The 71,429-nt window shown below is 33.1% G+C and overlaps 1 protein-coding gene across 1 annotated transcript; it reads left to right on the forward strand.

Annotated features, from left to right (window-relative positions):
- Positions 1-32,214: 32,214 nt before the first annotated feature.
- LOC120086914 (hyoscyamine 6-beta-hydroxylase-like) lies at positions 32,215-37,511 on the forward strand. Its single transcript, XM_039043722.2, has 4 exons — positions 32,215-32,451; positions 34,574-34,821; positions 36,519-36,834; positions 37,134-37,511. The coding sequence occupies exons 1-4, from the start codon at positions 32,269-32,271 to the stop codon at positions 37,383-37,385; spliced, it is 999 nt and encodes a 332-aa protein (XP_038899650.1). The 5' UTR covers positions 32,215-32,268; the 3' UTR covers positions 37,386-37,511.
- The last annotated feature ends 33,918 nt before the right edge of the window (positions 37,512-71,429 follow it).

A 71,429-nucleotide genomic window follows, 5' to 3' on the forward strand; every position in this document is an offset into this window, starting at 1 on the left:
TGAGTTCCATCACCCAAATCCAAGACTAAGAATAGTAGAGAACACACTCTTGGTGGTCTACTGCTGATTCAATGCTCAATTTCGTGGAATTCTCAAAGGTATAAGTTATGAAACCTGTTGGGTTGTATGTCCTAAAATTCACAGTTTGTAAAGTTAAACATTTTCTATTATTAATAAAGATGTTATTGATAGAGTATATTAACATGCAGCGGAAAAAATCCGAATCAATAAGCACTTTAATTATACTTAATTTGAGTTTAAAACATGCTTCAAAATAACTATTAGAGAAGAGGGTTTGCTGAACATAATACCTTTGATGAAACCTCTTCAACAACTGCTGAGTTCCACGTAAAAATGCTTCAATCTACAAGTAGACCACCACGAAGATCTTCTTTACTATTCTCTTGCAAGGATTGTGTGGTGAAAACACTAAAATGAGCTGAATTTGATGGAGATATGAAGAAGGTTTGGAGGGTTTCGAAATCTGCAGGGTTCTTGTAAAAGTTCTTGAAAGCTTAAGCTCATCATTCAGCCCAACACTTTAATTTATATAGCTTTCATCATGCAAATTCAAAGTTTGCATGAAAGCCAGCCCCTTCTTCATGGAGAAAGTGGAATTGGATGAATAAAATGCTTTGCATCATAGTGGAGATTTTCAACTCTTGGAAATCTCCACTTCGAGTTTTCAAAAATTTGTTTTAAAAAGTGATTTCTAAAACAAATTTATTTGTTTTATAAAAAAATAATTCAATTAATTAATTTTAAATAAAACTAATTAATTAAATCTTTTAATTAATTTTGTTAATTTATTATCTAATATTAAATTAAAAATACCAATTTCACTATAATAAATTTAATTTCATATAATTAATATTTAAATTATAATTTAAACATTAATTGATTCTCTAATTTCGTTAAATTTTGATAAAATTTAAAAATCAATTGTATTGAATACAATTAGTAGAGACCCTAATTGAATTTGAATATTTCAAATTCTAAACCCTAATTTCACTCCTGAAGCTTTGTAGCTCACGTTTTTCATGTTTTATTTCTTTTCCCCCCAGGTAGCAGAGGTTGAGGAGTTCTAGGGTGTTGCTAAGGTCAAGGTCTGCCACACCACAGTCACACTTCCAGTTTTAGAGTTGTTGTTGTAAAATTTGTAGTTAAGCCTAAGAGTTGTATAAACGTTGTACTGTTGGGAATAAAATGAGTTAGTCAAACAATTCTTGATTACATCTTGAGCTTAAAGTTTATTGAGTGTAGTAAGGTAGAGATGGGTAGTAGGTATCACAAAAAGGTGATATCTGCCGTCCTCACGCCTCCCCTCGGGCTCAGAAGGCTGGCTTGGGGTGCTTATCAAGTACTTAATTTACTAATCCAAAATATGAGCTAGTAGAGGGACCTTATGAACTTATAGATCATGAGCTCCAACCATTTGTAATTAATTGGTTAAACTCTTTAAACCGAATTAATCACTATTCATTAACTACCAAGACATTCCACTATAGATCGATAGTTGCACCCTTTTCACTGTAGATATATTTTTGTCCATTTTAACCATAATCGGTAAGTCAATCCTTCACAGGTCATTAGTATTTTCAGCTGGGTCAAAGATTACCGTTTTACCCTTATAAATACATCTTGCTCCTTAAGCTCCCACTGACCCTTTGATAACGGGGAGAAATTCACGTTATCATAGTGCTAAGTTCTTAAATAATGCTGGCTTACGTTGATAAAATGTGTTAGAAGCGTCCAAAAAGCATTAAGTTTATTACATTTTGGTCACATGCGTTCATTGCATAGGAAAAATTGATTTTTGTATTTTTATGTAGAATATGCGTTGACGCAAGGCGGAAATTGCAATCACAGGAAATCATTGGACAAGCGTAGCATTACTGCAAGGCTTTGCGGTGATTGTGTTCACAAACATGTGCTCAAGAAGGATTGTCGCAACTTGGTGGGCTCATCTGGGTGAAAGACATAATTAATCGTGATGGGACAGAAAGCTGATGATGGTCGAATCCGAATTAAGCTGACAGCTGCTAACGATAACAAGTACATTCAGCTTTTCGGTGACAAATATTCGGTGCATCAGTCAGGAATTAAAGCCATCCCATTTGAGCAATCATAAGAGAGAAGCCACCTTCACCCTGTAGCTCTATAAATACCAGAGGCATCCTTCAGAAAGGGGGTTCAAAAATTCATAAGTTCGGATCAGTTAACTCAACATGTCTTTGTCCATAGTTTCCTTTTTATTTTAAGGCGGAGCAAGAGAAGATTAAAGACGCCACAAATCTCTCAGGGAAACTCGAGAGAGAAACTTGAGGCGAAGCAGAGAGCGGGCCGAATCTCATGAGAACGAGATTATCTTTTGAACACGAGTAGAAAAACAGTATAAAAGCCTGGGCAGCAAGAGATTGCTACCAAGCTCTTTATTCTATTCTTGCATTGTTATTTTGTACTTCATATTTATATTTATACAATGGAAGTTCTTATTCTACATCTATTCACTCTCTTAGCACGCACGAGTAGCTAAACTTGTCGAATGGGTTGAGAAGAAGTAAGCTAACATGACCTAGGATGTTCATTACTTGCGATTATCTTGTGTTATGCTGTGCCCAACACCCCTTTAGAGCTACTCGAGAGTGAGTCTAAAGAAAGAACCTAAGACTCGAGAGAGCTAGGTTAGAATCTAGACTCGAGAAAGCAAGATTAGAACTGCATAAAAAAGAGATAGGGACTTAGAGATAAGCTCTGTTTGTCAACCTGCATCGCATGCACCCTAGAGATAGGAATGATATTATGTGGTCGCCTTATTTGTGTGTGTGTCATTTTGTCATCGCATAAATAAGAATAGAGGCTTATGTGTAGGTCCTATAGACTTGTCGCCTATATCGCATGCGTTCTAGCCTTAGAAGCCGTGGCATTCGCACCAAGAGGTGGTTTACTGTTGTATGCATGTTACATGATCGCATAACATGAACGCATCCTAGGAAGTGTTAGCCGGAACTTTTCTCAACCCGTTCACCGCATACTCATCACATCTTAAGTTTATTCAGCTCTTTTCAAACTCCGCCGCATTTGTTTATTTTTCATTACCGCAAACAACAACTTCAACAACTATTGATTTATTTGGTTACTGCAAAGTTTTCCTAAAAATTACCACCGCAACCTATTTTCCCAAGTCCTTGAGTTTGATCCTGGACTTACTAGGAAATTCAGTGGGGTTTACACTTGAATTTCACTGAGAAAATTTGAGTGCTCAACGCATTTTCATCATTGCATTTCATCCACAATTCCACATCATAAAATAACGCATCAGGTTTTTGGCGCCGTTGCTGGGGACTTTGGTAAAATAGTGTGCTAATGGTGATTTTTCTGATTTCTTTGCAAACTCTCAATCTCTGATAAATTATGACCTGGAGATTGAGAGAACATTTCGATGCAGACTAAGAGACAACCGCCAACAACAAGAGAGAACACCAAGAATGGCAGAGCAACCGGAAGCAAGGGCGGCTAACGCGAACAATATTATGGCCAACCCCATCCTTCTGGCGAATGACTGCAATAGACCCATTTGGGACTATGCTTCGCCTAACCTTTATGATTTCTCTCCAGGAATCATGGGGCCATTACATCCTTGCAAAATTAAATGACTGCGATGATGAGTTTGATACAAGGCATCATAATTAATAATACGGGAGTGAAGAAAGGGCAGGTCAGTGCAATTGTTCAAACAACCGCAAGTTGTGTCATTTATGAAGATGCTCACTTGATGGAAGAATGCCCAACAAACCCGCAGTCGGTATGCTTCATGAGAAATAATCCCTATTCCGATACATATAACCCCGGGTGGCTAAACCATCCAAATTTTGCATGGAAAAATCAACAACAAAGCTTTCAACCTGTGGCACAAAAAGGAGGGCCACCCGAATTTTTCCTGCAAAACGACGCTCTAACGCATAGTCAAGCCAGTAGTTCGCAACCACAACAATCCTCTTCCTTAGAGAGCTTGTTGAAGCAGTACATTGAGAAAAATGAATCAGTGCTTTAGAATCAAGCAACATCCATTCGGAATCTAGAGATTCAACTAGAACAAATTGCGGGAGAGCTAAAAAATAGATCGCAAAGAGCCTTGCTGAGCTCAACTGAGCTCCCTCGTAATGCTGGGGATATCGAAAAGGAACAATGCTTAGCAGTCTTCTTGCTAAGCGACAACATGACTACGGAAGTAGGGGAGGAGCTCATTGCAACCAACTTCAATGCGGTGAGAACCGAAGACCCATTGACTTATAGTTCAAAAAAGCCCGAGAAAATTGACCCTGAAGTTGCGTCCACCCTTAAGCCTCTAAATCTTGAGACAGAAGAAGTCCAACCACTTGCAACTCCGCAAATATTGAAAAAAAACAAAATGATGAAGACAAGATCGCAATAGTGGCTGCAGCGCAAGATGTTATGATCGCACAAAAAATGTGCGACCCAGGAATCTCCACGATACCATGCTCCATTGGAGGGGTCTATAGTGGCCAAACACTATGTGATTTTGGGGCAAGTATAAACATAATTCCGCTATCAATCTTCAAACAATTGAATGCTGACACACTTACGCCCACAAAGGAAAATCTCTGCTCGTGAACAGATCTCGGATACACCCTGAAGAAGAGTAGAAAAATTCCAAAATCTCAATCAATAAATTCATCCTGCTAGCAGACTTCCTCATTTTGGATTATAAAGCGGACGAAGATGTGCCCATCATATTAGGACGACCATTCCTTTCGACTGGTCACGCTCAAATTGATGTTTGCAAGAGGGAGATTGTAATGAACATTCATCGAAAAAAACTCTGGATTAAGGCAGTAAAGATCCTAGAGGACAAAGAAAAGAAGGAAAAGCCACCGTGGACGTGAACAACCCAGCTTGGAATAAGCGGTCCCTAAGTTATTATATGACTCAACCTCATCAGGGACGTAACTCTTTTGAATATCCTTTTTCCTTCATCAATACTTCATGAACTTTCATCATACTCGTTATTAACTATTATCGCAATTACTTTTTTGTTATCTGCATTTTCTTATTCTAAAAAAAAAAAAAAAAAAGAAAGCGATCGTGCTGAACGATTGCGGTAAAAGAATTTTGTTTTGTTTAAAATCATTTGACCCTCTCTCTGTTTTTCTTGCAACAATTGAGGCGCTAGATTGCGGATGTGTTACACGAAGAAGCAACTTATCTTATTCCATCACCACAATCCAAAGAAGATAGATCGTCGAAAAGAAGGATGCATCAATACACAATGCGGGTGACAGCGCAAATTTGGGGGTTGTATTCTTCCTTCAAATATTTTTCAAATTTCGCACTATCGCATCGCATTTTAGTTTTAAAAGTTTTATCACCACATCCTCTTTGATTACTGCAATCATTTGACATTGATAAATTTATTAAGTTACCGCATACTGTCTCTTTGCCAATTATGATTTCAATGATGAAAAACATGCTTCTATTTTTTTTTGTATATACTAGAGTCAACTGAATCTTAAGATAGTCACCTCATGAAATATTTCTAGAAGTTAGGGGTCCGCTAGCTTTCTTTCAAACTCTCTTTACAAAGCTTTCTAAGAACATTGCATGACTTCTTTCAATCTTTTGGCAATGAAGACATTGCCGAATTTTAATTTTGGGGGTGAGGTATTTATTTTCGACCTTGCTATTTTGAATTTTTTTTTTTTTTTTTTGAGAATAACAACTCCACTGTCAACGCAATGGGGAAACCCATGTTGATAAGAGTTAAGTTGAGAAGGGCACTTACCCGTAGTTGGATGTCCGCATGACACACGTGGGGGCAAGCCAAAACGAAAGTAAGTCACCAGGATCAACGCATAAATAAATGACCGCAACTCTGCTACCAAGAAGGTATGAGTTTAGTCTGAGGAAGAGCACATTGCTCGTAGTTGGATATCCGCATGACACATGTGGGGGCAGGCCAAAACGAAGGTAAGGCACTTGGATCAGCGCAAGGTCAAAAAAAATAATAATGTCAAGAAATATGCAAGGATAAAATCATTTGAAACTCCGGTGGAAAAGTTTTCTTTTTGAAATAAATCATGCGATGTTTCGGAATTTAGTAAAGTCCTTTTGAAGGTTAAGCTTGCGATCCCTAGGTTTTAGAAATATTTTAAGAGGAGACTTGAATAGGACTTAAAGAAACTTTGGTATATAGGATTTGAACGAAGTATCCTTGAGAAATCTAGGAAAAGAACATTACGGTCGACTTGCTAAAGGAAGTCTTTAGCTTATGCTTGAGGACAAGCATTGTTTAAATTTGGGGGTGTGATAACAGGCAGAAATGCACATTATCATAATGCTAAGTTCTTAAACAATGCTGGCTTGCGTTGATAAAATGTGTTAGATTGCATCCAAAAAGCATTAAGTTTATTACATTCCGGTCGCATGCGTTCATCACATAGGAACAATTGATTTTTGTATTTTTATGCAGAATATGCGTTGACGCAAGGTGGAAATTGCGATCACAGGAAATCATTGGTCGACCGCAGCATTATCGCAAGGCTTTGCGAGGATTGTGTTTGCAAACATTTGCTCAAGAAGGATTGCCGCAACTTGGTGGGCTTATCTGGGTGAAAGGCATAATTAATCGCGATGGGACAGAAAGCTGATGAAGTTCGAATCCGAATTAAGCTGACAGCCGCTAACGAAAACAAGTACATTCAGCTTTTCGGTGACAAATATTCGAGGCATCAGTCTGGAATTAAAGCCATCCCATCTGAGCAATCATAAGAGAGAAGCCGCCTTCACCCCGAAACTCTATAAATACCAGAGGCATCCTTCAGAAAGGGGGTTAAAAAATTCATAAGTTCGGATCAGTTAGCTCAGCACGTCTTTGTCCATAGTTTCCTTTTTATTTTAAGGCGAAGCAAGAGAAGAGTAAACACGCTGGAGATCGCTCAGGGCAACTCGAGAGAGAACCTTGAGGCGTAGAAGCAGACTCATTGCACAAAATGCCCCCACTCATATGTCTCTACATGAATGATTTTTAACTACATACTAAAACTTGATCATAGGCATAGAACCTAGGTCATTGAGTTTGAGATAGTCAGTTTTAATAGTAAACGGTTGAGAAAAGTGCCTATTTCGAGGTTCGGTCTTATGCAAACTCATGGCACAGAATGCCCCCACTCACATGTCTCTACATGAATGATTTTTGGATCACATCATTTGTATCAATATATAAAATGAGCTGCATCCAATAGTGTCACTAGGATGAGATATCCAATCTCATCCGTATACTTATAGACCATTTTGGCTACATACTAAAACTTGATCCATTTTTATGTCGCCACATAAAGTTAAAGTATTCATGTTATAGCCATGGATTATTTAATTGGATTTCCATAAAAGGATGCAATATCAATAGTAATTTATTGAATAAAAAACTCAACAACATTTTTATTGATAAATAGAATATATTAATAACATTTACGAACTGCAAGTTTAGGACATTCCCAACAGTTATTGAACATTTCTTCAATAAAGTTGTTATTGAATTTGTAAATTGCACTTGTAAAGACTAATCAATGAAACTAAGATCCATGGCTATTATATGAATATTCGAACTCTAGGTGGAGACATAAAAGTAGATCAGGTTCAAGTAAATAGTCAAAATGATTGATGGTATACAAATAAGGTTGGATGTCTTATTCTAGTAACACTATTGGATGCGGCCCACTCTGTAGTTGTTATAATTTGTTGTAAGATGCTACGAACGAAGTGATCCTGATTCATTCATGTATTGACATGAGGAGTGGAGGCATCCTATGCACTGAGTTTGCCTAACATCAAACTAAGAAATAAGTCACTTTTACTTTATAATGCTGTTTACTATTTAAGACTGATTATTTTGCTTAAATGACCTAAATAACTCGATCTTAATCATGAGCTAACTATGAACTTCTGTTTATTCGGGATTATCCTTTGATTTGCATAGGTAAGAGTAGTCTAACATCACTGCTCAATAAGCCTCCCATTTTGGGGATAAGATCAGATAGATAGCTGGGGACATAGTTCTGCAAAATGGAATTCATGCCTACTCGATTTAAGAGATAGAAGGATGGTTGTTCTTTAAAGTGCTAAATCCAGGTCTTGAATAAGGGCGCCAACCTCTCAATGGCCAGAGAGGGATCTGGTTTAGTGATTGGATCACAAACCAATTGTTTATTAGAGAATCAATGAAACTTAAGGAGCAAGAAGTAATTTCAGGGATAAAACAACATTTGACCCAGCCGTTATTACGAACAACCTGTGAAGGGTTGACTTACTGATTATGGTTAAATCAAATGGACACAAATATATCTACAGTGAGAAGAGTGCAACTATCGAGCTATAGTGGTGTGACTCGATAGTTAACAAATACTGATTAATTCGGTCTAAAGAGTTATAGCCAATTAATCTCAAATCATTGGAGCTCATGATCTGTAGGTCCATAAGGTCCCTCTACTAGCTTGTAAAACATGAACACCTTGAATTAATAAATTTAATGAATTTGGAAAGATGTCAGTTTGAAGTGTTCAAATTGAATTCAAATTTGAAGTTTTCAAATTGAATTTAGGGTTTGAATTTGAATAGTTCAAATTCAAATTAGGGTTTATATAATTATATTTGATATAATTAATTAACGTTTAATTTATCGAACTTAAACAAAATTGTAGAATTTATAATATTTAAATATTGATTTAAATATTAATTACATGAATAGGATTCATGTTTAAATTAGGTGTATTATTAATTTAAAATTTGATATTAAATTATTATTTAATTTATTTAATTTGTTTAATTAATTAATATTAAATTATTTTTCAAATTTAATTCAATTTAAGAAATTGAATTTTGAAATTTTTAGTTAAAGTAATTTTGAATTAATTGAAATTAAAATTATATTTGAAATTTGGATTTTTCCACTTAATGGAAAAATCCAATGTTCTACTAACTAGTAGGTGGAACTCTATAATTCACACATCTATCCCAATTTAATCTTCAAGCTTGAGGTGTCTTTGACTGAATTCATTGATGCCTGCATGTAGTTGAAGAATAAAACCACTCCAATTTGTGTGATGTCGGGAGAACGAAAGTTGGAAGAACTAGAGGAAAAGTTATAGCTGAGTTCTTCTCCTTCACCTAAAAACTCATCCCTTTCCCTTCACAAATTCAACTCAATTGTGAGTTCCACCACTCAAATTCAAGGCTGAGAATGTAAAGAATATCTCTTGGTGATTCACTAAAGACTTAGAGCCGAGAATTTGTGAGGAGCAGCTTGCATGGGAGGATCTTCAAAGGTATGTGTTGAAACTTTCTTAATTACTTATGAACATGTTTATTTCGATGTCAAGATTAAGGAATTAGAATGCTTAATGATCCTGTTTTCTTCCGCTGTTTGTTTCTGTATTCCGACAATTGGTATCAGAGCATCATTTAAGCATTCAATTCGGTTTAATTTTGGCTTTGTGGGTGTTTTGTTGGGAATGTCCTAAAACTTGCAATTTGTAAATTTTGTGTTAAACATTCTATTTATCAATAAAATATTATTGAATATCTTATTCGATAAAGTTGTTGATAGTGCATCCTATTATAAAAATCCAATAAACAGATCCATGGCTATAGTATGAATACCTTAACTTTATGTGGCGACATAAACAAGATCAAGTTAATAGTATATAACCTAAATGGTCTATAAGTATATGGATGAAATTGGGTATCTCATCCTGGTAACACTATTGGATGCAACCTTTTTTGTATGGTAATACAAATGATTTGATCCACAGATCATTCATGTAGAGACACGTGAGTGGGGGCATCCTATTCAATGAGTTTGCATAAAGACTAGACCTCGAAATAGTCATGTTTCTTTTTGACGACCATTTACTGTTAAAATTGACTATTTCATACTAAAGTAACCTAGGATAACTTGATCTTAATCCTGAGCTAGCTTTGAACTCCTGCTTATTTGGGATTGTCCTTTGATCTACATGGGTGAGAGTAGTCCAATAACACTGCTCAATAAGCCTTCCATTTTGGGGATAAGACAGGATAGATAGCTGGGGACATAACTTTGCGAGATGGAATTCGCTCCTATCCGTCTTAGGGTTAGTAGATAGTTTATTCTCTTAAGTGCTAATTCCTGGTCTTGAACAACTGGAGCCTCGCCCTCTCATGATAGAGAGGGACATGATTCATAAGTGGTATTATGAATCATTTGTTCATTAGAGGGTCAGTGGGAGCTTAAGGAACAAGATGCATTTGAAGGGGTAAAACGATAATTTTGACCAAGTTTTAAATATGAAGGACTTGTGAATGATCGACTTACTGATTATGGTTAATATGGACAAAAATATTTCTATAGTGAGGAGAGTGCAACTAACGAGCTATAGTGGTGTGCCTTGATAGTTAACGAATAATAACTAATTCACTTTAAAGAGTTTAACCAATTAATTATAAATCGTTGGAGTTCATGATTTGTAGGTTCATTCAGTCCCTCTATTAGCTCATAAATTAGAATAATAAATTGAGTTTTGACTGGATGAAATTTGAATTTAGGGTTATGAATTTGAAATATTCCAATTCGGTTTTAGAGTTTTCAGTTGATTGTATACGATACAATTAAAACGTTTAATTTAATCGAAATTAAAATGAAATCGGAAAATCAATTTATATTAAGATATTAAATTAATAATTTTTTAATTAAAAGGTTTAATTAAAATTGGAATTAGTTTTATTTAAATTAATTATATTGAATTGATTTTATAAAACTAATTTTTTTAAAGAAAATAGTTTTGTTAAATTAAAAATCAATTTAAAAAGAAATTGATTTGAGTTAGTGGATTTTTCCTAAAAATTGGAAAAATCGACTAACCACATTTTGGTGATTTATCACCAAACTCCCCTTATGAACTTCAATCATTTTCAAGTAGGAGCTGCCCTACATGCAGCCATGTTCTAATGCATGAATTGATTCTATAAAATGAAGTTTCATATATGGAATTGAGAGAGAATGCTGAGAATTCTACTTGAACTGTTGCAAAACTGAAAACCCTACTTAACTCACCTAACTTCATCCTTAATTAAGCTTAATTTCCACCATACATTCCTTCTTGAGCATAGTGGAGAATATCTTGTTGATGGTCTATCTGAAGAATCAAGCTCAAACTTGTGGAAGTTATGTTGAATTCGTAGAAGAGATCTTCAAAGGTAATGTTTGGTTCAAACCCCCTTATGAAAACCTCATGAGTAGCATGTTTAAAAATCAAATTAAGTGTAGTTTAAATACTTATTGATTTTGAACTCTTTTGTTGAATGTTATATTACTCCTCTAATTGATATCAGAGCATGATTTAAATGCTTAACTATTGTTAATTTGAGTTTGGTGGGTGAATTTCTAAGCATGTTTAAGTTTGTGACTAATATGGTTTAAATTCAACTTTGACATTAGATTACTCTTTGATTTGCAAGTTAAATTTATAATTGGATCTTGATTGATGAACTTATATGTGTGCTCTAGAGTCTGTAATTTATTTGGAGTCATTAGAGTCCAAATAAAGCTATAATTTGAAGTTTGAATCAAGCAAGGTCAAGCAACAAAAACAAAGCTGAGGTTTCTACCTAGGAACATCGCGACCCTGTTCATCGAGCGTTGCAACGCCACGAGCTCGTTGATGAACAGGGTTGCAATGCTGGGATGCAGCGTCACAATGTTGTTCATCCCAGTGCAGATTTGTTTGCATGCCTCTAGGGCAGTTCGTAGGTTGAAGAGTCCGGTTCGACCGATTCTTCTTTAAACTGGTCTGATTCAACTTGATAGAGAACCTTGGTGGTCCGATTCAGGCTGTTCGGGTCGGTTCAAGCGGTTGTTCCCAATTTGAAGCTCTTTTATTATACAATTTTGTAATATTTAGCATTTTGTTTGTTTAGAATGCCAAAGTTGAACCATATTAGTAATATTTAATTATTTTATGCATGGGATGTATATTATTTTGAATTAAAACATGTTTATGCATATTGTATGCCATTTAAATTTAAAATCCTACCATAGGTAAATATGTTACATGCATTATTGTATGTTATAATTAGTTATAATATATAATATACATGTTTTAGGGTTTGTTAAAAATTGATGTAATTGTTATATTGATTTTGAATGCCTTTGAAGCATATTATGGTTTGGTAAAGTATGCTTATTTTACAAGTTTGTTATAAAATCAAATTAGACTTTAAGAACCATAACAAAGATAAACAACATGCTCACTTAGGTTAACAACTAGTTTTAACAATTAAAATAGATTGTTACCTTCTAAAATTTAGTTACAAACTTACATCGGTACATAAACCTGTCTAAGGCTGGGGGTACTTAAGTTGACGGTTTACGTAACACCTCCTACCTGGGGATTATGACCAAAATGTTGAGCATTGTTAACTAATTTTATGAGCTTGCGTGAGCGGTGTGAGGTTTAAAACTGGTTTAAACACTTAGACATCATAGGTTAGTATCCAAATATAAATGTTATACTTGAATAAAAATCACATAGACTTAGGTTGTTTAAAGTTAGCCATTTTAAACCTAAGTAAATAAACACTTAAATATTTACAACACTTTAGTGGGAGATAACAATATATTCGATATATAGTTATTAGCTCTCACGTCCCCAAGAGTTTACATCGTGAGATTCATGCTCGGCTTCGTGTCTCTTTTACCGCGACTACTCCATTCGGAAGGTGTTTGCATGGATCAATAAGTAGGTGAATAGGGAAAGTAGTTCATAGTAAGTGGGTGAAGGAAATGTGTCAATATTATCCTACGGTCTCCTTCATTAGTTTGAACCGTAAGATTTCTATGTTGTGCCTGCTATCATTTTTAGGCGGCACTAGCTAAGTCGTTAACCACGACAATCCTTATAGAGGGTTATAACATAGGATTCGGAACAACCCAAACTTCAGAAATGAATAGGGTCTTATAGTTTCGTTTTGGATATTGTCTTCCACCTCGGGGCATATTCATATCGTTCTATGAGATCTGAAAATGGCAGGTCACACTTACAAGAATTACTAATTGTTAGAAAAGATCTTGACTGAAAACGATAACTAAATGAACTATAGGAATAAAGAGTTTTTATGATATAGTATTTGGTTCGGACTGTCTTGCTTCAGTGAAAATATTTTTTATTGCTCCATAGCAACTATTCTGAATCACTGAAGTATTGTTGCAAAATAAATAAAGAAAAATGGGTACTTTATTTCTTTGCTAAAATTTGGATATAGATGCATAAGTTTAATATAATTTGTTTAATTTTTTCAGCAATGTCAAATTCAATTATATAACTGCTCGCTTCTAATTAGTTTAATGGAGAATGATATTCAAACTAGAAATCCAACATAAATACGATATTAGTTGTGAATGATCTGAGGTTTATCTTATAGAGGAATGTCCTCCGATTTCCAGTACAACAGTGAACCGAAATGTTCGAGACATCTATGATCGGTGGGTTAGAGCTAACGAAAAAGCCAGGGTATATATCTTAGCAAGTATATTTGATGTACTTAATAAGAAACATGAAGTACACTCACTGCCCACAAGATAATGGCGTCGCTCTAAGAGATGTTCGGGCAACCGTCATTCTCTGTTAGACATGAAGCCATTAAGTATGTTCATAGTACTCACATTAAAGATGGTACCAATGTCAGAGTACATGTTCTCGATATGATGGTCCATTTTAATATGGCTGAGGCTCATGGGGCGACAATAGATGAAACCAATCAAGTAAGTATGATATTAGAATCTATTCCGAAGAGTTATTTACCTTTCCGAACCAATGCTGTTATGAACAAAATTACTTATAATTTGACTACATCGTTGAACGAACTATAGACTTATCAGTCTATGATGAAACTTAAAGAAAGTGAAGTATATGTTATTTCACAACCTAAAAAGTTCCTCAAGGGTTGTTCATATTGAACAAAACCCACTGATAAAAAGAAGTCATTAGAGTCCGAATTAGGCAGTAGTTTGAAGTTTGAAGCAAGCAAGGTGGAGCAGCAAAAATAGAGCTAAGGTTTCTGCTCAGAAGCGTCGTGACCCTGATCATTGAGCGTTGCAATGCTACGGGCTCGTTAATGAACAACGTTGCAACGGTGGGATGCAGTGTCACAATGCTGTTCATACCAGTGCAGATTTGTTCGCGCACCTCCAGGCCAATTCGCAGGTTGAAGAGTTTGGTTCGACCGATTCTTCTTCAAACCGATCCGATTCAACTTGATATGGAGCCTTAGTGGTCTGGTTCAAGTCGTCCGGGTTCGGTTTAGGCGGTTCGAGTCCGGTTCGAGTTGATTTAAGCGGTTCTTCCAATTTGGAGTTGTTTTATTATACAATTTTTTAATAATTTAGTATTTTGTTTGTTTAGGATGCCAAAGTTGAACGATAATAGTAATATTTAATTATTTTATGCATGTGATGTATATTATTTTGAATCAAAACATGTTTGTGCATATTGTATGCCATTTAGATTTTAAATCCCACCATTGGTAAACATGTTACATGCATTATTGTATGTTATAATTAGTTATAATATATAGTATGCATGTTTTAGGGTTTGTTGAAAATTGATGTAATTGTTATATTGATTTTGAATGCATTGGAAGCATGTTATGGTTTGGTAAAGCATGTTTATTTTATAAGTTTGTGATAAAATGAAATTAGACTTTAAAATGTTAGCGTTATTAACTTATTTTATGAGCTTGCATGAGTGGTGTGAGGTTTAAAACAGGTTTAAACACTTAGACATTGTAGGTTAATATCCAAATATAAATGTTATACTTGGATAAAACCCACATTGACTTAGGTCGCTTAAAGTTAGCAATTTTAAACCTAAGTAAATAAACACCCAAACATTTTGAAAGCTTTAGTGGGAGATTAAAAATATATTCGATATATAGTTATTAGCTCTCACGTCCCCAAGAGTTCACACCATGAGATCCATGCTCAGCTTCGTGTCACTTTTACCGCGACTATTCCATTCGAAAAGTGTTTGCATGAGTCAATAACTGGGTGAATAGGGGAAGTAGTTCATAGTAAGTGGGTGAAGAAAATGTGTCAACATTATCCTATGGTCTCCTCCATTAGTTTGAACCATGAGATTTATATGTTGTGCCTACTGTCGTTTTTAGGTGGCACTAACTAAGTCGTTAACCACGAAAATCCCTACGGAGGGTTGTAATATAGTATTAAGAACAACCCAAGCTTCAGAAATGAATAAGGTCTTATAGTTCCGTCTTGGATATTGTCTTCCACCTCGGGGGCATATTCATACCGTTCTATAAGATCTGAAAATGGCAGGTCACACTTACAAGAATTACTAATTGTTAGTAAAGATTTTGACAGAAAACGATAACCAAATAAACTATAGGAATAAAGAGTTATTTTGATATAATATTTGGTTAGGATTGTCATACTTCAGTGAAAGTCTTTTTTTTACTACCACATGGTAGCAACTATTCTGAATCACTGAAGTATCGTTGCAAAATAAATAAAGAAAAATGAATACTTTATTTCTTTGCTAAAATTTGGATATAGATGCATAAGTTTAATAGAATTTGTTTAATTTTTTCAGCAATGTCAAATTCAATTATACTACTGCTCGCTTATGATAAGTTTAATGGAAAAGGATATTCAAACTGGAAATCCAAAATAAATACGATATTAGTATGGATGATCTGAGGTTTGTCTTAACGGAGGAATGTCTTCCGATTCCCAGTACAACAGTGAACTGAAACGTTCGAGACATCTATTATCGGTGGATTAGAGCTAACAAAAAAGCCAAGGCTTATATCTTAGCAAGTATATCTGATGTACTTAATAAGAAACTTGAAGTAATACCCACTGCCCGTGAGATAATGACATCACTCCAGGAGATGTTTGGGCAACCGTCATCCTTTGTTCAACATGAAGCCATTAAGTATGTTTATAGTGCTCGTATGAAAGATGGTACCAATGCCAGAGAACATGTTCTTGATATGATGGTCCATTTTAATATGGCTGAGGCTCATGGGGCAACAATAGATGAAACAAGTCAAGTTAGTATGATATTAGAATCTCTTCCAAAGAGTTATCTACCTTTCTGAACCAATGCTGTTATGAACAAAATTACTTACAATTTGACTACACCATTTAACAAACTACAAACTTATCAGTCTATGATGAAACTTAAAGAAAGTGAAATAAATGTTATTTCATGATCCAAAAAGTTTCTCAAGGGTTCTTTGTCTGGAACAAAACCTGATGATAATTAGAAGTGTGTTCCCTCATCTTCAAAAGATAAAAGTGTACAAATGAAAAAGAAGGGTAAAGGGAATAAGAATATCACTGCAAAGAAAAATAAAAATAAAGCTTCCAAAGGGAAATGTTTCCATTGCTGAGAGGATGGGCATTGGAAACGTAATTGCCCAAAGTATTTAGCAGAAAAGAAAGCGGAAAAGGTGAACCAAGATAAATTAGATTTACTAGTAGTTGAAATATGTCTAGTGGAGAATAGTCACTTAACATGGATAATAGATTCAGGCGCTGCTAATCATGTTTGCACTTTTCTACAGGAAACTAGTTCTTGGAAACAACTTTCTAAACAAGAAATGACTTTTAAGTTGGGAACGGGAGAAGTCATTTCGGCTCAAGTAGTGAGAGATGTCAAGCTATTTTTTGGAGAATCTTTTATCTTACTTAGAAATGTATATTATGTACCTAAGATGAAAAGAAAGTTAATCTTCATTTCCTGCCTCCTAGAAAATCTGTATATAATATCTTTTGAATTTAATGAAGTGTTTGTTTTTTCAAGAGGTTTTCATATTTGTCTTGTAGGACTCGAAAATAACTTGTACATATTAAAACCAACTGAAGCGAAGACCATTCTAAATATAGAGATGTTTAAAATGACTGAGACTCAAAATAAAAGACGAAAAATTTCTCCTAACGCCTATCTTTGGCACCTTAAACTTGATCACATTAATCTCAACGGGATTGAGAGATTGGTTAAAAATGGTCATCTAAGTCAGTTAGAAGTTAGTTTTTTACCTCAATGTGAATCATGTCTTGAGGGAAAAATGACGAAAAGATCTTTTTCTGAAAAAGGTCTTCATGCCAAAGAACCTCTCAAACTTTTACATTCAGACCTATGTGGTCCGATGAATGTAAAAGCATGAGGATGATATCAGTATTTTGTCAGTTTTATTGATAATTACTCTAGATATGGCTACATTTACTTAATAAGTCACAAGTCTGAAACTCTTGAAAAGTTCAAAGAATTTAAGACCGAGACAGAAAACCTTTTAAGTAAAAGAATTAAAACACTTCGATCTGATCGAGGTGGTGAGTATATGGATTTACAATTCCAAAACTATCTAGTAGATCATGGAATTCAATCCTAGCTCACAGCACCTGAAACACCACAACAAAATGGAGTTGCAGAAAGGAGAAATTGAACCTTGTTGGACATGGTCCGATCAATGATGAGTTACGCTTAGTTACCTCAATCCTTTTGGGGGTATGCAGCGCAGATTGTGGTATATATTCTTAACGTCGTTCATTTAAAAAGTGTTTCAGAAATGCCGCATGAGTTATGGAAGGGACGCAAAAGTAGTTTACGTCATTTAAGTTTCTGGGGTTATTGAAGGATCTCATATCTAAGAGTTTCATGAGCGCATTCGGATCGCTCCGATCTCACTGTGACCAAAATACATATTATACATTCAATACAAACAATTATGCAAACAAATACTAATTATCGGCATGCTACGAATAATAAATTAACAAAGGGACAGAGTTCCATGTCAGTTGAAGACAATCTTCAATCTTCGGAACTCCAACAAACGGAACCCTCCAAGTGATCTACCAACACCCGGCGGAAGCATCGACTACAGCAGCACGAACAACTGCGATCTCACAACTGCAACATGGACGACACCACCACTAAAGAGCCCCAAGTATTCTCGGAGTGAAAACCCAAAGGGTGGGCTTTGGTGAATTTGGTAGAGGAAGGAGGAAACACAAATCGTGTAGGCGATAAGCAAGTGGGGGGGAAAATGACGCTATCGCATAGCAGAAGTGCTTATCGTTTAGGAGAAGCTACACGATCTTGTAGGATTTGCTGAACGATCGTTTAGGAAAAGGTATACGATCTTTTAGCTAAATCGACACACTATAAGATCGTTTAGAGAAGATATGCAATTGTGTAGGCGACAGTGTGCGATCGTTTAGGCGCGTGAAGGACAATCGTTTAGGCGGAGAGTGCTATTGTATAGGCTCTCAATTTTCTTAAGCGATTGTTTACAATTCTCCAACGCGTGCTCTCTCTTTTTCTTTGGGTGATTGAACAACGATTCAAAAATGAAAATATTTTTCATTTTAACTCATCGGTTACAATAATCGAGGTTTCCCACTAACCCACATCCGAACGTGAAATTTGGATTAATTATCATATAATTAACCAACTAATTAATTAATAAATATAATCATATTATATTTTTATCCTATAGTTTGATATCACATATCTACTATGATATTTTCTCCTCTACTTGATATAAATCATATTTATATCTAATTTCCTCTAAAATAATGTATCTCATACGTTTAGCCAATTATATCATATATAATTAACCAGTCCAATTATATTATATATAATTGAACTTCCTCTTGTCAATTTGAACATTTCAAATTAACCCAAATATTGGTTATCGACTTTATCCAAGCTACCCAGAGGATCTAATGGACCTGTGGCTTGAAGCTCCAACGGTCTGTGAATAGCTGACTAAACTCTTTAGCCATGAGATCCACCATCCGTTAACTGTCAGGCGTTCCACTGAAGACCAATAACTGAACTCTTCTTACCTCAGATATATTTCTGTGTCCATCGGATATAACCAATCATGAGTATAATGACCCTTCATAGATGCTCGTAAGTACAGTTGAACCAAATTACCGTTATGCTCCTGTAGTTACATCTAACTCCTTAAGTATCACTGATTCCTCTAATGAACAATACAACATAGTCCAACTATGTGTGAGCACCTCTTGGGCCAAGAGAAGGTGTGTGGCACCACATAGTTCAAGCCCCGAAATCAGACCTGAAGGGAGCTATCTATCTACTTACCCCTGCCTCAGGGAAGAAGTGAATTCCATCTTGTGTAGCTGAGTTCCCAGCTCCTAAATCAGACGAATACTCAAAATGGTAGGTTTGAATCGGTGAATTGGCCACTCGCACCTATATAAATCAAAGGACCGCCCTCAATGGCAAGAGTTCCTAACTCATTCAGGATTGAGGTCATGTTACCTATGGTCATCCTAGTGAACTGAAGTCTCTGTCATGAACAGTGTTATATAACGAGACGTTAACACTTCGTGGTCAGGTCTTATACAAACTCTTTGTATAGGACGCCCCCGCTCGTATGACCCCAACACGAATGATCAGGATCAGACCATGTGTGATAAGTCATAACACTTGTGACCATTCCACAAAGCGGGCCGCGTCCGTAGCATTACCAGGATAAGGTTTCCTTCCTATATCCATATACTACAGACCATTTTGGTTATCACTCAAGACATGATCCACTTGTATGTCACCACATACATGCTCGAGTCACATATTGATAACTAGGGATTTTATGTTTATTGGTTTGTGGTAAAGCAAATAAAACAAGTAACCGAGCAAAAATATAAGATGTGAAGTAAATATCATATATTAACAACACAAGCGTTCGTACAAACTATTTACAAACTATAGGACACGAGACTTTAAGCATCAACCCCAACAATCCAGCACACGTATTGGTACAAAATCCTAAAAAATTGGAAACAGATTCGAAGTTATGTCTCTTTGTGGGATACTCAAAAGAAAAAAAAAGAGGATTATTCTATGATCTCGAAGAAGATAAAGTGTTTGTATTGAAAATCGTGACATTCTTGGAAGAAGATCATGTTAAAAACCATTAACCTCACAGTAAACTAATATTACAAGAAATGACAAAAGATATTATAGAAAAATCAACAAGAGTTGTTGATCTAGTTTGTCCATCAACAACTATCGTTGTCCCGTCACGTCCTTTTCAAGAGTTGAGTATGCCTCGACGTAGTGATAGAGTTATTCATCAACCTGAATGCTATATAGGTTTAATAGAAACTCAAAACATCATACATGATGATGATTTAAAGGATCCATTAACCTTTAAAATGGCAATGGAAGATGTTGATATGGAATAGTGGATAAAAACCATGGACGTTGAAATGGAGTCAATGTGCTTCAATTCTGTCTAGGAACTTGTATATCAATCACATAAGGTTAAAGCTATAGGTTCCAAATGGATCTACAAAAGAAAATGAGACCAAACTAGCAAGGTGCAAACCTACAAAGCCAGACTCGTGGAAAAAGGTTTTACCCAAAGAGAAGGGGTTGATTATGAAGAAACTTTTTCTCCTATTGCCATGATAAAATCTATAAGAATACTTCTATCCATTACCACATATTATGACTATGAAATATGGCAAATGGATGTCAAGACAACTTCTTTGAATGGCCATCTTGATGAAAGTAGTTTTATATCTGAACCAGAAGGATTCATTGAACAAGGACAGGAACAGAAAGTCTGTAAGCTTAAGCGATCCATTTATGGGTTGAAGCAAGCTTCAAGATCCTGGAATATAAGATTTGATACTATGATAAAATCTTATGGCTTTGGACAGAATATTGACGAACCTTGTGTATACAAGAAAATAGTCAACAAAACTGTCGCATTCTTGGTGCTTTATGTTGATGATATCTTGCTCACTGGGAATGAGACAAGCTTCATTACTGACGTAAAGAGATGGTTAGCAACATAGTTTCAAATGAAAGATTTGGGTGATGCTCAATATGTTCTAGGGATACAAATTTTTTGAAATTGAAAAAATAGAACCCTACCACTATCTCAAACATCTTATATTGACAAGATGTTGTCAAGATATAATATGCAAAATTCCAAAAAAGGTGTGTTGCCTTTTAGACATGGAATTCATTTATCAAAGGAACAGTGTCCTAAGACACCTTAAGATGTTGAGGAAATGAAAAGAATTCCATATGCATCCGCAGTTGGGAGTTTGATGTACGCAATGTTATGTACACATCCTGACATATGCTTTGTAGTTGGAATCGTCAGCAAATTCTAATCCAATCCAGGACACAGTCATTGGACTATTGAAAAAAACATCCTCAAGTATCTAAGAAGAACGAGGGACTAAGGATTTAATCCTTACTGGATACACTGATTCTGATTTCCAGATTGACATCGATTCGAGGAAATCTACTTCAGGATCAGTTTTCAATCTCAATGGAGGAGCTATAGTTTGGAGAAGCATTAAATAGAGTTGTATTGCTGACTCCACGATGGAAGCAGAATACGTAGCTGTATGTGAAGCCGCTAAAGAAGCAATATGGCTACACAAATTCTTAGCTGACTTAGAAGTAGTTCTGGATATGCACTTACCATCACATTATATTGTGACAATAGTGGTGTCGTTGCCAACTCCAAAGAACCAAGGAGTCACAAATGTGAAAAATATATTGTAAGAAAGTACCATCTCATCAGAGAGATAGTACACCGAGGAGACACGATCGTCACGAAGATAGCCTCTGAAGACAACCTTGCTGATCCATTTAAAGTCGTGGTAAAAGAACCAATACATCAACATAGCAATATGTCTGAGTTCTTGTCCTCTCCTTCCCCATCTTCTCTCTTAAAAAAAAAAAAAAAAAAAAAAAAAAACTTCTACCAAAATAGCTAGAGCCCAAAAACTTTTGAGTTTTCATCCTAGGGAATACTGAGGTAGCCATTGTGGTAGTGCATATTGTTCGAGGGAGCTCTATTGAAGATTGGTCTTCAAAGGTAAGGTTTTCAAACTCATTTATTCTTCTGTTCTTTTTATCTGAGCATGTCGTAAATTTTGTTTTAAATGCATAATTTTTGTTCTTCCACTGTAAAAATCTAAGTTCTATGAAAAATAGGAAATTTGGACGATCTGCTTCCGCTCAAGGACCTTTAATCGGGTTCCTTCAATTACATGGAAAAACCCTAAATCTATGCTTTTCTTTTTTTCATTATTCTTGACTTTTTTGGTAAAAATTACTTATTGCTTGACATTTTCATAAAATATCAAGTAATTAAAAACTGCAAAAATAAAAAAATGTGGTTTTTCTAGTAGTGGTATTTTGAACAAAACTTTGGACCTAGAGGCAGTCCATGGCAGTGGTATTAGCTAGCACTGGCAACAACATTTTGAAAGTTGGGAGGAAAGAAGTCAAACCTAAAGTTAGGATCCTCGATTAATCCTAGTCCTCCATTCTCAAATAAATTCTTCTTCTATCAAGTTTTATTGTTCTTCAAAAAGATATTAAAGAGCAAATCGACAGTACCATCTACAAGCTGGTATCATCCGACTTACATACTAGAAAAAAAATTAGTGGTTGAAAAGGCATAACAATATGAAAAAAGTTTAAATGAAATAATCACAAAAGGTTATGGATGCTTATTTGGAAATGTTTGAAAAAACAACAAATATTAGATTTGGTTCCGACAAACCCAAAACAAGAAAGTGATGGATGCTTATTTGAAATTGATCGGAAAAAACAACAAAATATTAGAATCGATTTGAAAAAATCGATATATCAATTAAAATAATTTTTAAGGAGTTCAAACTATTATAGATATAAACAAGCATAAAAATAAGACGAAATGATCATATAAAATATTAAAATAAAAAAACACAAATGCGTCATAAAAAGGAAAAACGAAAAGTAATTAGATAGATTAAGATTAATTTATATTTGAAATTCTTCTAAAATACAAAAAATATGTTGATAACACTGAACAATTAGATAAATTCATATTTGAAAATAAAGATTTGATTAAAATTCAACTCAACTAATCCCAATTTTTTTTTTGGGTAAAGTAAGGTCAATTTCATTATCAAATCTATAACCAATCACAATCAGATTTAATTGAATTGTATTAGTAAATTATGAAGGACATTTTAGAATTTCAAAAAAGTTTGATTACGTGGAAGATGGACAATTTGTCATATTTATGAAAATTTTCATATTTTGTTATATTCGAAAAGGAAAGTATAATTTGTGCTATAGATTCTCGAATTATTTTCAATTTGTGCTATAGATTCTCGAATTATTTTCAATCTCTTTGATGGATTCATAAAAACATGATGCAACAACTCTTTTTATATTTATGGAATTAGATTCATGGATGGATAAGTACTCTCTTTCCTTACACGTCGGGGAAAGAAAAAAAGCAAATAAAGAGAGAAAAAATTAGAGACATTTGAGGAACAAGGAGAAGGAAATAATTTCATTAAACATTTTTCTTTTAAAGAAATATTGTCATATAATTTGTTTAGTGTCCAAAATAATCGCTTGTGTACATTATCAAAATATCCTGTTTTATATTTTTGTTCAATGAGTTGCTTTACTTCTAAGACTAAATTCTAAAGATATTTTAATCGATTCGGAATAATATTAAAAAAAATTGTGATAAAGTAACCACAAAGAAAGATAATAATAGTAAAATTGAATTATCGTTTGCCAATTGTGGAGCATTACTAAATTTGGTATTTAAATAAGCATTAAATTCAATTCCTCCAATTTCACAAATTTGTCAAAAAAAAAAAAAAAAAAAAAAAAGGAAAAAGAAAAAAAAAAACTGAATTTGGTATTTGTTGAGTTTTCTAAACTTGAAGGCTTTATCCTTACTCCTAAAAGAAATTATTTTTAAGTTTCTTGTTAGTTTTAAAATAGTTTCGATGATATATATATCTCGATTTCCCTTTTTTGGATCCCAATATAACAATAATATATTTCTTTCGACCAGATATCAAAAACCCTTTAATATATTAAATTAAAATAAAATTTTAAATTCATTGAATTTTTGAAATTTTAGAACTATAAACAACAAATTAACTTTTTTTTCCCTCTCTTTTTAAGCATAGGGGTGGGAGATAAGCTATATGCAAATTAGAAAATTAAAAAATTCAAAACATACAAATAGAAAAATGATGATTCAATCAAACAAATATTATGTTTTTTATTTGACAATACTCTCTAACAATATTTTTGTTATGATATAACATTTACTACTTTAAACCTAAAAGCTCGCATAATTTTTATGTTGATTGAGGTCTTTTATTTATGTACGTAATGGATCTTTTCTGAAGTATGATGCATGCATAAATTATTAGAGAAGTTGCCAATATAGAGATTCTATTAATTGAAAACCTATTTGTTATAGCAAGTTTTGGTATCTATATTTAATGATGATTGATCGAGGATCTATCTTGATTAGGTGAGATCTCACAAATATTTTTATAAGATATATGAGGCACTCCTCTCATTATCAATTGATTTTCTATAATTTTCTTAATATATTATTGATGGTCCCACATTAATGCGACACCGAACTCTTTTTTTTTTCTTTTTTTTTTTATGTGTGTTTTAAAGCCATTTTGGGAAAGAAAAAGGTAGAATACAAATGCAAGAGGTCCGTCGACAAGCGTTTTACACTTTTTGAAAACCTAACTCAGTAGATTCCAATTGAAGACGAAGTATGTTGAAAGGACCCTTGTTGCTTTGTGGGAATAGTCTTTGCTCTTAGATACTCTTTAAGAGAAGCAAGAATGATGTTATCAGGTCGTAGAGAAATGTTGGGACATCAAGTGTTGGATTCGAATTTCAAATCCTAATCTAAATCTTGAACTTGAGACGCTGCACTTTTACTTTAATTCGAGCTTAATCTTACGGAAGGCATTCAACATGATGTTAAAAACTTATTACTTTAAATTTGTTAAGAATATTTTTCATCTAGGATGGTTTGAGATTGAGATGACTTCTGAAAGTAATGCTAGCTCTTAAAAGAAAGGTTGTTTATGTCTGGTGTTTTAGAAAACATTAATTATATTACTGTTCTAAAAAAATCAAAGGACTAGGGTAAAAGGGGCTTTTTTTTAGAAGTGTCTATGAAAAATTGGCACTTTTAGAGTGGTCTTGGCTTAAGAAAAAAGAAGGAACTTCACCTACGGAGGATATTAAGTATAAAGGCAGGTTGTTGCTAGAGGGTGCACACAAAAAGAAGGAATTGATTATAATGAGATCTTCTCACCTTAGTTGGACATACTTCTATTAGGGTATATTACTAGCTATGGTAGTACATCAGAATTTAGAACTTGAGCAACTAGATGTAAACACAACTTTCTTACATGGAGAGCTAGAAGAAGAGATTTATATGACCCAGTCTGATGAATTTCAGTGTCCAAGCAAAGAAGATTATGTTTTGCAAGTTAAAGAAGTCCTTGAATGGACTAAAGTATTCTCCAAAGCAGTTGTACAAGCGGTTTGACACCTATATTGTTGGGCTTAGTTATAACAGAAGTTTGTATTGCTCTTATGTATAACACAACAAAGCTAATGATGGTTCATTGATTTATCTTTTTCTATATGTAGATTATATGCTCATAGTTGCTAACTCCAAATCCGATATTCAGAAGTTAAAGAATATTCTCAATGATGAGTTTGACATTTAGAATTTGTGTGATGCTAATTTTTTTGGATATAGAGATCTATAGAAACAAAGATCAAAATAAGCTTTCCTATCATAGAAAGGCTATATTAAGAAGATATTGTCCATGTTTAGTATGTCATCAGCTAAGCCTATAGATACTCTTAGTACTGCAAATGCTTGTTTGTCATCTGAACTTTTACCATAGTTTGAAGCTGAGAAGGAGTATATGTCTTTAATTGCGTACGTTTGTGCAGTGGGAATTTTGATATATGATACGGTCTGTACTAGGCTTGATCTCGCCCATGTTGCTAGTGTTATTAGCAAGTTCATGTATCAACCTGAAAAAGAACATTGGTAAGCTATTAAGAGGATTTTTCATAACCTTAGAGGTGCGTCTAATGTTGGTCTTATTTATGGGAATGATATAAAGTGTTTGGTTACCGATTATTCTGATTCTAATTATGCTGGAGATGTTAATAGTAAAAGATCTATGACTGGTAATGTGTTCACTCTAGGTGGTTTTGTTGTTAGTTGGAAGACAACTTTACAACCTACAGCTACTTTGTCTATTATTGAAGCAAAGTACATGGCCTTGACAGAAGCTACTAAAGAAGGAATCTGGTTAAGAAGGCTTGTTTGTGATCTTAGTTTATATCGGCTATTGTGTATTATGATAGTTTGAATGAAATATGTCTAGCTAAGAATCAAGTTCATCATGAAAGGATAAGCTCATAGACGTAAGACATCATTTCCTGAGAAGTGAGTAGAGGGTCCAGATGATAAAAATTGGGACAATTGATAGTCTTGCAGATATGTTCACCAAGCTAATGCCACATGGAAAGTTCCAACATTACTTGGACTTATTGAATGTTCTAAATTGTTAATGGTCTCTTCTGGGACACTCTGAGACTTGAGGGAGAAGTCTAGGTACGTCTAGCAATGAATTTCATGTTGCAGTACATCTATTATTTGTGAGAGAACTCAATTAAGGCTGGAGATTTGTTGGAATGCTTTGATTATGTTGTCTGGCACTTTGAACGATCAAGTACGGGGTCTTGCTGCATAGTTAGTGAGCTGGGGTCTAGGGGCGGCCCGCCTTGGTGGATGTTCTAGAGCAATAGTCCCAAAATCTAAGTGGAATTCATATTTGATATATTTAATTACTTATCTTTTATTTATGATACTGAACATAGGGTTTAGTGAAGTGTACTATATAAAATCTTTAACCCTAAAGGCACCACCATTATGTATTTTATAACATTCTCTCTAATAAAATTGTTCTCCCTCTACCCCATAGATGTAGCTAATGTATTGTTAGTGAACCACATAAATTTTCGTACCGATTCTCTATATTTTACGTTTTTTGTATTATTTATTTGTTGATTTTGTAAAAAAGGTATTTTAACCCAAATTACTTGTTTGAGAAACATCCCATATTTGGTTGGGTTCAATGTTTTGAAGGTTGAAAGTTGGATTAGCACAACAAATATGTGTTTTGGCATACAACCCAAACTCGATTTCTGAAAACTATTTCTTAGATTTTGTGAGGCAAATAGTACAAATTCTGAAAACATTTTTTTTTATTGTATTTAGATTTTGAATTTTAAATTTTAAAATACCGAATTATATTAAATAAAAATAAAAACATAAACATAGTATATCATGTTTTAAACTCAAGTCATTGTTTTTTTTTTAAAAAAAAAGAAGTTATGCATTATGTAATGTATTATAAATTATCTAATACTACAAAATAATAATTATATAATTTTTTTTACATAAATAATATTCATAAATTAATTAATAAAAGTTTATTGTCAACTAAATATTAGTGGGCAACTACTACTAATTTTATAATTTATAAATACAGTATCAAACACATTTTGAATAATTGTTCAATTAAAATCCAATTTCTGAATTTGTTACTAAATACATTTCTAAAAACATGAAACAAACCTATGTTTTCATTAAATTTCTTGTTTTCAAATTTATGCTTTTAGATTATCTACCAAACATGCCCTAAACAACTAAGATTATGCAAATTTCTGTCACCATTTTTTATTCTACAAATAGGTTGTTATTTATGCAATAAGATTATATGCATAAAGTATCATATAACCACAATAAGAAAAATATGATCTCTAAAATCAAGGATGATTTAAGATGCATTTTTCCATATCTATATAAATATAAACTTGTTTACATCTCCATCTAAAATAAGGAGTTTCTCTCAAGTTCATCTAGCATGGAGGACATCATTTACAACTTGGTGGTTGGATTTCTTTTTAAGCATCACTCATTTCAATTTGGGTACTTACCTATAATATTTCATAAACATGAAGGTAACAAATCATATTGCTATTAGGTAGAGATATTTCAATAAGTTTTATTGTTTTGATAACCAAACTATAAATTGGAAAGACAAGTATATATAGATATACTTTCTTGACCAAGAAGTCAGAGATAGTCAGAGAGTGAATCTTCACTCTCTTATTATTGAACTAAAAAAGCCATAATGAGAAAAGGGATATTTTAGCAGCCTCTCTCACACTTGCTATTTTAATTAAAATTATCTTACATGGAGGTGAATAATAATTATTGTTATCCCATCTAATCTCTGATATTTTCAAGGAATAAGCAATCTAGGAACAACAAATTACCATCCTTAAGTAGAGCACAATTATTTTAAGATAGACACATGTCCTAGATCAAAAGATAGAGTTTCAAATTTTAGTCTCTTCACATGTACTCAAAGGATATATATATATTATATGTGATGAACAACTCTTGAATATTCTTATGCATTAGAGGTAGAAAAAAAGATGATTGAGTCTCTTCAAGGACAAAGGGACTCAACAATAAAATAATTGTCCTTTACTTAATCATATATCCAATAGATAACTCTCCATTACCCAAATATGTGACTTTATTTGTACATAAAAAAATGACTCTCTAGTCACTACACATTTGAGGAAAAGTGATAAAGATAAATCCAAATTAACTTTTTTCTTAAAAGAAAAGGAATTTTTCAAATAATTTGTTTTTATCTCCCAAATAATCACTAGTGTATATTATCAAAATTTTCTTATTTATATTTTTGTTCAATAAATAGCTTTCCTTTTAAAGATAAATTTGAAAGATGTCTCTATCATTTTTTCCAATAACAATATTGTGATAAAAACAAATAATTAATTTTGTGAAAAAGTAACTCCAAAGGGAAATAATAATAGAATGAATCAAAGATCTTATTTGCGTCGAAATGAGAAGCATTGAACTATCATGAAACTTGTACCATCGAGGTCCCATATGTTCAAAAAAAAAGGAAAAAAAAAAAAGAGATGTGGATGTCGAAGCCGAAACAAAACAACCACAAAGATAGAGAAATAAAACCCACGAGAATAGTGCGACTATAAGATAATCTACGAAAAAGTCGATCTAAAATAGAGGGAGGATTCGTTTGTAGACATGGTAGAGAAGTTTATTGCAATGGCTCAAAGAAGCTCCGTCAACCTTCGCATTTTATTCATTTTTCTTGACCTTTTTCTTAAGAATTATATGTTATTTGACTTTTTTTTTAAAAAAAAAACGTCAAGTAAATAAAAATTGCAAGCACCAATAAATATAGTATTTTTGTAGTGTTGAAAGATAATTGTCCTTCACTTAATTATATACCAATAGATAACTCTTTTCTTTAACTAAATATGTACCTAATAAATCTCTCCCTAGTCACTACATTTGAGGAAAAGGAAAGAAGAGAAATCCAAATTAACTTTATTCTTAGAAGGAAAAAGATATCAAATAATTTGTTTTATCTCCAAAATAATCACTACTGTATATTGTCAAAATTCTCTTATTTATATTTTTGTTCACTGAATAGCTTTACTTTTAAAGGTAAATTCCAAAGACGTCTCAATCCATTTTCCAATAACAATTTTGTTGTAAAGTAACCTTGAAGGGAAAATAATAATAGTATAAATCAAGATCTTACTTCTGTCAAAAGAAGAAGCATAATTCAACTGGTATAAAATTTGTAATATCGATAGGATCCAACTTAATACTACTCTTGCTTAAGCCCAGAGTTTTGATGGAATTCAGTGTATTAATGTTGAAGTTGAAAGGTTTTATTCTCTCTTCCCTAGCCAATGGGAGATATTATTTGCACTTCTTACACTCCTAAAATAAGAAGCCTCATCTATATTATCTAAAAGAGTTTGCGAAAAAACATTTGATTTCCCCTTTTACCCCTTTTAAGTTGATGGTCATTGGGATAGTCTTATGTAATTTCACATTTAAATAATTAAAAAAAATCATTTTATCTATAAGATCTACTTAACCTTTAAATAAAGGGATTAGAAATTCAAAAAATTACATTTTATTCTCTAGTCTCTAATCTTTAATTCATGAAAAATATTTTGAAAAAAATCATATTTTATCTTTAATAATCTCTACTTATCTCAAATAAAAAGATTTTTTATAAAAGAAATTATATATTTTTTTCTAATCTATTCTTCATGAAAATCCTTATTTTAAATCAATTTTATCTCTAATATCTAGATCGAGTAATATAAAAATGAAAAAAATTAAAAACAAACAACATTATATCGTTTAATCTCTTATTCACAATTCTTTTTAAGATCACATTTTATCTCTTACTTCACGTTAATAAATTTTAAAATTAAAAAAAAAAAATCAAACTATGATTTGAGATCTAAATTTTCATTATAAATCGCTAATTTCAACCTCTCTTTTTCCATCCGCTATCTCCTCTCATTTTTTTTTTTAAATTTTGTTAAGTAGCTCTCTCATTTCTTTCCTTTCCTTTTTTTTTTTTTTTTTTTTTTTAAAAAAAAATTGTTGTAGATATACATATTTTTTAATTTAGTTAATAGGAACATCTTTCCCAATGTTTCTTTTTCATCTTTAAGAAATTTAATTTCTCAGTTACAAGTATCTCTTCTATCTTCTATAGGAAGATTTCACCCCTCTCCCTCTTTTTGTTTAATATATGTCATAAGTTTTTAGGATTTTTATTTGCATATAAAAAAATTGAAACTAGGACGATAATAAAACCATCTTCTTTTCAACAAAGAAATAATCATTATGAAATATTATACAAAAATAGAAAAATAAGATTTTATTTTAGTTAAAGATTGAAATTAAAATGACAATCACATCATCCAAGTCAATTAAAAAAATAATATATATAAGATTATAGCAACAAATAATAATACTTTCATTTGAATTAAAATTTAAAATTAAGAGAATAAATAAATCATCCAATCCAAGAAAAAAAAAGAATAGATTAAGTTTTTAAGGTTTTTGTTTGCATAGAAAAAATTGAAATTAGGACGATAATCAAACCATCTTCTTTTCATCTAAGAAAGAATCATTATAAAATTTTATACAAAAATAGAAAAGATAAGATTTTATTTTAATTAAAGTTTGAAATAAAAGGAACATCACAACATCCAAATTAATTAAAAAAATTAATATAAATAAGATTATAGTTAAAAATAATAATACTTTCGTTGGAATTAAAATTTAAAATTAAGAGAATAATCAAATCATCCAATCGAAAATAAAATAAGAATAGATTAAGTTTTTATGGTTTTTGTTTACGTAAAAAAATTGAAATTAGACCATAATAAAACCATCTTCTTTGCATTTAAGAAAGAATCATTATGAAATTTTAGTTTGATTTAATTTAAAGTTTAGAATTAATAGGCTAACCAAATCATCTAATGAAATAGATTTTTTATTAAATAAGAAAAAATTATCACAATATTTAATAAAAATCTTGATTTAAATCAAAGTATGAAATTAACAAGACAATCGAATCATCAAAAAAAAAAAAAAAAAAAACTAAGAGATTATTCTCATGAAATTTTAAAAAATAAAAATAATTGTTTAGACTTAATTTAAAGTTTAAAAGTAAGAGATAAATCAAATCATCCAATAAAAAGTTAAAAAAAAAAAGTATTATCACAAAATTAAAAAAAAATCTTAATCACAAAATGAAAAAAAAAAACTTGGTTTCAATTGAAGTTTAAAATCAAGTAGATAATCAAATTATCAAAATTAAAATAAAAAATTAGCTAAGAGATTATTATCATGAAATTTTAGAAAAAAATAATATAAACTTAAGAAGATAATCAAATAATCTAAATCAAAATATCAAATACGTTTATTTTAATCAAGTGAACACGAATTTTAAAAAAATAAAATAATAATATTTTTGTTCATATTGAAGTTCAAAATTAAGAAGATAATTATATCAACCCATTAAAATAAAACAGTATTTTTTTTATCACAATTTTTTTTAAAAAAATAATACAAAATATTTGAATTTATATATTCTTTTATACATGTTTAATTTATATGTTCTTTTATAATAAAGTTTATGCTCAATTAAAATAATTATTATTTTTGTCCACCCAACTTCCAAAATTTTTATAACTTATTTAAAAATTAAAACTCTTTTATTCATAGATTAAAGTTGTATTATTAAAATTTTATAAATAAATTCTCTTTTTAAAGTTTATAGGAACGTAGTACTTCACTAGTCATAGTCATAATTAAGTATATAAAAGAGCCACTCCAATCCCATATCATTTGTCATCACTCATAAAGAAAATCATCGCTGAAATGAATTTTTTGTCCAATTGGGAGGGTGTTAAATCAGTGCCAAAAAATTATGTGTTTCCACCAGAGAAGAGGCCTTGTGTAGCAGTGAAGAAGACAATTCCAGTGATCGATTTTGCCACAAACGATCGAGCCCTTCTCTTCCAAAGAATCCTTGATGTTACTCAAGAGTTTGGATTTTTTCAGGTTAATTCATAAATCCCTTCTTCTTATTCTTTGTTAAACAACCATTCTCTTTTATGTTTCGCTTCTTAAGTTATAATTTTGAACCTACCAAAGCTTTAAGTTTCTTTGTTTAGTTAATTACAGTATTCTTAGTGTTATTTTATCTCTTATTCATAATATTCTTCTTAATTCTTTGGTTGATTTTAAACTTTGTGTATTCTATTTTTTCCGTCTTTGCTATTAGTTCCAAATCATGCCATTGTTTTCTTTTTTCCAACCACATTGAAGATGACAATTTTGAACCATTAACATTTGAGACAAATGTTAAATATATGTTTCAATATTTTTGAATAGTATACGAAGGTAAGGGATCGGTCGGTACACTCGGACATCTTAACTAGGTTAATACCCTCGAAGTACCATCATCATATCCCAACCAAAGCACTCCATAAATCATAAAAAATAGTACAAATGAGCTAGAGGAGAGCTCCAAAAGATACAAGGGGAAAAGGCTACAAGAAAGCCGTCCAATTAAGCGCGAGATTAGGAACATCATAGTTTTTAAATAAAGTACATTTGGAGCATCAGAGAGTAGCCAGGTTCAAAATATCACCCCAAAGTTGTTGTGGAGTTTTGAAATGTTTGATTGTTTCACTTCAAGCAAATGCACAAAAGTCCAGCTCCAAAAATATTAGTCGTGATAATATTAGTTTGAGAAGTAAGAGAGTTAGTAATCACCATGGATAACAATACATCAAGGGACACAGGGGCATTCAAGGGCATAGTAGCTATGATATTATTCCACATAATAGCTGAGTAAGAGCCGTTTGAAAATTAATGATTGGCGGATTCCCCATGTTTCTTACATATAATACACCAGCTAGGATTGAGGCAGTAATTCGGATGGCAAGCTTGACATTTATCATTTGTATTTATATCTTTATGCAATATAGTCCAGATAAAAAATTTACATTTTTTAGGTAATGAGGTTTTCCAAAGATAACCAATCTAGATGTGGGTAGTGATGGGCAAGCTTTTGTTTGAAAAAGTCTTCACAGATTTCATGTTAAAAAGTCTATAGGAGTTTAAATTCCATGTAGCAGTGTCATGACCAACATCACGGTTAGGAGTAACCCAATTTGAAGTAATGAGATTCTATTGGTTTTCTTCTTTATCATTCAGAGGACTTCTGAAGCCAAGATCCCACAATTTTGTATCATTAAACCATGTTCTTTAACCATGATATTGGGGTTGGAAGATAGGGCAAAGAAACGTGGATGAAGTTCTTTAAGGGGTCTATTAGTAGCCCAATGTTGTTTCCAGAAAAAAGTATTAGATCCATCTTGAATTTTTTACTGTATAAAGCCGCTCATTCTGTCATTGATCTTAGAGATATAAAACCAATGTGCCTTAGCATTGCAAGACCTACATTGAGAAGGCAATGAACCATCGTGAGGGCTAGAGTACTTGCTACCAATCAATTGCACCCACAAGCTTTGAGGTTCAGTATGGAAACGCCATATCCATTTAGATAATAGAGCTTTGTTTGTTAATTTAATTTTATCGATGTCTAAACCGCCCTTCTCTCTTTGAGCAATAATAAAATCTCATCGGACCAATTGTGAGCCTCTCCTTTTTCAGCACCCTTCCCGCAGAAAATTTTACACCTTAGATATATGTTTTAATTAACCACCTAACTGAGTTATATTGTTAAATATATGTTTTAACTAGCTAATTGAGTGATACTCGTAATTCAACAATCATGCTTACATTCTTAAATTTAATATATTATACACTTGATAGGTGTATTAACATAATTAGCTGTAAAATTCTTGTTAAATGCATTAAAAAAGATGGTTATAAGAAGTAATCCAAATATTATTTCAAGATCATCAAATACCAAAATTTTGAGGTATAATTCAAACCAACCCCATAATTATAGGTATTTTTGAGAATTTAACTGATATTTTAGTCAAATTTGCAATAAAGGGACAATATTGAAACATATGTATACGTGTACGTATATTATTTAACATGTAGTCTAATATTGCATCATATATAAAATTGCAAAACCTATCGTATATATGTTTATATCAAACAATTAACCATATCAATAAGACCCTTGATTTACTATTTGTTTTAGGTGATAAATCATGGAGTGTCGAAAAAATTAATAGAAGAGACAGTGAAGACTTTAAAGGAGTTTAATTCTATGTCGCCCGAAGATAAAAAGAGGGAATGTTCCAAGGACCCCGATTACTGCAAAGTTTACCCAGGCTCTCAAAATTCTGCAAATGAACAAACTCACTTCTGGAGAGATTCTATGAGTTTTAATTGCCATCCTCTAGAGAAATATATTCATTTTTGGCCAGACAAGCCCCCTGAATTCAGGTAAGAAAAGGCACTCAATCCACTTCAAAACGTTTCTTTCAAACCTAATTGTCTTTTCAATTACTTAACAAAGCACTTTTAACTGTACAAAATAAATAAATAACACTTTGATTATACAAAGTGTGGGTGAGAAATAGGAACTACGGATCTTGAGCTTAATCGTACATATTTTATGCTAGTTGAGATATGTTCATTTTGTCTAAAGAAAAGTCATTTCAAACATAATCAATATATATATATATATATTAAAATATCGTTTTGTTCAATATACTTAGGAGTTAATTCAATTTTAGTACTTGTACTTTCAAATGTCCAACTTTCATCATTTTTTTTAACATTTGCCAAGATGTGCCCTCCTACTTATTGAGGCCTGACTCTTGCCCTGATAGCAAGATATAGGTAGTGCACTTCAACGCCATCTACTTTATTCAATTTAAGTATATGTCTAATTTTCATCCTTATACTTTCAAAATATCTTATGTTTAGTTTCTCGAAATTATATTTCATTGAAATTGGTTAAATCATAATAATACCTATTCTAAAAAATAGAATATGGGAATATATTCCGAAAATGTATAGTAAAAGTGTTAATAAATAATTAACAATTATGAAATTAGATAAACAATAAATTAGTCATACTAGGGATTAAATATAAGATTTATGGATAATAAATGAACTGAAATCAAACATTAAAAAGTACAAAACTAAATCTGAACAAGTATAAGAACTAAAATGGTATTTTAACTCCGACCTTCCATATCCTAATCAGGTTTAAGCCTTCGTTTTAAGTACTTTTGTTGGTTTGCATTAATAACTGAATACGAGTTTTTAGCCACTTAAATTACTCTTCATGATCATTTAAAAAAATATATATATATTTTTGGTCGTTAAGTTTTAAGTATAGACTTCTATTTGGTATTTGGTTTCGAAAGGTTACACATTTAGTCATTAACTTTTTGAGTTTGGTTTCAATTTAGCACATATGTTCAAAATATTAAGTATAGGCTTCTATTCGGTCTTTAGGTTTCGAAAGGTTACACATTTAGTCATTGTCTTTTGTGTTTAGTTTTAATTTAGTCCATAGATTAAAAATACTAAGTATAGTCTTCTATTTGGTCTTTAGGTTTCGAAAGGTTACACATTTAGTCATTAACTTTTGTGTTTCGGTTCAATTTAGCACAAAGGTTCAAAATATTATCATTTTGTGATTGATATTTGAATTTTGTTTCAATTTGATCTCAAAGTTTCCATATTTCAACTTTTAACATCGATTTTATACTAAATGATAATTTTCTGTATTTAGGGTTAATATATTTTAATCAGTTTAATTTTAATAATTGTAATTAATTATTTTTTCCTATTTTTTATTGCTATTAAATTTAAATTTGAGATTTCACTTCATAATTATTTTAAATTAATTAATATACATTGACATCAATGATTGAAAGTGATAATTTAATGAAAAATCAATGTTAAAAATGTAAAATTTTGAAACTTAGAGACAAAATTGAAGCAAAACTCAAATCTCATGGGATAAAGTTGTAACATTTTGAAACTTAAGAACTATATTGAAACAAAACTCAAAACCTAAGGATTAAATGTTTAACATTTTGAAACTTAGATACCAAATGAAAACTAAATCCAAAATTGAAGGACCATTATGTAATTTTCTCCAATTATCATTATTATTATTGCAGGGAGGTGGTGGGAGAATATTGTGTTGCAATGAGAAAGTTTGTTTTGGAGTTATTGGATGTGATAAGTGAAGGGCTGAAGCTTGGAAGAGGATACTTAGGGGATGAAATGAGTTCAAATCCAACAATGCTTGTACATTATTATCCACCATGCCCAGACCCTAGCTTGACTTTGGGATTGAGGCAACATTGTGATGGAAGCCTCATCACCATCTTATTTCAAGATGTCAATGGCCTTCAAATCCTCAAGGATGGTGAATGGATTGCTGCTGATCCAATTGATGATGCCCTTTTGATTAACTTTGGTTATGTTCTTGAGGTATGAAACTAATACTAATAAATAAGAGAAAGTAGACCTATGCATGAGATCACTATATTTACACAATTAGTAAATTAGGGTGAGTTTCGTTTAGCTTTTCAAGTGTTTAATTTTGAAAAGAAATCATTTTGAAAGCAATTGAAGTATTTGACAACCACTCAAAATAGCTTTCGAAACATTTTCAAAACGCATTTTAAACAGTTTTTATAAAGACAGTTTAATTGAAAATGAATGTTTGGAATTTTTTTTTTCTCTTGTTAATCCAAATAGGCTCTTAGTCTGTGGTCTTACATTATTAGGTGATTAGCAATGGAAAGCTGAAGGCAGCAGAACATCGAGCAATGACAAATATGAACGTATCTCGACAGAGCTTAATCTACTTCGTCTGCCCTGAAAATGATGTGACTATAGAACCAGCAAAATGTCTGATAAATGAAACTAACCCTCTACGTTATCGCACCATCAAGTTTGAAGACTTCAGGGGAAAATATTATTCTGTGCTAGCTAATAAGGAGGAAATTATGAAATATATGAGCTTAAACAAAACTTAATGAGTATCCAAAATAGAACTATGATGTTGTTGGGTTGATTACTTTTATATTGTAATGTAAAAGAACTACTATGTTACTATTGAGGGTGAAATAAAGGTTATGTAATACACGATAAAACTTGTTACACACGATGTTACAACACTTCCAGAAACATCATAGATAAATGCAAAAAACTAAAACCAGGATAGAACACAGAGTTTGGTAACGCAGTTCGGTGTAATACCACCTACATCTAAAGGTAGTGTGCCCATAGAATGATATACACTAATATAAAGACAAGCTATTGTAATTACAACGATGTATTACTTATCTGTAAATAAATGGTAATTATATTGACACTTGAATTGCTGAACTTAGAGAATGGTCATTTAAATTCCCCCTAAGGATGATACTCCCTCTCAATGAAACTTAGGTTCCCCCTAAGTGTGAGATCCCCTTACCTTCAACGTACTTAGGCTCCCCTAAGTATAAGAAAGCTACAAGAATTTCGGGCTTTAATGTCGGTTGCAACCGACATTAAAAACAGTGTTATTAAAGCCCTTTAATGTCGGACTAAAACCGACATTAAAGGATTGTCAACCGACATTAAGCCTTAATGTCGGTTGTCAACAGAAGTCCAGAATCCATTGAAGCCTTTTAAACTGACATTGAAGCCCAGAATCTATGTCCGTTTTTTCAATTATTGTTCGTTTTTTTTAAATTTCGTTATCGAATCCATTTTTAATATCGGTCAAAAAGTTAAAAACGACATTATATATCTCGTGTTGGGAAATGAAATGTCCATCATTGTTTTTTATTAAAAAATTTTAAAAAATTTGCATGGCAGACCATCAATATTTGTCTTCCACCTATGAATTTATCCACAAACAAAAATTAATATTTCCAGTCCATTACATATACTCATCAAATATGTAATAAACACGCTAATCACCAATATTTGTATAACAATAACACACTTTCATAGAATACTTACACCAAGTCATCATTTCTCTCATTCACAAATATCAATTAGTACTAATTCATGAATACTTAACACCAAATACCCCATAAACACAAAAATATTATACATAAATCTTCCAATATACAGATCATGCATGGTTAGATAAATTTGCATTCATTCTAAGCTAACATTTACATTCTATTGAGACAAAAAACAAGAAGTATATCCTTACACAAATCGGCCAACAAATCTTGTCCATTGGGTTTGAATTACGTCAATCTCTCCTTGGGTATATGCTTTTTTTTTTTGTATTGAACTACAAAGAGGAAAAAAAAAAGATAAATTCAACATAAGTTTACATCCATTTATTAAATTAAAGATAGTATATAAAAAATAAATAATTTACGTACGAGACTAGTAATGGGAGTAGTAGGATTATCTACTATTTTGTGTATATACTTTTGCACATTGTATCCCCATCCTACAAAATCTAATTGATGGGGGCACTGCATATAAAGAAGTTGAAAACAATTATTCTTATATTCGAATGAAAATAAATTGTTAAAAAATGAATGCAAATTTACCTTTAAAGGTTTCCATTTTGGAGAAGACCGATGGTGTTGGAGATCGTGCTTGGCTTGTCATGTTTTCAATCCACTAAATAGTTTGCAAATATTAGTTAAACATAAATACTTCAATTAAGAGCTAGTTCAATTACACTTACATATTTATAACTCCATGAAAATCCTCTTGAACCTTACTTTGAATAGAGTCCAAAACATAAACACAATTTTCTTGTAGATTGATTGAAATCAATATCCAATGATAACTATAATAAGCAACAATTTTGAAATAGTAGTACGTGTATAATGCAAATTAAAAATAACTTAAGAACAAGTATTTACTTACCCTGTGTTATATGGAATAAGAACTAATTGGTCCAAATTAGGCAATATTAGTTGGCTAAATTTCTGGATCGAATATCTTGAGACTTCACGTATGGCGGTATTCTTGCTTGATCAATTATAAAAACTTCTTCATAATATCACGACCATATTCATCCCAAAGATACCTAAACAAAGCAAAAGTTATTATTTAAACATGAAAAAAAATATTTGTGAATGAATCTAGATGAGTAATACTTACACAATGTATGTCAAAATACACATGTAGCCTATTTCCAATCATATTGCAATATTGGATTAGATCATCGCGTCCTAAATAAATAAATTTGTCTATTCCAAATATATATTCGTCCAAATTGATACGGATCATATTTATATCGTTCATGTTATGCATGGCATGTTCGTTCAAGAGTTTGATGGTACAATTGACATCAGTATATTTGAAGGATTGACCGAATATCGTAATTGTTGAATGGTCCTACCATAACCAAAATTACAAAAATTCAAAGTAGGAAAAATAATAAATAACCAAACTTATATACTGAAAAAGAGGTATACTTTTTTTCTCGTCAACCATAACTACAAGTTCACGAGGCCATGTTACGAAGTTGCCCATTGCTTGATTTAAGGACTCTATTTTCCCCTTCACATGAATTAGTATAGGCAAACCTTTCCCATGACAATGTCAATTAGAAATTTAACAGTTAAGTATGACACATCATTATCAAATGTTGTGGCTACTGCAACAATATTATCTACAGTTCCTAGAGCCAAGTGGCATGGTGTCCCCTTAACAAATATAAAAGAATTAATGTCATGCATGGTTAAGCACAATATGATTAAAATTTAAAAGTCACAACAAATAAATTACTTCCAAATCTTCTTTAGGCATCTTCTTAGTATCTTCTTCTTTAGATGCACTTAGTGCAACACTTTCAACCGATGATTTTGATTGATGAGATTGTCTACTGTGAGTTTTTTCTCTTGGCACTTTACCATGTCGAACATTTTTTTCATTAGAGCCTCCTTCAATTTCTAGCCTCATTGAGGACTTTGGTTTTACTAATTTGAAATATTGGGAATGGGAAACAAAGTCATCCATTCATCTAACACGCCCCTAATGTTTCTCTACACCCAATGCTTTGGTCAAAACATCTTCACCTTCATAGACTTCAACCAATTTATTCTGTAAAACATATTACAATTTTCACATAATATCTATATCATCACAAGTTTCAGACATTATATTATATGTCATCTTAAACTTTGCACAATATAAACTTACAATTCGATTGACACATTCTCGAGTAGCTTCATCAAAGTATTCATTATTTTTTTCCTTTTCTTGCTTCTTTTCATAAATTTGCTCGATAAGAAGGCTCTTCGATAGGTTCTACATGAACATACATATTTAATTAGCATAAACATATTAGAATAAAAGATTTAATTTAAGTCGAAAAACTTACTAATTCTTGGGCAAGATTCGCGTAACCCTTCCTAAGAAATGTGATGATTATATACACATTTCGCACGTCTTACTAAGAAATACGATGATTATATAAAAATTTTGCACGTCTTTCTTCTTGAAGACGACTAATTTCCTGTACAACAAATCTAGTTGAAGTTACCTATCAAAACAATGATAATATTGACATTTAATTTATTTAGAATGACTTACATCCCATTCTTCATTCAATCGTTCATTAACAAACGATGTCTACTGATCTTGCTCTATATGAGAATATTGTTGGGGAGGAAATTACAAGACCGAGGGTTCATTCTTAAATGGAAGTATGAACTTTTGAGTCAATGTGGTCTTAAAAGTCTGAAACTTCCTAGATGTAGACATGAGTATACCATGTTTTGACTTAGAGTCCACATTGAACGACATCTGCACAATGAAAAAAGTAGTTAAATAATAAACTAATAAACTACTATGCACATGAATTAAAGTTTTAGAACACATATCGCTACACAATCAAAAAGTTTATCTTTTAAATGGTTTGAAACTTATTTATCAACCCATCTACCCTCACAATCATTTCTAATCTATGTGGATGTTGTACCATCAATCTCAATAGATGTATCAACATTGGGCATTCTTTGTGTACCTCCATAACCACACTCTTGTAGAATATCTCATATTTCATCTTCATAAAAATCATCTTCAATTGTTCGTTGTGGAGATGTTAAAGCAATTGACCAACCTGAATTTGCAAGGTCTTTTAAATAGAAGACTTGTTTTGCTTGAGAGGCTAAAATAAATGGGTCTGATTTATGTCCAATACGATTGAGGTCCACAATAGAAACCTAAACTCGTCTGTTTTTACTCCATTTCTATTCTCAACCCAACTATATTTGAATAAAATAAATGATAATCCATGACAGTCAAGCTCCCATATTTATTGTATTACACCATAAAAGGTCATATATGAAATGATGGGGCTTTTGTCCTTAGTACTAGAGACTTACATTGTGGTAGTCTTTATACTAGCTTCACTATTTTGAACCCTCATAACATCATCGCGATTGTTTGTGTGATAGTAGTAACCATTGACCACATAACCAGAATATTTTGCCACAGTTGGACAAAGTCCATTAACTATCCATCTTAAAGAAGGCGATATGGATTTTTTTGGAACTTTGAGAGCTAATGCAACCTACGATATATTTTATAATAGTTTAGTAGTTAACATTTAATTATACATCAAATAGTAGGTCTCTAGAGATTACCCATGTGGACGACCCCCGACTAAATGTACGATTATGCTCTTCTTGAAGCCTTTCTACTTTTATTTTTACCAGAATTGAGCTTAGAAAAAATATCCATATGTTGCCTATTATAAATGACAAAGTTAGTAGATTATTGAATAATCAAGTAACCTAAAACGAGAATAAGATGAAGATCTACATACTTGACGTAAGGAAGCACATCATTTACATTTTGAATGACATAAAGATGAGCTTGATCCAACACATTCTTACTCAGTCTGATAAAAGAAACAGTTGACAATGCTCTATCAATGTTTGAGTTCGCTTTATTTGTTGATGAGTTTAGCCCAATAAAATTAATACCAGATACAAATTCAAAACAAAACTCTATAGTCTATTCGACAATATAATTTTCTCCAACACATCCTTCTGGTCGATTTCTATTTCGTACATAAGTTTTCAACACTTTCATGTATCGTTCAAAAGGATACATCCACCTCAAATAAACAGGTCCACAAAACTCAACTTCTCTTACAAGATGCACTACAAGGTGTACCATTATTGTGAAGAATGATGGTGGGAAATACTTCTCTAAGAGGCATAGAGTGACAACTATATCCTTTTGCATACCCTTTAACTGAGATGAATCGATCACCTTGCAACATATAGCATTAAAGAAGAAGCATTGGCGAGTAATTGCAAGTCTTACATGTTTGGGTAAAATATCACGAATGGCTACAGGTAATAATTGTTGCATAAGAAGGTGATGGTCATGCAACTTAAGTCCGTAAAGTTTCAAATCTGTGAGCGACACTAAACTTTGAATGTTCGAAGAATAGCCTTTAGGTACTTTAATTTCTGATAGTAACTTACAAAAGCTCAATTTCTCAGCTCGTGTTAATCTACAACACGTGGGAGGTAAAAAGACTTTTTTCTCTCCTACTTGAGGGGCTAACTCTTATCTAATGTTCAATTCCACCAAATCTAATCGAGTTTTTATTCCATCCTTCATTTTACCAGGAATATCAAGCAATGTGCCAATAAGATTTGCACATACATTCTTTTCAATGTCCATCACGTCTAAACAATGTCGCACGTCAAGATATTTTTAGTATTCTAACTAAAAAAGAATAGATTTTTTCTTTGAATAAGTTGAAGAGCTATCTCCACTGTTTTTTTTCTTTGATAGTTTTCTTATCAAATGAATATTGATACTTACTTGTTTCTGCAAGATTTTCTTCCCCACTTAATGATTCTGGAGCAAATTCTAATTCTTGTGCACCATTAAAAGCTTTCTTTTGTTTCCTATATGGATGATGGCATGGTAGAAACTTGCGATGTCTGAGATATGCCATCTTCTTCCCTTTTGGTAAATAAGTGGATGAAGTTTTCTCTCCATAAATTGGACATGCATGATATCCTTTAACCGTACAACCACACAAGTTACCATATGTAGGAAAATCATTAATGGTTCATAATAAAATAGCTTTAAGCATGAAACGGTGTTCTTCATATGCATTGTAACATTCTACCGCATCTTTCCAAAGTTTTTCCAAATCATCCACTAACGGAGCTAAATAAACATCTATGTCATTTCCCGGTTGTTTAGAACCGGATATCAGTGCAGTCAACATAAAACTTTTTTGCTTCATGCACAACCATGGAGGTAAATTGTAAGTCACTAACATCACTGGCCAACAACTATATCTACTACTAAGATCTCTATGTGGATTTACCCCATCTGTCGAAAGAACAAGACGAAGATTTCTAGCTTTTGACCCAAACTTTGGCCACAAATTGTCTATTTTTTTCCACAGGGCATCTTTGTGATGTTTTAATAAACCATCTGTTTCTTTCTTTTTTAGCATGCCATGTCAATAAACTTGTTGTTCTTTACTTCGAAACATTCTTTCAAATCTTGGAATTGGAAAGAAATACCACATGACTTTTGCTGGAATATTTTTAGCCCTTTCCTTTAATTTTTTTTGAAGCTTCCATCTTGATGTACCACAAATGGGGCATACATTTGCATTAGAGAGTTCTTTTCTAAACAAGCAACAATCGTTCCTACTTGCATGAATCTTCTCGTACTTCATTCTAAGAGTACCCAAAATCTTTTTTCTTCATAAGTAGAAGTTGGAATTTCATTAAGACTAGGTAATATGTCATGAATTAATTCCAACAACTCAGTGCAACTTTTATTGCTCCATCTAAATTTAGCTTTCAAATTATATAACTTTACAAATGTAGATATTTTGGAAAAAGTTTTACAATTTGGGTAATGGTTTCTTTGCATCATCTATAATTCTTCAAAATTATCGGATTTTTCACTAAAATAGTTATTGTAAGCCTCAAACATTCCAATTGTGTCATCAACATCAACATCATCCTCATCAACTTTGTCTCTTTCACTAGTTGACACGTTTTCAGTGTTTCTCTTAATCGGTAATGATTCACTGTGAAAAATCCATGTCTGATAACTTTGATCTATACCATGAAAAAATAAGTGATCTCTTATGCTGTTCACATTTAGAGTTTTTGTATTCACACACTTCAAACATGGACAACTCATGAATTCGTTATATTTGAATGTTATAGACCATTTTTAATAAACATCTCGACCCCTAAACCATACTCAGTTGACATTCTATTCATTTTCATCCATGACTTATCCATGATTGTAAAATATGCAACTTAATCTACAAAAAAGAAAAATAATAAGGAAAAAGTATGTAACCGTAAGCTTGTAAATTTAACCATAATCAACAACAAAACCTAAAACATTAACAAATTGGTTCTGATATACACTTAAACCACACCATGTTGGCTTTTTTGCCCTTAATCTCAAATTAATTAATTTAATATTTTGATGATAAAAAACTCATTTTTACTGAAAATCTTAGTGTTTTAATATGTCATAGTGTAGAGCTCGGAACAACGATTCCAACACCTCTTGAATCACTTAAATTGGAGCTAAAACGAAGACGATATGACCGAAACAAGTCTATAGAGAAAATACCGTGGTGGATGATGTGGCATAACCAGACCATTTGCATGTAGACATGTAGCAGCATATAGGTTGAATGGTGGATCATTAAGAGATTAACATATGATGGACTTTTGATTTTTGGATTGATTTAAAATAAAAAAAATTGAAATTAAAAAGAAATTTAAAAGGAAAATAAATTTAATATTATTTTATGTTTGTGTCTAACGGCTAGTTTTTTACACATGGTATATTTTTTTTTATTTTTGAATTGACTTTAAAGAGAATGAATTTAAAAAGAAAATGAATTAAAATGAAAATGAATTTAATATTATATTTTGTTTGTATCTAACGACTAGTTTAGTTTTAAATCTCCACCATTGACTTTTCTTTTCCAAAATCCAATGGTCCAAATTAATTATGGTTTCTAAAAATTTTTCCATCTCATCTCTATATAAACCATCTTCCTCTCCATTTTTTTTTTTTAAAATAAATTTTACATTTCATAATCCTCCAAAACTCAAAAGTTTCATTGTAGCTCTAAGTTCCTAGTTTTTTTTTTTTTCATCTTATCCTTGAGAGAGTGTTATTGTATTGTGAGGATAAACTTGTTGAGTGCTTAAACTTGTAAATCCACTCTAGTGAGAGTTGTATTGTGTTCTTAAAAAATTCCAACATTTGTAACGGTTTGATCCTAAACCATTGAAAGGATCAGGTTTGCTCTTGAACCCGTAAAAGGAGCAGGGGTGTAACGGTTGGGTTCTAATCTGTGGAAAGAGTCGGAAAGATTTTATTCAAATTCCCAAGAGGCGCTTGGGGAGTGAAGTAGTTCGAGTTTGACCGAACCACTATAAAAATTACGGTGTCTTCTTCTCTAACTCTTTCCTTTTTTTTTTTTTAATTAATTTAAGCAATATGTTTTAGTTTGTTCTTATTTATTTGCTAAAATTTGATAGAATTAAATTATCACATTTTTGTCATCTTATTTGTTGCATAAATTGAATTTTTCTTATTATTTATAAAAAGTGTATTAATTAGTTTAATTGGGTTAATTTAGACAAAAAAAAGTTTAATTAAACCCTATTCACCTCCTCTCTAGGGTTGCCATATCGATCCAACAATTGGTATCTGAGCGGATTGCTCTTCTTGAAATATTTATTTCTTGATAAACTTAATTGTTTTTTAGCTATGGCAACTTTAGGTTTTATCCCTTTTACTGATAGTCAATCTATTACAAAGCCTCCTTTCTTTAATGGTACTAAGTATAGTTATTGGAAAAATAGAATGGGAATTTTCTTGCTTTCTATTGATTATGATTTATGGGATATTGTTGAGGAAGGTTTTAAAATTCCAACAAAAGATGTTGATGGTGTTAGCACTATAAAACCTAAGGAAGAATGGTCAGTAAATGAAAAGAAAGTATGCTCTTTAAATGCCAAAGCTATTAATTGCTTATTTTGTGCTTTGAATGAAGTTGATTATAATAGAGTGTCTATTTGCAAAACCGCTAAAGAGATATGGGATAAATTAGAAATTACTCATGAAGGAACTAGTCAAGTAAAAGAAACAAAGCTTGACATGTTAGTTCATCAATATGAAATGTTTAAAATTGATGAAAATTAAGCTATTTCCGATATGTTTATTAGATTTACTAACATTGTCAATGCTTTAGAAGGACTTGGGAAAAAGTACTCAAATGTTGAGAAGATAAAGAAGCTGTTGTGGTCTTTGCCTAAACAATAGGAGCCTAAAGTCACCGTCATTCAAGAGGCAAAGGATCTCAAATCTCTCTCCATTGATGAACTCATGGGCTCGTTGTTGATGCATGAGATAAAGATCAAGAAAAACATGAAGGATGAGAAGAAAAAGAAAGAAAAGAGTATAGCTTTAAGACTATCTCTTTAGAAGTTGACTCCCAAGATGAAGATGACCTTGATGAAGATGATGTTGCCTATCTTTCACATAAGTATAATAACTTCATCAAGAGAAAGAAGCAATTCAAGAAGCATCTTTCCAACCAAAAAGAATCAAAAGGTGAAAAGAGCAAAAATGATGAGGTAATATGCTATGAATGCAAGAAGCCGGGTCATATTAGAACCGATTGTCCTTTTCTAAAATCATCTAAGAAATCCAAGAAGAAAGCAATGAAAGCTACTTGGGATAATAGCGATGAAAGCGAAAGTGGGAGTGATAATGAAGAAGTGGCCAATTTTTGCTTCATGGCTCATAGTGATAAAGAGGATGAACAAAATGATGAGGTAACTCTGGAACCTCTTTCTTATAATGAATTGTTCAAAGCTTTTGAAAATATGCAAAATGATTTAGAAAAACTTAGTTCTAAGTATGTTGTGCTTAAAAAGAAATACAATGTTTTATCTAGTAAAAATAAGTTTTTACTTGAATAAATTGCTTGCTTAAAAGAGAATGAGCATGATGCTATGCATATTTATGAAATGAATATCTCTTGTAACAAGCATGCTTTTGATTGTGATGAGAAAAATGCCTTACTTGACAAAGTTAAATTTCTTGAGCATGATAGTTGTGAAAAAGATAATTTGATTAAATTACTCAAAGAAAAGGAATTTAGTGCTTTGTAAGAACTTGATAAGGCTAAAGAATCTATTAAAAAGTTTACAATAGGTGCTCAAAGATTAGACAAGATAATTGAAGTAGGCAAGCCTTTTGGTGATAAAAGAGGTTTAGGCTATATTGATGAATGTTCTACTTCGTCAAATTCTAAAACTATCTTTGTTAAAGCATCTCATAATATTCCTAAGCTTAATATGCCTAAGGTTGTGTCTAAGCATGTTAAATCTAACTTTGTGCCTATATGTCATTATTGTGGTGTTGAAGGCTATATTAAACCTAAGTGTTTTAAATTGAAATATGCTCATACTACTTCTCCAAGAAAAAAATTTTCTCAACAGGCAAAGTTTCACAATGCTCAAAGGAATAATTTCTCCAAGAAAAGTAGAGTGCATAAATTTGTTGTAAGAGATAAATCTTTGCATAATGTTGTTTGTTTCTCATGTGGTAAGTTTGGACATACAACTTATTCTTTTACTTGTCTAAATCCAATGCCTTAAATGTCTATGCAAAAATGAAATAGATTCCCAAGATTGTCAATGCTAACCATCTAGGACCCAAACAAGTGTGGGTACCAAATAATCAAACTTGAACATTTGTGTTTATAGGTTTGTTTGAAAGCCTCTGAGAAAAACAAGTGGTACTTGGATAGTGGTTGCTCGAGGCAAATTACGGGAGACCCATCCAAGTTTGTCTCTCTCTCCAAAAAGGATGGAGGTCTTGTAACCTTTGGTGACAATAAGAAAGGTAAAATAATTGGTAAAGGTAGTATAGGTAATGAATCTTCTATTTTAATTGAAAATGTACTTTTGGTTGATGGTTTGAAGCATGATTTACTTAGTATTACTCAATTGTGTGATAAAGGCTTTAGAGTTGTATTTGATAAAAAGAATTGCATCATTGAAAATGCTAGTGATAGAAAAGTTATATTTGTTGGAAATAGAGATGAAAATGTTTATACTATTGATTTGAATGATTGTCCTATTAATGATAAATGTTTATCGGCTTTGCATAATGATTCTTGGTTATGACATAGAAGACTAGGACATGCTAGCATGCACTTAATTTCAAATATTTCTAAGAATTCTTTAGTTAGAGGTCTTCCCAAATTTAAATTTGAAAAAGACAAAGTTTGTGATGCTTGTCAAATGGGTAAGAAAACTAAGTCCTCTTTCAAATCTAAAAATTAATCTCTACAACTACACCCTTTCAACTATTACACATGGACTTATTTGGCCCTTCTAGAATTGCTAGTTTTGGAGGGAACTATTATGCCTTTGTGATAGTTGATGATTTTTCAAGATTTACTTGGGTTTTGATGCTAAAACATAAGAACGATGCTTTGAAAAGCTTTTCTAGTTTTGCAAAAAGAGTTCAAAATGAAAAAGCTTTTTCAATTTCTAAAATTAGGAGTGATCATGGAGGAGAATTTGATAACAATGCTTTTGAAACTTTTTGTGAAGAAAATGGTTTTTCTCATAATTTCTCCGCTCCAAGAACTCCTCAAGAAAACGGTGTAGTTGAAAGAAAAAATCGTACTTTGCAAGAATTTGCTAGATCAATGTTGCATGAGTATGGTATACCTACATACTTTTGGGCGGAAGCCGTTAACACCGTTTCTTATGTTTTAAATAGAGTTTTAATTAGACCTTCTTTGGATAAAACTCCTTATGAACTTTGGCATAAAAAAATTCCAAATATAGGGTATTTCAAATTTCTTGGTTGCAAATGTTTTATTTTGAATAACAAAGAAAAACTTGGAAAATTTGATTCTAAGATGGATGTTGGTATTTTCCTTGGCTATTCCTCTACTAGTAAAGCTTATAGAGTTTTCAATAAAAGAACTTTAGTAATTGAGGAATCTATGCATGTAGTATTTGATGAATCTTGCAATGTTATTTCTAATGAGCCTATTTATAGTGATGTTTTAGAAGAAAATTTTGGAGATTTACTTGTTAGTAACAAAGGCAAGGAAATTGTTTCAAGTAAGCAAGAGGTGAGCTTAATCGAAAAGAACGAAGTTGGTTCTTCATCCATGCCTAAAGAGTGGAGGTATGCTCCTTCCCATCCCAAATAATTAATTCTTGATGATCTCGAACAAGGTGTGAAAACTCGTTCCTCTCTTAATATGTTTAATAATCTTGCTTTTGTTTCTCAAATTGAACCAAAAAGTTTTAAAGATGCCGAAAATGATGAATTTTGGATTTTAGCTATGCAAGAAGAATTAAATCAATTTGAAAGGAATAAAGTTTGGGAGCTAGTCCCTAGGCCCTCTCATGCTTCTATAATTGGAACTAAATGGGTCTTCAGAAATAAAATGGATGAAAATGGAAATATCATTAGAAATAAAGCTAGACTTATAGCTCAAGATTATTGTCAAGAGGAAGGAATAGATTATGAAGAAACTTTTGCACCTTTTGCTAGATTAGAAGCTATTAGAATGTTGCTTGCTTTTTCTTCCTATAAGAATTTCATTTTGTATCAAATGGATGTGAAAAGTGCACTTTTAAATGGTTATATCATGGAGGAAGTTTATGTAGAACAACCTCCGGGGTTTGAAAGTTTTGATTTTCCTAATCATTTCTATAAGTTGAAAAAGGCTCTTTATGGCTTAAAACAAGCTCCAAGAGCTTGGTATGATAGATTTAGTAACTTCTTGCTTGAGAATGGATTTAAAATGGGTAAAATTGATACTGCTCTTTTTATTAAGACTAAAGAAAATGATATGTTTTTAGTACAAATATATGTGGATGATATTATTTTTGGTTCTACTAATCCATCTTTGTGTGAAAAATTTTCTAACTGTATGCATAGTGAATTTGAGATGAGTATGATGGGAGAACTTAGCTCTTCCTTAGACTTCAAATCAAACAACTCAAGGATGGTATTTTCATAAGTCAAGAAAAATACACAAGGGATTTGCTCAAAAGGTTCAAATTCAATGAAGGTAAAATTGCAAAAACTCCTATGAGCATATCCACTAAGCTTGACAAGGATGAAAAAGGTAAGTGTGTGGATATAAAAACTTATAGACGTATGATTGGATCTTTACTTTATTTAACATGTGTGGATATAAAAACTTATAGAGGTATGATTGGATCTTTACTTTATTTAACCGCTAGTGGACCCGATATTATGTTTAGTATATGTCTTTGTGCTAGATTTCAATCTTGTCCTAAGGAATCACATTTACATGTCGTTAAAAGAATTTTTAAATATTTGTTTGGTACTATTGATTTAGGCTTATGGTATCTTAGAAATGTTGAATTTAATTTGGTAGGATATTTCGATACAGATTTTGTGGGTAGTTTACTTGACCGTAAGAGTGCTAATGGGACTTGTCAATTTCTTGGTAGTTCCTTAGTTTCTTGGTTTAGTAAAAAGCAAAATTCGATTGCCTTATCCACTACGGAAGCGGAATATATTGCAGTTGCTAGTTGTTGTGCTCAAATTCTTTGGATGAAACAAACTCTTTGTGATTTTGGATTAAAGTTTGATAATGTGCCTATATTTTGTGATAATACCAGTGCTATTAATTTGATTAAAAATCCTATACATCATTCTAGGACTAAGCATATTGATATTAGGCATCACTTTATTAGAGAGCATGTGCAAAATGATAATATTACTCTTGAATTTGTAGGCTCTAATAATCAATTAGCGGATATTTTTACCAAGCCTTTGAATGAAGAAAACTTTTGCAAAAATAGGCTTGAGCTCGGTATTATTCGTTGTGATGCCTCTTGATTTTATAATTTTACTTGTTAAATCTTTTAGAAGGCATTTTGATAGGGGGAGATATGGAAAGCATGTGTTAATATTCTTAGGGAAGTTGTGCTAAAATTATGTTCATGTTTTTAAGGGAAACATTTATATAGTTCTAAATTTTTCTTAATTATTCTTTTTGATGATTCCAAAGGAGGAGAAGTTTAAGAAAAATATGCTATAAATTTGTTATGATTTTGATTGTATTAATTAGGGGGAGAATTTATTTTTTTGAGTGAATTTCAAGAATGATCTTTATGGTGATATGTTGAATTTTATTATGGGCTACATATGGTTTACATGTATTTCAAGCTATTTTTCTTGAATGGTTTGTCATCATCAAAAAGGGGAGATTGTTGGCTTTTTGGCCCTTAATCTCAAATTAATTAATTTTAATTAATTAATTAATCAATGTTTTGATGATAACAAACTAATTTTTTTACTAAAAATCTTAGTATTTTAATATGTTCATAGCGTAGAGCTCGGAACAACGATTCTAACACCTTTTGAATCATTCAAATTGGAGCTAAAACGAAGACGATATGACCGAAACAAGTCTATAGAAAAAATACCGTGGTGGATGATGTAGTATAACCAGACCATTTGCATGTAAACATGTGGCAGTATATTGGTTGAATGGTGGATTATTAAGAGATTAACATATGATGGACTTTTGATTTTTGGATTGATTTTAAATATAAAAAAATTGAAATTTAAAAGAAATTTAAAAGGAAAATAAATTTAATATTATTTTATATTTGTGTCTAAACGACTAGTTTTTTACACATGGTATTTTTTTTTTTTTTTTTGGATTGACTTTAAAGAGAATGAATTTAAAATGAAAATGAATTTAATATTATATTTAGTTTATATCTAACGACTAGTTTAGTTTTAAATCTCCACCATTGACTTTTCTTTTCCAAAATCCAATGGTCCAAATTAATTATGGTTTTTAAAAATTTTTCCATCTCTATATAAACCATCTTCCTCTCCAAATTAAAAAAAAAAAAAAAAAACAAATTTTACATTTCATAATCCTCCAAAACTCAAAAGTTCCATTATTGCTCTCTCTAAGTTCCCATTTTTTTTTTCTTTTCATCTTATTCTTGAGAGAGTGTTATTGTATTGTGAGGATAAACTTGTTGAGGGCTTAAACTTGTAAATCCACCCTAGTAAGAGTTGTATTGTGTTCTTAAAAAATTCCAACATTTGTAACAATTTGATCCTAAACCGTGGAAAGGATCGGGTTTGCTCTTGAACCCGTAAAAGGAGCGGTGGTATAACGGTTAAGCTCTAATCCGTGGAAAGAGTCAGAAAGATTTTATTCAAATTCCTAAGAGGCGCTTGGAGAGTGGAGTAGGTCGAGTTTGATCGAACCATTTTAAAAATTACGGTGTCTTCTTCTCTAACTCTTTTCTTTTTATTTTTGCAATTAATTTAAGCAATTTATTGTATGTTTTAGTTTGTTTTTATTTATTTGCTAAAATTTGATAGAATTAAATTATCACATTTGTTTCATCTTATTTGTTGTATAAATTGAATTTTTCTTATTATTTATAAAAAGTGTATTAATTAGTTTAATTGAGTTAATTTAGAAAAAAAAAGTTTAATTAAACTCTATTCATCCCCTCTAGGGTTGCCATATTGATCTAACGGCAAGACTATCAATCAAGTATATGCTTTTTTAACTAATTTCATTCAAACATTAACAAATTTCAAGATGCTTAATCATTGGAACAAAACATAAAATTAATGAAATAACAGTTGAACCACACCAATCAAACTTAATCATCCAAGTAAGACCAAATTAGTTTATATAGAATTGAAAGAAAAGAATTTTGATATATACTTGAACCACACCAAGCAAGATTATCAACCAAGTATATACTTTTTAACTAATTTCATTCCAACATCAACAAATTTAAAGAAGCTTAATCATTAGAACAAAACATAAAATTAATGAAATTCCCAACTTTTTATATATGTATATATAATTTAGCCCGTTGAGTATTGTCATTTTTGTTTTTATCTTATATTTATTTATGTACCTTATGTTTCCTCATTGTCCAAATTATGTAAAAGCCAAGTGAATAAGTATTATTTATCGATTAATATTATTCTTCTTGTTTACGCCACATCGTGTACCGTTGCCATTTCTTTCTATAAACCAAATGAATCCCCTTTCAAATATTAAAAACAAAGCAAAGGGTACAATTTCATCTTCTTCTCAAATTCTTATTTTATTTACTCATCTCTTTGATGATCCTATGAATATCATTAACAAGCTCTTCACTACACAACACCATTGTATTCCATTTTCTTCACCACCTTTTCTCTCAAACATAACCAAAAACATTTCAAATAGCTCCTATATAACACTTGAACCACACCAATCAATAATAAAAAAACAAAAAAATTCAAGACTACCAACTAAGTATATATACTTCAACTAATTTAATCCCAACATTTCAAAATTTCAATAAGCTTAATTATTAAATTGAAAATTCATATGAAAATAAAATTATACCTTTCGAAACAAACAACTTAAACAACCTACAAACTTGAAGAGATCCAAACCAGAGCTCATAGATTGGAATGCCGGCGAGCACTGGACCTTTGCGAACAGAGTTGAGATGGTAGATCTGACAAACGGTGAGCTGAGCATGACGTCGTCGACCAACCTCTATGACAGGAACAAGCTGGACTGAAACCCCACTTAAAGAACACGCCACTTAAAGAACACGACACTTAAAGAATGCACCGGCGAAGAATGTGCCCCATGAAGAACCACCGGAACACGCGAACAACAACGGACAACCCATGTGCCAGCAAAAAACACTCTGAGCGCACCCACGCGTTGACAGAAACCAACCGAAAAATGACCGGAGAACACCTACGATGATGACCCACCACTGGAAGAAGCCCACGACGACAGAGATCCAAGTAAAACCAGTGACGAAAACCCACAGGAACACCTCGAGAACCCCACACACCGATGAAAACCAACCAAAAACCCACGAATACCAATGACGAAAACCCACAAACTAATGTGCACGGCTAAGCTGAGAGCACCGGTGACGACAACCCACGAACTGAAGGCAACCGACCAAGCTGAGAGAGAAGAGGGTTTGGTAAAGTGAAGTGAAAGGAGAGAGAAGGTCAACTAATTTGAAATGGATTTTTAATAAAGTTAAAAAAAATAAATGAAAGGCCTTTAATGTCGGTTTTAAACTGACATTGTAGCCCGTCTTCAAAACTGACATTAAAGATCCATTTTTTTTTAAAAAAAATCGACATTATACATCTGAGAGTATTTTTTTCAACCGACATTGAAACCCAAAATTGTTGTAGTGAAATTAGTGAGTGATCACTTAGACTCCTATGTGTGGGACTCCCTCTTACAAAGAACTTGTATCTTATCACCTTGAAATTAATATTATTTCACTTGGAAAAACTTAGGCTACCCCTAAGTTTGAAAATCCCGTTTCAAGTTGTTGATGAAGGAGTATGTGAATACCTGCAATGGAAGGATCTTACCCCAATTTTAAATTTTACTAAAAATAATAAAATATAAGAGGAAAACTAGGAATAAATAGTCCTAATTAAGCATGCCTTCCTAACAATTTAGAGAGGAAGAAAGGATTAGAGGATTCACTTGCTCTTGAAGACCAAGTTCTTCACATTTTCCCTCCAAGTCACGAACAAATCCAATTTCCCTTCAAACTGATGAACACATCAACGTAAATCCCAAATTCTTGACACTACCACGAGGAGTCCTCAATATTCTTAAGGCTGAGAATCAATTGAGAGTTGTGTGGCTTCGGTGATTAATTTTGGAAGGGAAAATTTCTTTTTGAGAGAGAGTTTTTCTCAGTGAATTTTCTCTATGAGTGAGAGAAATAACATGAGCAAAATCATATCTACCACTTTCACACACCCACATTACAATGAGAGAAAGCGAGGGTGGTTACCCAATAACTCCCCTCTAATAATTTTTTTTTAAAATTAAAATCAATTTTAATTTTGTTATATATATATATAATAAGTAATAACCATATGTTATATCTAACATAACACATAACCTATAATTTATATTATATTGCATTTTAACCTATAGTTTATTATTCTCTCATTTAACCTATACTATTTAATATGAATCATATTCATATTAATTTAACCTATAGTATTTATAGGAATTTCATTCATATAATTAATATTTGAATCATATTCAAATATTTATTTCTCTCGAATAAAACTTTATATTATAATGTATCACATACATTATATTAATTATATCTTATATAATTCATTTCCTTCAACTAGTTTGAACAAGTCAAATTAATCCAAAATTAATTCGATTCTCATTAATCCCAGTTGAGCTAACGAGAGGACCTTATGACCTATAGATTGAAGCTTTAATGGTATTTGATTAATTAATTAAACCGTTTAATTAAATTAATTAACTTCCATTAACTGCACTCTTCGTACTATAGATATATTTCTGTGTCCATTTGATATAACCAATCAACAGTCATTGACCCTTCACAAATCATCGGTTTGCCCCTGTGGTTACATGTAACTCCATAAGTACTACTGATCTCTCTAATGAACAATTAGTCATAGTCCAAATATAACCAAACACCTCTCTGGTCAGGACAGGGTGTGGCATCACATTGTTCAAACCTCGGAATCAGCCCTTAAGGGAGCAATTTCTCTACTTACCCTAACATTGGGGGTGAGTGAATTCCTTCTCGTTTAGCTACCTTCCTAGCTCCTCAATAAGATGAATCCCCAAAATGATAAGTATATTAAGTAGAGAAACTGGTCACTCTGACCCATGCATATCAAAGGATTGCCTTTATAGGAAGGAGTTCACAACTCACTCAAAGATTCAAGTCAAGTCACTTATTGTTATTCTGGTGAAATGCAAATCTCTTTTAGTAATAGTGTTATATAGAGAGACTATTCATTTCGTGGTCCGTTCTTATACAAACTCTTTCTATAGAATACCACCGCTTACATGTCTCCACATGAATGATTAGGATCATATCATTTGTAACACTTTACAACAATTATAACAACTATAAAGCAGGTCACATTCATAATGTCACTAGAATAAGGTAACTAACCTTATACATCTACTACAGACCATCAAGGTTATCACCTAAACATGATCCACCTGTATGTCTCCACATACATGTTTAAGTTACAGTAGATAACCATGGATCTTAGTTTATTAGTTTTTAGGTTAATGAGACTAAATATCGCATAAAATATCTCTTGTTTTATTAGATAAATAAAATGTTTATACAAATGCAATTACACACTACAAGACCAAGAGATTTAGGGCATCAACTTAAACAATCTCCCACTTGTGGGGTGTACATGACAAAAGTACAAACAATACAACAATACACAAAAACAAGAAACTAGGGCACACAATACGCGCCTAATAAAATCTTCCACTTGCCCTAGACTAGATGCGGCCTGACTCATAGACCAAGACTCTCAAGGTGACCCTCAAACACCTTAGCAGTAAGGGCCTTTGTAAACAGATCAATAATGTTGTACTCCAAAGCGATCTTCATGACAATCACGTCCCCTCGATGCACAATCTCCCGAATTAGGTGTTACTTGTGCTCAATATGTTTTCCATGCTTGTGGCTTCTAGGCTCTCTATAATTAACCACAACACCACTATTATCACAATAAAAGGTGATGGGTTATGACATGTCTGGAACAACTTCCACTTCAGCCAAGAATTTCCTAAGCCATGCAGCCTCCTTGTCAGCTTCAAAAGTCACTACATATTATGCCTTCATGGTAGAGTCAATGATGCACCCGACGTTCCTCCAAACTATAACTCCTCCATGAAGAGTGAATACTGAGCCTAAAGTGGCTTTCCCAGAATCCCTATCAGAGTCAACGTATCTTGTAAAGATCAAACCCGTAGACCCATACATCAATATGTAGTCCCTCGTTCTCCTAAGATCTTGAGGATGGTTTTAACAGATGCCCAGTGATCTAATCCTAGATTAAACTGATATCTACTGACTATCCCCATTGCGTAGAAAATTTCATATGTAGTGCATTACATTGCATACATAAGGCTGCTAATAGTTGATGCATAGGGGATCTGTCTCATCTCCTCAGGTTCTTGAGATTTCTTGGGACGTAGCTCCTTAGACAAGATAACTCCATGCTTGAAAGGTAGCAGGCATCTCTTGAAGTTTTGCATCGAATACAAGCTTAATTTCAATGTACAAAACCTGAGACAAGGCCAACATTTTGTTCTTACGATCCCTAAAGATCTAAATGCCCAAAACAAGTTGTGCCTCTCCTAAATCTTTCATTTGAAATGGGTCACCAACCATTATTTTATATCAATTAATAGATCTATATCATTTCTAATGAGTAGGTTATCGTCTACATATAACACTAAGAAAACTATTGAATTGTTGATGCTTTTGCATCTTTTAAAGAAAATATCGAGGAATAATATTGATTGTGTTGGGTCTGAGGACCAGGATAGAAAAGTATGACAACCAATCTAAAGTAAAGTATGCACTCCTGAGAAGTCTCTCGGCTTTCTCAAACATAACACCATAGGAGAAGGCATTTGATTCTAAGACTTTTGAATACCGGGAGATCTTTACATTTTTAAAGAGAATAAAATGAGAAGAAGAATAGGGAGGAAGATGCAAGAATTTCGGTCTTCGAGGCCTTGCTCCCTTGTCTTTGTCCTTTGGGTTCTTGGGGACCGAATCTCCTCCTTATCCTACTGAGAGCTTATCTTTCTTTCTCCTTCAAGCACTTGAGTGCCTCCTCAAAGCTTCAAGTGTGAAGTCGTTTGTAAAAAACTCGTGTGCATGTATATGTGAGGTTTCTATATCCTATTTATAACCTTTTCTTGTAAAACACAAGGCTCATCAATATTTTGATCAGAGCCATGAGACTTGATCGAAGTATCAAACCTTATATTCCAAGATCGAGAAGCTTCTTTCAATCATTAAATGGAACGATTAAGCTTGCAGACCTTTTGCTCTTGACCTTGGGTTATGAATTCCTCTGACTGTTGCATATAGATAGTCTCCCAAGATTGTCATTCAGAAAGGTAGTATTGACGTCCATTTGCCTATCTTATAGTCATATTATGTGGCAATGGACAAGAGTATCCGGATAGGCTTTAATATGGAAATATGTGAGAAAGTCTCCTCATAGTTAACTCTTTCAACCTGGATATAACCTTTTGCTACCAGTCTAGCATTAAAGGTTTGCACTTTACCATTTGCAACCCTTTTTCTCTTTTAGATCCATTTGCATCCTATAGCTTTTACCTCATCTGGTTGATCTACAAAATTGAAGTACATAGACTTCATTTTGAGACCTGTTGCTTTGATCCATTCATCTCTGTCCACATTCTCCATTGCCTATTTATAGGACAATGGATCCTCATCATCACCATTAGATATGACGGTTAGGGTTTCTGTTAAGTCGATATAACGAATAAGCGGGTTTGCACCTCCCACTATGTCGAGGCTCTCTCAACGGTTAAGGTGGATGTGCCATCTTTTTTTTTCTAATTTTTGTGTCCTCAAAATAGCTAAAATATCCATATTCAAACAATTGTATTGTGAACTTTGTGTGTATTTCTCATTGATTAAGAGTGTGAAATACAAGATATAAATAGCTATACAAGAAGCCTAAAATAGCCAGCTAAATCTTAATCAAACCATAAAATAAGGAACAAATATAACCACTTAACAAATTTACAATTTAACATCCCCCCTCAAACTTAAGGCGGTAAAGTAGAGACCAGCTTGAACTTGCACAGTAATTGACGAAAATGGACAGAGGAGAGGGCTTTGGTGAAGACATCTGCTAGTTTCTTAGTTGTAGATATAGATTGAAGACGTAGGGTAGAACTGTGGAGATGGTGGCAGACAAAGTGACAGTCAATATCAACGTGCTTTCTTCGTTAATGAAAAACATCATTATGTGATATCTGAATAGCATTATGATTATCACAGTAAAGAATAGTGACAGAATCTTGAGGAGCCCCAATGTCAGCCAAGAGCCAACACCGCCATAAAATCATTGAAGTTGCATCAGCAAGTGCATGATATTTCGATTCAGTGCTGGAATGAGAAACATCTGTTTGTTTTTTACTCCGTCAGGAGATGAGAGAATCACCCACATAAAAATTATAACCTATGGTTGATCATCTATCCATAAAATCGCCTGCCCAATCAACCCTAGAATACCCAGAAAGAACCAAGGAGGATTAAGAGGAGAACTAAAGTCCATGCCCTTGTGTACCTTTAACATAACGTAAAATACGAAGTGTAATTGTGAAATGGATAGTATGGAGAGTAGACATGAATTGACTGACAACGTGAATTGCATAAGTAATGTCTGGACAAGCTACAGTTAAATAGATATGGCTACCAACTAGTTGCCTATATAAGGTTGGATCGTTGAGGGGAACACCATCAAAGGAGGTCAGACGAACAGTGGAATCCAAAGGTGTCAGTGCTGTGGAAAAATTAATGATACTCGAATAAACCAAAAGATCTGATGCATACTTTGCTTGAGATAAGTAGTATCCGTCAAGGCATGATAAGACCTGAAGACCAAGAAAGTAGCTGAGTGGTTCTAGATCTTTCATCTCAAAGTGTTCTCTTAAATATCGTCGGAGATCCTAAATAGCCTGAGGATCATCACCAGTAATAATCATATCATCCACATATAACAGAAGAAGAACGACCCCATCGACAATTGAATAAGTAAACAGAACAGAATCATGCGAGCTAGAAACAAACCCAAGATGGGTGATGCTAGAACTGAAGGTTGCAAACCAGGCACAGGGAGTTTGTTTTAGTCCATATAATGCACGACGAAGAAGACAGGCCTTTTTAGGCGAGGGAGAGTGTAACGACCTGACCCCCTAGGACTTAGGTTAGGTAGTTACTAAATAAATGTATGCATAGGATTTGAAACGACACTCAGTTATGTTGAAATAAATGCAAAATAGACAAGAGAGGTTCAAAAGCCATTTATTAAATGCAATTGTTAAAACAATAATAAGGTACCCATGATTCGTAAAGACTATTAAAAGTTTAAAAAAACAATCCTTCATAATAAGTTTCAAACAGTAAAACTAAACATTAAGGGAAAAATAAGGACTCTAAATTTCATGATGCAGAAGCGTAAAAACTAGTCCCAGTGGTACGATCATGAATTCCACTACGCCATCGCTGTTGCCTCTCTACCCTTACCTGAAACATCAACATAAGACAGAATGAGCATGAAATACTCAGTAAGTAACCCCATCACTAGGGTCAGGCTAGGCATCTATGTCCTCTAGATACCCATCTATGGCACGTATACATACATGAAACAGGTAAGAGACTGAGTTCTATCCTACTATAGTTAAATATGCCCACTACCTCTGGTGAATCCCATAGGAAACAAAAACTGGTGAATCCCGAAAGAGACACAAACTGGTGAATCCCGAAAGAAACACAAACTGGTGAATTCCGAAGGAAACACAAAATCTAAAGGGGCATTTAACTAATCAGTAAGGACAGTCACACGATCTTAACATCCAAATCACCACCGTACGAATCTATGACATATATATAACCCTCGATACCATGGCTCTACCATATACACATATACCTCAACCGCATGTTCTACAACGTTCGAGTATACATTAACATCACAATTCTACAACATACATGTATGCCTCAACATCATCAGATCAGATACAATCATATGGAAACACATACCACCTCATACTAACATTCAAATATCTATGTGTATATTTAAACAATTCAGATTCTCATGCCATAACATACTTTGTTTTAGACCATACTATCATTCAACATGCTAACATTTACCATAATATACACCCATCATGCTAGCATATAACTAAAGTCTGGCCTGTGTGCAGTTCCAGTAATAAGATTACTTATCCAAAATTATGTCTAAACGACGAGCAAAATAATCTTCCTCCTAGCTTAGATGAATCTTGAATTAGGACCGAAGTGTGTTGGTCCGAACGCACCCCATGCTACAAAATCAATACAACCCAACAACTCTAGTCACAAATCCAACCTGAACATAATTTGAATCCAAAATTAATAACTTAATTTTTCACAAGTATTCTTAACCCAAAAGATAACCAACCGAACTACTCACCCAAAAACTTACCAAAATTGAACAATTTCTATCGCAAATAGTGTCAAACTCCAAAGCAATGTCTCAAAATCTCAAATCCTTGAATCTATAGTCCAAACATAAAGAAAATAACAATTTTAACCCAAAACCAAATGGGATAATCAAACCCCTCAAAGAAAAAGCCAAAACTCAACTCTTACCCAAATTATTCAAGAATCCAACGAGACCCAAATGACAGCGGTGGCAACGATCGTGGCCGAAAGAAAAAAAATGGCACAACTGGACGGATGAAGCTGGTCGGACCGCTGCAAATTAGTGCAGACACAGGCGGTACCTTGGCTACAATAGTGGTGAAACAGAGATAGGGCTGGAGTCGACAGTTGTAGTAGCAGCTGCGTTTCGATCGACAGCTAGGCGAGCATGGAGAGGTGGCTGAAAGCTAAAGTCAGAAACGACGACTGAAGCGCAGATCTGGTCTTGGCAAGTGTGGCGCGCTGCTGAAGAGAAAGGACGGCTGAGTGGATTTCGGTTGGGAAAAATGGCGAGGGGTTGAGCTTCTACGGCGACGTGACGAGAGTGGGCTGGGTCGGCTAAAGAGGCGAGGCGGCTGGCTCGCGGAGGACGAGCGACAGAGAGTGGTGGCTGGGCGATGGCTCGAATCAAGGAAGAGGACTTAGGGCAGCTACACGTGAAAGAAGAGGGGAAGAAAAAGGGAAAGAAAAAGAAAAAGAAAAGAAAAGAATTTAATAAAATAAAATAGTAGATTTTATTTTATTTTATTTTATTCTTTTCTTAATCCACATTATTTCTTTAAAATCCCCCCTTTCCAAAATAGAATTAATTCCTACCATCAATTCCCAACATAAATAATTTCCACCGTCAATAATTAAATTCCCGCAATTACACTTAAAGTCCAAAATTTCAAAAATGCCCTCCAACTAATAACAATTACTGAAATTCAAAATAATAAAGTTACTGAAATTACACTATTACTAAAAAATGTGCGAGGTGTTACATTCTTCCCTCCTCAAAGAACTTTCGTCCTTGAAAGTTCATTCTTGAAAAAAAAAGCTCTGGGTACTGGGCCCTCATCTCACTCTCTCACTCCTAAGTGGCCTTGTTGAACTGATGATTCTTCCACAGGACTTTCACAAGCGCAATCTCCCTGCGGTGCAACGTCTTTACCTCTCTGGCGAGAAATTCTACAGGCTTCTCCTTGTAGCTCAAGTTGTCATTCAACTGCAATGGTTCAAAGTCTACCACATGGGACGGATCTATCATATACTTCCTCAAAATCGAAATGTGGAAGACATTATGAACTAAAGACAGTGCTAGAGGTAATGCCAATCGGTAAGCTACGGAGCTAAGTCACTCTAAGACCTCGAAAGGCCCAATGAACTTCGAACTCAGCTTCCCTTTCCTACCAGACCTCATAATACCTTTCGTAAGTGCTACTTTCAAAAAACCTTATGACCAATTTCAAATTCTAGGGCCTTACATCTCATATTGGCATAGCTTTTTCTTGTCTGCTCTGAGCTGTTTGCATACGAGCCTTGATCTTCTATATTTCCTCATTCGTGGTTTGCACTAGCTTAGGTCCTAGCAATTTCCTCTCACCAACCTCACCCCAACATATTAGAGACTCGCAACACTTTCCATATAGGGCCTCAAATGGCAATGTGCCAGTGGCAGGCTGATAGCTATTATTATATGCAAATTCCATTAAATGCAGGTGAGAGTCCCAACTCCTTGAAAACTCTAGTGCACAAGTGCACAACATATCTTCCAATACCTGGTTCAGACGTTCTATTTGACCATTAGTCTATGGGTGAAAAAATTGTACCAAAATCCAATCGAATGCTAACTGGAGACTCTTTATAAAAACTAGATGCAATACGAGGGTCATCGTTTGACATAGCTAAAACTAGTACCAAAAGTGGTGTAACAACCCCTTCCATAAATAACTATGAAATTTAAGATGTTGAAAATCAGCAACACTTCTACATGTCCGAGCTGAGAACTGTGAAAATGGTCATGAAGTTAAGAAAGTCTTATATACTAAAAACATATATCTGAGCCTACCATGTCACAGGGAAAACTTCATATGTGCAGTGAAGAAACTGGTCATACTATATAATGCGTCATCTAAAGATACGTACTAGAACAAATATAGTCAACTGAAAACTGCTTCTAATCTAGAAGCGCCAACTGTGACGTCTTTCCTACAGTCTACATGTCTGAGAATAACTCTATCTAATTAAATCTCACATTCATGAGAAACTCATCATGAGGCTCTATGTTGTCATGAGCTATAAAACTTGCTTGAGGCATCCTCATACTATTCTTTAGGCTTGAAACAATCACATATCATTACTTAGACCCCACTGCGAACGAGTCCAGAATTCCCTCCAAAAATGAGGTTTTGAAGTCCCTAGATGCTAAAGCACTAGTCAATTGATAATACATTTCCATAACTTCGTAAGAACCATAATTGATCCCTGAAGTCGGTTTTTACGATAAAACCTTCTTGATTCATAATTCATAGCTTGATTTACTCGTACTCCTTAGAGCTAGTTAACTCATTGCCCATGCAAGAGAAAACATACTATCCTGTACTGCTCTAAGCCCACCTATAGAAACTTCTTGTTATCAACTCAACTTTATTACAAGTCTATCTTTTATGTCAATGGTGATATTGGAAGATCCAACTTACTTACTTTTGTGCATTTACCACTTTTGTCTACCTCGAGCTGGATTAAGTTCCTTTTTCAGTAAAATTGATGGTCTTGTTAGTTCATGTTTCCAACAGTTGCACACAAAGTTAAAATCCCTTAAATATTACTAATGCCCTCAATGTTTTACGTCTTAACTAATGAAGCCTCAACATACCATATCAATAGTTCTCGAACATCTACTGTTACTAGTAACTCCCTTTTAACTTATCCCTTCTCAACCTTCTGTTTCGGTAACAGATTCTTGTGTTAAAACAAAGTTCCATACCAATCACTTACATAAGCTATCTTTCCATCCAACACATATTGTCCCAAAGTCCCACATGATAATGAGGTATTCTACTTTCTTGGATACTTTTCTCTCATTCACACTTAGCTTTAATAAAACCACTAAATTCAAGACACCCTTTTTTTTTTCACTTTCCATGTGGAACATAATCTCTTTACTAAATTATATTTTACTTAACTTCTCCATAAATCTTATCTCTGTCACTAAGAATTTTCATCTTGTAGAATTCTTCTTTGCAAATTTGCATACTTTTAAACTCCAAAAGACTTTTGTTTCTTCAAATTTGCCTAACTTGGATCTCCTCATCACAATAAGGCTCTGGTTTTTATCTAGGTATACTAGAATAATCCTTCAACCTAAACAAATAACACTTTACTTTATCCCCTTTAAGTCCAAGGTCATGTCCAACTATTTTAGCTTCCTTTAATGACATCAACTTAGCTAAATATTCCAAAATAATTCTTCATATCATCACATATACTTTATCTACTCCATCAAGTCGTAGTATTATCCAAGTGATTATGACTTATGAATCCTTTCTAAATTTCTTCTCAAAATGCTGGGTTTTTAATATCTTAAAACCTTTAATAAATACATCGTCTCTTCTTCTTGTCCTTCATATCCATAAAACAATTTTTTAACCTTATTTTCGAGAAGGTGCCATGTGAAGGAATTTATTTATACTGTCTCCAATTGCACCACAAAACATAACACTAGTCCTTAATGAATTCTTGTCAAGACAATTTTATTCCTGGGCTTAAACATATACATACATTTATTTCTAAACTGTCATAACGCTACATAGTTTCATCAAACTTTAAGATCTCTCAACTGAGGTATATGTATTTATTCGTTTCTAACATAATTCCCGTGAGATAAACTAGTGCCAAGTGACCTCATAATTTATTTTATTTTATTTTCCTTCTTTTGTAGTGTCGTACCTGATAATCCTCTTATAATAACTTCTAACGAGTCACTTCCCTAGCATTAGAACATAACTGGTGCATTTAAGCTAAACAAATATTTTAATGCACAACTATCGTAAAGCTTGTAATTGATAGGATATACCTGGCGATGACGAGGAATCTATTCATGGGACACAGGGACAATCTAGACTTACATAGTAAGTCAGTCTACAGAACCTAAAACATGGGCTCTGATACCAATTGTAACGACCCGACTCCCTAGGACTTAGGTTAGGCCGTTACTAAAATAAATGCATGCATAGGATTTGAAACGACGCTCAGTTATGTTGAAATAAATGCTAAATAGACAATAGAGGTTCAAAAGCCATTTATTAAATGCAATTGTTAAAACAATAATAGGGTACCCATGATTCGTAAAGACTATTAAAAGTATAAAAAACAATCCTTCATAATAAGTTTCAAACAGTAAAACTAAACATTAAGGGGAAAGTAAGGATTCTAAATTTCATGATGCGGAAGCATAAAAACTAGTCCCAATGGCACGATCACGAATTCCACTACGCCATCGCCGGTGCATCTCTACCCTTACTTGAAACATCAATATAAGAAAGAATGAGCATGAAATACGCAGTAAATAACCCCACCACTGGGTCAGGCTAGGCATCTATGTCCTCTAGATACCCACCTATGGCACATATACACACATGAAACAGGTAAGAGACTAAGTTCTGTCCTACTGTAGTTAAGTATGCTCACTACCTCTTGTGAATCCCATAGGAAACACAAATTGGTGAATCCCAAAGGAGACACAAACTAGTGAATCTTGAAGGAAACACAAACTGGTGAATTCCGAAGGAAACACAAAACTGGTGAATCCCGAAGGAAACACAAACTGGTGAATCCCGAAGGAAACACAATCTGATGAATTTCGAAGGAAACACAATCTGGTGAATCCCGAAGGAAACACAAACTGGTGAATCCCGAAGGAAACACAAAATCTAAAGGGACATCTAACTAATCAGTAAGGATAGTCACACGATCTCAACATCTAAATCACCACCGTACGAATCTATGACATACATATAACCTTCGTTACCATGGTTCTACCACATACACATATACCTCAACCACATGTTCTACAACGTTCGAGTATACATTAACATCACAGTTCTACAACATACATGTATGCCTCAACATCATCAGATCAGATACAATCATATGGAAACACATACCACTTCATACTAACATTCAAATATCTATGTGTATATTTAAACAATTCAGATTCTCGTGCCATAACATACTTTGTTTTAGACCATACTATCATTCAACATGCTAACATTTACCATAACATACACCTATCATGCTAGCATATAACTAAAGTCTGGCCTGTGTGCAGTTCCAGTAATAAGATTACTTATCCAAAATTATGTCTAAACGACGAGCAAAATAATCTTCCTCCTAGCTTTGATGAATCTTGAATTAGGACCGAAGTGTGTTGGTCCGAACGCACCCCATGCTACAAAATCAATACAACCCAACAACTCTAGTCACAAATCCAACCTGAACATAATTTGAATCCAAAATTAATAACTTAATTTTTCACAAGTACTCTTAACCCAAAAGACAACCAACCGAACTACTCACCCATAAACTTAACAAAATTGAACAATTTCTATCGGAAATAGTCTCAAACTCCAAAGAAATGTCTCAAAATCTCCAATCCTTGAATCTATAGTCCAAACATAAAGAAAATAACAATTTTAACCTGAAACCAAATGGGATAATCAAACCCCTCAAAGAAGAAGCCAAAACTCAACTCTTACCCAAATTATTCAAGAATCCAACGGGACCCAAATGATAGCGGCGGTAACGATCGTGACCGAAAGAAAAAAAATGGCACAACTGGACAGATGAAGCTGGTCAGACCGCTACAAATCAGTGTAGACGCAGGCGGAACCTTGGCTACAGCAGTGGTGAAACAGAGACAGGGCTGGAGTTGACGATTGTAGCAGCAGCTGCGTTTCGATCTGCAGCTAGGCGAGCATGGAGAGGCGGCCGAAAGCTAAAGTAAAAAATGACGACTGAAGCGCAGGGTAACGCACTGCTAAAAAGAAAGGACGACTGAGTGGGTTTCGGTTGGGCAAAATGGCGAGGGGCTAAGCTTCTGCGGCGATGTGACGAGAGTGGGCTGGGTCGGCTGAAGAGGCGAGGCGGCTAGCTTGTAGAGGACGAGCGACGGAGAGTGTTGGCTGCGCGACGACTCGAATCAAGGAAGAGGACTTAGGGCTGCTGCACGTGAAAGAAGAGGGGAAGGGAAATTGAAAGAAAAAGAAAAAGAAAAGAAAAGAAAAGAATTGAATAAAATAAAATAAAATAAATAAAATAGTAGATTTTATTTTATTTTATTTTATTCTTTTCTTAATCTATATTATTTCTTTAAAATCCCACCCTTTCCAAAATGGAATTAATTCTTGCCATTAATTCCCAACATAAATAATTTTCAACGTCAATAATTAAATTCCTGCAATTACACTTAAAATCCAAAATTCTAAAAATGCCCTCCAACTAATAACAATTACTAAAATTCCAAATAATAAAGTTACTGAAATTACATTATTACTAAAAAATGTGTGGGGTGTTACAGAGAGACGTTAGGTTGTAACTGCATATACATTTCTTCAGACAGAGTGTTGTTGGGGAAACCATTGTTAACATCCATTTGAAGAAGAGGCCACTATCTGGCAGCCGCTAGAGCGAATAGACTCCGAACAGACGACATTCATGCAACCGGAGCAAAGGTTTTCTCATTATCAATACCATACTCCTATGAATACCCTTTGGCCACAAAATGAGCCTTACAACATTCAACAGATACATCAGATCGAGTTTTGATTTTAGAAATCTACTTACCCGATAGGTTTCTTGCAAGGAGGTAATTCAACATACTCCCAAGTATGAGTCTTTTCTAAAGTTCTGTTGGGGTTGATGTCCTAAATCTCGTAGGATTCTGTAGTTTGCAATTGTATTGTACAAATATTAATTTATTTAATAAAATATTAGATGTTTTATTTGACATTTAGTAGCATTAAACTCACAAACCAATAAACTAACATCCAAGGTTATCATCTATAGCTTAAACATGTATGTAAAGCCACACAGGTGGATCATGTTTAAGTGATAACCTAAATGGTCTGTAGTAGATGGATAAGGCTGGATACCCTATCTTGGTGACACTACGAGTGTGGCCCGCTTTGTAGATGTTACAAATTGTTGTAAAGTGCTATAAATAATCTGTTCCTGATCATTATTGTAGAGACATATAAGCGGGGGTATTCTATATAAAAGGGTTTGTATAAGATTGGACCATGAAATGACTAGTCTCATTATATAACGCCTTTCATAATATAGATTTATATTTTACCAGGATGACCATATGTGACATGACTTGAATCCTAAGTGAGTTGTGAACTCTTGCTTATGAAGGCAGTCCTTTGATTTGTATGGGTGAGAGTGGCCAAATCGCCGACTCAATAAGCCTACCATTTTGGGAATTCGTCTGATTGTGGAGTTGGAAATACAGTTAGACAAGACGAAATTCACTTCCTCCCCTACATCGAGGTAAGTAGATAAATTGCTCCCTTAAGGGCTGATTCCGGGACTTGAACAATGTGGCACCACAGACTCTCCTGGTCTGAGAGAGGTTTGGTCATAATTGGACCATGAATTATTGTTCATTAGAGGGATCAATGATACTTAAAGAGTTGGATGTAACTACAAGGGCAACACAATAATTTTGACCCAGCTATACTTTGAGCAATTTGTGAAGGTTCATTGTATTGTTGACTGGTATCCAATGGACACATAAATCTATCTGTGGTGCGAAGAATGCAGCTGTCGGTGTTTAGTGGAGTACCTGACAGTTAATGGATGTTGAATAATTAATTAAACTTAATTTAAGGAGTTTAATTAATTATTCAAGTACCATTGGAGCTTCAAGCTACAGGTTCATGAGGTCCCCTTTATAACTTAACAAGGATTAAATGAGAATCAATTTTGGATTAATTTGAATTGTTCAAATTAATTGAGGGAATTAATTAAATATGATATAATTAATTTAATTTAATTATATATGATATAATTAATATAATATATTTAATACATTATAATATAAAGTTTATTTGAGTGAAAATAAATATTTGAATACGATTCAAATACTAATTATGTGAACTGGATTCATATAATTAAATTTGGGATCTTTTTAAATATAAAAAAATATTTTGGAGATTTTTCTATTTATAAGAATTTCCGATTAAATTTAGTGTAAATGAGATTTATATTAAATACCATGCATTAATGAGAGATTTAAAACTATAGGGTATATTGTATTTGATACAATATAAAAACTATAGGTTATGTGTTATATATGATATATCATATAGTTATATATATAATAATAAATTAGATACAGGAGCCATTTTGAGTTACCTTACTAAATAACTCTCCCAAGCTCTCTCCTTCTCTTAGATCCTTCTCAAATTTTCGTTTTAGTCTCCCTCTCTAAAAAATCATAGAGCCCACAAACTCATATGTTTTTCATCCTAGAGAATATAGGGAAAATTTTTCGTGTTGGCGGCCATTTGGAGATCGATTCGTTCGTGACGATTTGGATCGAGGTTTTCACGTGAAGAAATTTGTTCTTCAAAGTTCAGGGTTTCTAAACCCCAAATTTATTTCTTATTAATGTACGTTATAAATTTTGTATTATGCATAATTTTTGTATTCTGTAATTTCATTTCATGTAAAATTGAAATTGGGATCGATCCACATTTCTGCTCAAGGCCTTTGCAGGTTCCTTCAAGTTCTTCATCCATTGCTTGCTGCTAGAGAGGGTTAGTGCAAGCCTCATGATAGGATTGAGATTCAACTAAAGACATGATAGTTGAAAAACAATGAGAGTCTTGGAGATATTGAAGAGACTCTCTTACCCGGTTAGACCAATGAATAGGTGTAGGGTCGGGGTTGGCATCAGGGGCAGACGATAAATTTCAGAGTGCAGTAGGGAAAGAAGACTAATCAAGCTCTGGGACAGGTAAAGTGGGAGATTTAAGACTAGGTGAAGGCTTATAGGTATGGAAAAAATTGGTGGCGGAATTAGTGATGAATGACTAGGTACCAAGAAGGGAAGCATGAAAAGAAAAAATGCTCGAAAACATACGATGTTCCAAGTGACATGGTGAAAGATATGTAACCAGTTTGACATGAGATCCCAACTCTGAAACCCTTTATGTTCAGTTATATATGAAGGAGATCAGACATGAGGATTTCCATGAATAGTAGAATCGTTCCAAATTTCATTTGAAATTGAACATACACAATTATAATCAAGAAACAGAAACTTACAGGTCATGCACAATACGAAATTACAACATGCTTTACAAAGAGATCAAGGAAAATATTATACATACTTTTGAAGACTCATCTTCAAACTCCCTTGATCACAAACACTCGAACAGTACGATCGCAACACAGCACGATCAACAGTAAACTCAAACACAACGATCTACAAGAACACAAACCCAACGAACGACCTCCAAAACCTCGACTCAGTCGAGTTGAGTAAGACACCACTACAATGGCTACCTTGGTATTCTCGGTGTAAGAATCCAGAAGTATGGACTCTATGTGGACTTGGTTAGAGAAAGAGATCGGAGGAATAACAATCGTATAAACGATTGAGCAAGTGGGAGATGATATGTGTCTATCGGATAAACGAATGCCCAATGGTTTAGAAGATGACAAGCTATTGTATAGCTTATGAAGCACAAATACTTCATATGAGACAAAGAATCAGTATCAGACACGTATCAGATACCAATACTTCCAGATACTCCACAGATACGTATCTAACACGCGATTTGACGTATCTATATTTTCAGATACTTTTTAGATACGTATCTGACACGCGATTTGACGTATATATTTCTATGCGTATTTTTTTTAAGAAAAAAGACAAGTAACTCA

This window comes from Benincasa hispida, chromosome 9, assembly GCF_027475165.1.
Source record: "Benincasa hispida cultivar pf3 chromosome 9, pf3_genome.v1.1, whole genome shotgun sequence".
NCBI lineage: Eukaryota > Viridiplantae > Streptophyta > Magnoliopsida > Cucurbitales > Cucurbitaceae > Benincasa > Benincasa hispida.

What these genes read in the sequence shown, in the direction of transcription:
- LOC120086914 (XM_039043722.2), top strand. Translation starts at nt 32,269, where the DNA reads ATGAATTTTTTGTCCAATTGGGAGGGTGTTAAATCAGTGCCAAAAAAT. An exon ending in AAGAGTTTGGATTTTTTCAG is followed by an intron (nt 32,452 to 34,573) that starts GTTAATTCATAA and finishes TATTTGTTTTAG; the next exon opens with GTGATAAATCATGGAGTGTC. An exon ending in GACAAGCCCCCTGAATTCAG is followed by an intron (nt 34,822 to 36,518) that starts GTAAGAAAAGGC and finishes TTATTATTGCAG; the next exon opens with GGAGGTGGTGGGAGAATATT.